This window comes from Apus apus, chromosome 20 (genome assembly GCF_020740795.1).
Source record: "Apus apus isolate bApuApu2 chromosome 20, bApuApu2.pri.cur, whole genome shotgun sequence".
Lineage (NCBI taxonomy): Eukaryota > Metazoa > Chordata > Aves > Apodiformes > Apodidae > Apus > Apus apus.
The window spans coordinates 2,752,506-2,820,497 of NC_067301.1; the positions used below are offsets into that span (position 1 = coordinate 2,752,506).

At 46.3% G+C, this 67,992-nt stretch overlaps 5 protein-coding genes and 1 long non-coding RNA gene across 6 annotated transcripts; 3 read left to right on the top strand and 3 right to left on the bottom strand.

The window, feature by feature from the left end:
• Positions 1–6,091: 6,091 nt before the first annotated feature.
• On the bottom strand, positions 6,092–10,199 carry LOC127392813 (uncharacterized). The gene is made up of 2 exons (XR_007891339.1): positions 7,500–10,199; positions 6,092–6,599 (listed from the first exon to the last, which is right to left on the bottom strand). It is a non-coding gene; the product is annotated as an uncharacterized LOC127392813 (long non-coding RNA).
• A 10-nt stretch (positions 10,200–10,209) lies between these two features.
• On the bottom strand, positions 10,210–11,579 carry B3GALT6 (beta-1,3-galactosyltransferase 6). Its single transcript, XM_051637175.1, has one exon. It carries the CDS (start codon positions 11,570–11,572, stop codon positions 10,574–10,576), a length of 999 nt encoding a protein of 332 aa, XP_051493135.1. The 5' UTR covers positions 11,573–11,579; the 3' UTR covers positions 10,210–10,573.
• A 948-nt stretch (positions 11,580–12,527) lies between these two features.
• Positions 12,528–24,160, top strand: SDF4 (stromal cell derived factor 4). The gene is made up of 7 exons (XM_051637172.1): positions 12,528–12,679; positions 13,362–13,718; positions 18,002–18,138; positions 18,596–18,709; positions 20,598–20,756; positions 21,886–22,061; positions 22,715–24,160. The coding sequence occupies exons 2-7, from the start codon at positions 13,411–13,413 to the stop codon at positions 22,889–22,891; spliced, it is 1,071 nt and encodes a 356-aa protein (XP_051493132.1). The 5' UTR covers positions 12,528–12,679; positions 13,362–13,410; the 3' UTR covers positions 22,892–24,160.
• A 2,978-nt stretch (positions 24,161–27,138) lies between these two features.
• Positions 27,139–32,279, top strand: TNFRSF4 (TNF receptor superfamily member 4). Its single transcript, XM_051637181.1, has 7 exons — positions 27,139–27,286; positions 27,856–27,978; positions 28,232–28,333; positions 28,722–28,788; positions 29,319–29,548; positions 29,857–29,982; positions 30,698–32,279. The coding sequence occupies exons 1-7, from the start codon at positions 27,145–27,147 to the stop codon at positions 30,763–30,765; spliced, it is 858 nt and encodes a 285-aa protein (XP_051493141.1). The 5' UTR covers positions 27,139–27,144; the 3' UTR covers positions 30,766–32,279.
• Positions 32,280–39,579: 7,300 nt separating this feature from the next.
• On the top strand, positions 39,580–46,395 carry TNFRSF18 (TNF receptor superfamily member 18). The gene is made up of 6 exons (XM_051637183.1): positions 39,580–39,827; positions 41,092–41,220; positions 41,696–41,783; positions 42,258–42,346; positions 43,317–43,460; positions 44,114–46,395. The coding sequence occupies exons 1-6, from the start codon at positions 39,659–39,661 to the stop codon at positions 44,263–44,265; spliced, it is 771 nt and encodes a 256-aa protein (XP_051493143.1). The 5' UTR covers positions 39,580–39,658; the 3' UTR covers positions 44,266–46,395.
• Positions 46,396–50,194: 3,799 nt separating this feature from the next.
• TTLL10 (tubulin tyrosine ligase like 10) lies at positions 50,195–65,635 on the bottom strand. The gene is made up of 11 exons (XM_051637672.1): positions 65,557–65,635; positions 62,567–62,720; positions 61,509–61,627; positions 60,652–60,772; positions 59,923–60,008; positions 59,537–59,702; positions 57,669–57,840; positions 55,836–55,976; positions 54,939–55,055; positions 50,875–50,968; positions 50,195–50,493 (listed from the first exon to the last, which is right to left on the bottom strand). The coding sequence occupies exons 1-11, from the start codon at positions 65,633–65,635 to the stop codon at positions 50,195–50,197; spliced, it is 1,548 nt and encodes a 515-aa protein (XP_051493632.1).
• Between the last annotated feature and the right edge of the window lie 2,357 nt (positions 65,636–67,992).

The window sequence follows — 67,992 nt, forward strand, 5'->3', positions numbered from 1 at the left end:
CTCAGTGTTCCCCTGCTGCTGCAAGCTCTGGTTGCCACGTGCCCTGGCCCAGGCTGAGCTCTGCACGTGCCAAGGACTTGCTGTCAGTCCAGCCTGACCCTGCAGGGCTCACTGGTCTGTCTCCACCCTGCTGGTGTTTGGTGTTACCTGTGGAGCTCGTTTGGAACCAGTGACTGGTGATCAGGTCCCCAGCTGGGAGACACTGGCTTCACTGGGGCATTGCCCACTTCTACAGGCTCTTGTCCTTCACCCCATGGCTCTGGCTCTTTTGTGGATGTGCCCTGCCCTTTCCCAAGAGCTGCTGCTGGGGCACTGTCATGACTTCCTCTTGTCACAGCTGGAATGAAAATCAAGCTGCATTGAAATGAGTTCCTCTTATCACAGCTGGAATAAAAATCAAGGTCATTTTACCCCTTCAAATCCCTCCTTTTCATCTCAAAACAGGCATCTCTCTCTTCTCCAGTGACCCCAGCTCCCAGGACAGCTGGGACAGGCCATCCCTGCCTAGTGGCTGATCCCACCCTGCTGCAATATTGATGTCTTTCTCGCTGCCTCTCGCTCTCGGGGACCCTGCAGCCTCCTGGTCACTGCATTTCATTTGTCTCAGGTTTTAGAATTTATTTCAGTGACTCCAGCCCTAATGTCTGAGACTGGCTGAAAATAGTAACTCAGTCTGATCTTATCTGCAGCTATTAGAGACTTCAATTATTTCCTCCTGGGACTATCTGTTACTCCCACGAAATTAGATCTTGGTTATTGTTTTCTTACCCCTCTCCCTGTCCTCATAAACCTTCCAGCCATGGGCTTTGCTTTGATGAAGCTTTTCATGAGCCAGATTGGACTTGCACAAAGTGTAAGATAATCAGGCACTTCCCTAAGTCCAGCCATGCCTGGATCCCAAAAGCCTTTGATAGTTTTGCTTCACAATGCCCTGAGAAGAGGTGACATTGTTGTCAATTTACTGAGGGAGAAACTGAGGCACGGGGTAGTTACCAGTTTAATTTAAACAACTGTTTCCACTGGGAACTGTAGGAATAATGGATGTGCAGCACATTAAGGACTCAAGGCACTGGAGAGGATGGCAGGACTACCTGTGGCTGCAGACTAACCAGGTGGGGGGCTCCAGGAGTCCTGACTGCAATGAATTAGTCAGTTCTTGCTTTGTAAAGGAAGATGGAGCAGCCTTGCAGGCTGCAGTAGCTGGTGCTCAGCACCAATTGGTGCTCAGCACCCATATCTCACTGCTCCAGCTCTCAGAAGCAGATGCTACTTTGCACTTCCAGGGGAGAGAGGGCTCCAGGAGTGTCAGAAATCTTCCAGCCCCTGGTTAAGGAGCTAACCTGACTCATCTGGAGGTGTGGAGAGCAGGCTGTCCTCTCCCTTCACCATCCATCAGCACCCTGAAAACCCTCTGCAGAACAGTGGGCTAGGAGACGAGGCAGAGAAGAGAGAGAAAACCTCACCAAACCATCTTACCTGCCAGGAGGGCCTGTGAAACCAGGGAGCAGGTAAAGAAAGCCAGGACAGCTCTAACTTTTCTCATTTCTTGTGCACAGCACTTCATGTTGGGGAAAATCCCTGCATGGCTGAAGGTTCCCCTGGTGTTCCTGGCAGCCAGACCCAGTGAGGTTTGTTTTTAGGAAGGGACACAGAGCAGCACTCCCAGAGAAACCAGTTGCTGGGGGCTAGCTGCACACTGGGGCAGACAGCTGGGAAAATGGCACCAGCAGGGGTGCAGTGGGTAAATATTGAAGGGACTCCAAAAGGTACCAAAGTTAGTCTGGGTGAGCTCCTGGCCTCCTTGGCCTCAGCAGAGCCACAGATTCAGGCTGGAAGGAGCTCAGCACAGCACATTTCTCAGGGTGGTTTTCCAGCTCTGCTTTTAGAGAGGTCCAGGCATGGAAAGAAGGATAAATAGATCAGACAAGATCAGATCAGAAAGATTAGACCCCCAACTCCAGACAAGATCAGATCAGAAAGATTAGACCCCCAGTTCTTAGCACCTCAATGGCTGGGATGTTTGCAGTCAAGATCTACTATCTCTGGCTTGAGTCCTTCCCTAAAGTAAATACATAAAGTAAATATTTGCAGCTCTTGTGACTAGGATCTGTTCTGCATAAATGTTTTTGCAGTGTCTTGTGCTATGATTCTTCAAAGCCAACCAGAGCCATTTGGCACGACCCCAAACCAATTGATCACTGGCAGCAACAACAACCTTTTCCTTTCTTTAAAAGAGACAGTGGTGATAATTTTCCAGCCCCCTCCGTGGCTTACGTGTGGTTCACTTCACACCAGAGGCTCCTCGTGTGGAACTTCCCCACTTGTCCAGCACTTCAGATTGCAACCCTGCCCATCAGCCTCCTGCCTGGAGAACAACCAGGGGCTGTCCCAGGACTCACGTGCCCTGGATCTTGGCTGTCAAGCAAAGCAGGGAATGACAGGCAGCCCCAGAACTGGGGCTTGTTGCCTGAAATGACAAGAGGTCCTTTAGCCTCTTTGTTTCTTTAGCCATCATTCCCTTGGCATCTCCAGGAATTGGGGCCAGGGGGGGGAACCATCAGCTCGTGGGCAGCACGGGGTGGATTTGTGGGCTTGTGGCTTTTTGGGTTTTCATCACAAGATGAATCAGTGTCTAGATTTTTCCACATGTTTTATTTATTATTTCCCCTCCCCCATGTTTTCATTGAAGCTGATAACGTGAAAAGCCAAACATACAAAGAGGAGAGGATGTGGAAAGTGTGGCTGAGGTTGGGGTTTCGTGAAATGTTTGTGACCTGGGTATAAAAGTGGGCTGTGACAGCCTGACAACAGTGCAGGGCCAGGGCCAGGGCTGTCCCACCCCATGCCCACTAAGGCATAAATAAATATTCCTGCATGGACACAAAGCCTGGCTGATCTGAGCTCCTAGACAGGGCTAGGACCATGTTGGGACCTGGCTGTGGAAGCCCACCATGGCTCAGCTTTGCCTGCTGTGCTCTGGAGCTCCAGGGACAGGGCCTGGTTCTCAGGCTGCTCCCTGGAAGTTCTGCTGCACTCAGAGGGGAATGTTTTCATTACAGATAATGAGGAATTCATTCCCTATCCCAGAAAAGACTCACGTGAGAAGCTCCTGGATTTGATCAGTGTGATGGTGCTTCTGACTGGGTTTCGTTTCTACACCTTCTTTAATCAACCCAAAAGCTCAAGAAGGAGTCACACATAGACCTTTTTTTGGAACTGAATTCTCCTTTGGCTATTTTGGGGGAGGCTTTTCCCTTCAGAAAAACTAAATTTGACAAATCAATTGTGTTTTCAGCTGATGAAACCACAGCAAAACTTGCTGGGAAGGGAGGGCAGAGGATGGGGACTGGGGGCTTTGCTTTCTTCTGCCTTGGTCCATTAAAAAAATGTCCACTTCATGGAAAAGCTATTTCTCTTCCACCTGCCAACACCAGACTCCCCAACAGCAACAAAGCCCTTTGATGTAAAAATCCTTGGCCAGTTTAACCACAAACATACACAGACAACACAAAGTCAGCCAAAGATTCTGGCCAATCCTCGCTGCATCTTTTTTTCCACAACAGACACAGTGAGTTATCTTTCCATAACCCCAAGTTATTGTAGCTCCCAAATGGTGCCTAAACTTCACTATCAGACTGACTGTCATTTGGAATGAATTTGCTGCCCCCATTTCTGGGGAGGCTCTGTGGGCTTCTACAAAGGTTTGCCTTTAAAATCTGGGGGGGCATTATCAATCAGTCACGACATGGAATAAAATCCTGGCTCCAGCCTCAGAAACTCCTCCAGAATTCCACTTCTGATTTGGAAAACTGTTCTTCCCCCCCCAGATCATCCATTTGAGTCTGTGTTAAACAGCAGATGCTTGTTGGAGAACATCACTAGGTGTTAGTCATAAACGAGGTTTGTCTTTGGATGCTGCTTAGGTTCCTCCTTGGATTTTGAGTTGGGTTTTCCCTCCAGGACCACATCCCATCCCGAGCTTTTGAAGGCACCGAGTGACATCTAGTGAGTGAATCGTATAGGGCAAGTGAACAGGAAAACGATAGAGAGTTCCCAACCTATTACCTTGCCTCAAAGACAAATCCGAAAGTTATTTGGAATTATTAATGGGGGGGGGAAGAAAGGGAAGAAAAGTCGTGTTTAAAATCTTTGTAGCAAAGATGCAAAAAAAGAAGTGAGTTCCTTGTGTGTGTGTGAAGGGTTTTAATATGGATGAAGATGGACTTTAATATGGATGAAGATGGATTTTAATATGGATGAAGATGGATTTTAATATGGATGAAGATGGGTTTTAAAAAAATGGGAATACATGTTGTCAGGGAGAAGAGATGGGAAATACCCACGTGGGAATGTCCTCAGCTGGAGCTCATTTTCTGCTTCCCAGCTGCTTCCCTGAGACCAGTAACAAGGTGAGGACCAACTGGTCCCTATAAAAGCAGCAAGAAGAGGCTGTGGTTGGTGTGGAGTGTTTGGGTTGTGATAATGGGCACCATCCTGTGGCACTCCTGCCAGGTAAGTGGTTTTTATATGGAATTTTCCTGGAAAAAAGGGAAGGTAGATGGGCTGAAGGGCTTGTTGTGGCTCCTCTAACAACTGCTGGGCTGTTGCAAGAGAGGGTGGGCTTGGGTTTAGAGGAAAGATCATGTCTTGCTTGGCTGGTGTGGAGGCAGCCTTTGGTGTCTCTGGATTTTTCTCCAATCTATTAATTCTATTTGTGGGCAACTTCCTTGTTCCTGGCAGGAATCTTTAGATCTGCTTTGCTTGATGACCTGAGCAGCCTGGTTTGAATTAGCTCCCTTGACCTGGATTACTTACAAATTTTCTCCTTCTCCTGTTCCCTTCAGTAGCAATTTGATGATTTGTGTTGGAATGGAAACATCTCACACCATGTAGCAAAATAATTCATCTTAGGTTCAAGGTTTCATGTTTGTGCCTTTATTTACTTTACACTGCTTGGCCTTTGGATACTTTCTGAACTTGCTTTGGTTGGGTGACTGACTTTGAAACAAGCTTTGAACAAGGAAAACTTGCTGTGCCCTCGAGACAGTCATTTAAAGGTATCAGGTGGGTAGGTTTTAAGTAGAGCAAAGAATGTATAATCCGTGGTGCCTCCCAGCAAATGTGGGTGTGGGGAGAAAAGGGACCAAACCAACAAATCTGCTCCAATCCACTTGCTCCTGGTTTCCTCAGAAACTCGTAGGAATTAACAGAGACTGATAATGAAAAATTGTTCTTTTACTATGACTGCAGGCATCCAGGAGGGTGGAAAAATACCTCAGGAGGATAGAAATGCCTGTTGTAAGCTTATTTCCCTCTCACAGCCAAGGAGAACCAGGATGTTTATCAGCAAAAGGAACAACTTGGTTTTGCTCAGAGTCCTTCTGGGTTCAAAGAGGTTGGTGTGTTGAGCTGAAACCAAAGGTGTTGCTCTGGGCTGCAGCCCAAATTGTGCTTCCCAGGCCTTGGCAGGAGCAGCAAGAACACCCTCATTTTCAAGGGAAGGGACTTGGTACCTCAGCAGAAAGTTGGTGCTATTTAAACTGCCTGAAGTGTTGAAATGATTGGAACAGCTGTTCTGTTGAAGATATTCTCAGTTCTTTGTCAGAAAGCTGCTAGCACTTTGAGTTTTTTAATGTAAACCAGGACTGCAGCCAAGGGTGTTTATCTAAGACCAGGATCAATACACTTTGGAGTGAGAGAAACCTCTTTTCCTGACTGCCTTGCAGCTTAAGCCAGAGACTCACAGGATGGTGAAGGTTGGAAGGGACCTTCAAGATCATCCAGATCCAACCCCCTGCATGGGCAGGGACACCTCCCACCAGCCCAGGCTGCTCCAAGCCCCATCCAACCTGCCCTTTAACACTGCCAGGGATGGGGCAGCCTGTTGTGCCCCTGTACTGGTGCCAAAGTAAAATTAGGATGAACAGGCACAAGTATTTATATATATATATAAAAATGTGACCCAGGGCCATTCTTCCCAGGCCACCAGCTCCTGGTGTGCTGATCAGTCAACCCTCTGTTCCCCTCAGCCAGCAGTGTATAAAATAACCACCCTTGAGGTATTTTCTGACATAGAACAAGCAGTCACCTGTACAGCAAAAGTCTTTTATTAAAAAATCACAGCACACAGATCCTTTGGCCAACACAGGCACACGCAGGAGGACATAAATACATCTACAATGCACTAACACAAGAGCTTTCATGGCTACAGGCAGCTTCAGGTTTCCAGCAGTTTCTTTCCTGCATAAATGCTGAGCAAACCAACTCTGTGCCACACCCTGCTCCCAAGGGGTCATGTTGTGTGGCTGCAAAAATATAAATACATGTGCAATTTCCTTCACTTGTTGAAAAGAGACTCAGCCCAGGACCCCACACCCCCTCGGGTTCATAAAGGCACACTTAGTATGTGGCATCCTGCAGCTTCAGAGGGGACAGGCTGAGTTTCCAAGTTGTACTAGACAGGAGCTAAATAGTCTGTGGTAGAAAGTCAGGACTGGCAGAAGATGTTGGCAGGAAGCAGTTCCAGTTCCAAGGCAGAAGCAAATCTCACACAGGTCTGTGTAGCACCAGACTGGGGTCTTGTAGGCAGCGTGTTCTGTCTGAAATGCATCACAGGGGAGGTGCTGACAGTTTGCCAGGCCCTCAGCAACACCCCAGTATCTCAGCTGAGCAGAAACTGAGAGGACTTGCAGCTCCTGATCCCCTCCCCGTGCAGCTGGGCTCTTCATCAGACCTGCAGCTCCAGCTCCTCACCCTCATGGGTGTCAAGAGATGTGAAATATGAAGCTCAATGCTCAAAACAGAGGCATTTCAAGGACAGAAAAGCTGATGTTTCTCAAAGAGCCTGGCACACAGAAGCTGTGTTTGAGCAAACTTCCCATGAACAAGGCCAGATGTTCAGGGCTGTTACAGCAATCATCATTTCTATGATGGATTTGTTCTTTAAAAAAAGTATCTTGAACTGGCTATAGGAATTCTTGGAAGCTTGAGGGTTTCTTAAGTGGAACTGGTGGTTTATTTGGTATGGAAATGAATGCTATTTATTTTTACACATTGAAGTCACCAAGTCCTGTTGCACATAAAGGTAACTGGAAAATAAAACTAACTCTCAAGTTGATGCCATCACCAGCTTTAAGTATTTCAGTGTCAAGTCTTGGATATGATCATGGAAAGGATGTGGCATGAACAGTTCATTTCTATGTGGATCTATTAGCTCTGGCAGAATGTGAAATGCCAGATATAAAAAAGATGCATTTTTAGAAATCTAAATAATAGCTAAAAGCTCAAAGGTGTTACAAACCAACCCAGGGGCAGCCCTGGATGTACACCCACACCAACCTGCAGACCTGACACAGTTGCCTGACATCTAGAAAAGCTGAGCTGATAATTTCCCCCCCACACTAACAAGAATATTAAAAAATACTGTTTTCACTAAGGCCCACAACAAAAATACAGCTGCTCTAAAGACCAAACCCCACTTATTTCTCAGCAGCACTTACACATCCTTCTAAATGCTGGACCTGCTGAAGTTCAGATTCTTCCTCCTGACCTTCAAGACAAACAGGAAACAGGTCAGGAAATATGGAACCTGCTCCTGAGAAGGTAGGAAAGACAGCTTTGAATTACTACTTTTAAAATATTCAATTAATACATTGTTCAGAATGTGCTTTATATTTTCCTTTAGAAAAAAAATGGGCAGAAACTTTTCAGTGTTAAAACTGTTGTGACTCTCAAGTGCTTCTGGATCATCCCAAATAACACCACCAGGTCTTGCACGTGCAAATCCTTTCTAGTAAAATACAACAAAATAATCCTGGGTTAAAAGTTGCTCTGGGTTTTTTTCCACACACCAGGTGGGATGTGTCCCCTCTCCAGGATGATTTGATTTGCTTTTACAGTAACAAAAAATAACCTACAGACTTCATTTTTCCCCCCCCCACTTTCATGGACTGCTCCAGTTAAATAGAAATTGAAGTGCTAGAATTGCAGTCAGGGGATGTCTGTAAGAAAATTAAGAGGACTTAGTAAAGCACACAGATCTATGAGGTCTTCCTTGTTGATTGGTATTGTAATTAGAATTTTTCAACTATTAATTATCTGTATATTAGTGTCTTGCATGGGGTGAAGTATCAGATTGAAGCCCAGCATTTCTCTGCCATTAGTTTTGCCAGCAAACAGTAACACTATTTTTTTGGGGTTCAGGGATGGGGGTTGTGGGCAGAGAGAGTCAACATGAACAATGTAAACTGCTTCCATGGACACAGCTTCTGGCAGGACTGGGTGGACAGAACATCCTGATGAGCTGGAGGGATGTGCAGCAGACTTTTTGAGCTGCACTTCAGCTGCCAGCACTTGAAACAATGGCTTGTGCACCAAAAAACTCAAGCTCTGCTTGATTATGTAGTTCTCACAGATGTTACAGTACCTCCTCAAGCAAGTTTCAAGTGACATTTAGCTTATTTTTCCTATACATAATGCATGTTCAATAATTATCAATAAATACATTGCAAGCATTAAAACACATATATGCACACAACACTAGTGAACCCCAAATGGCAAATAGATATTAAAAAAAAATATATATGCTAAAACCAGTTTCAATGTCCTTTTATCTTGTTAAAATTCCTGTTCTGGAATAGTGTACCTTGCTGAAAAACACACCTGCCTGTCAATATAAGCATGCATTAAATGGACATGTGCTAAAATAACTTATTTTTCAGTATCTTAAGTTTGTTTTAGAAGGAAGTAAAAGATTTGTTCAAATTTTCAACACAAAGAATGCTCAGCCTCTGCAGCAGACTTTTCTTAATCCTCAATTTAATTGAGAGAATAACAAATTCCTTTGGTATCAATTGCTAACTTGCTAATTTAAGAAGCAAAACCATAGATATTGGTACCCCCTTTCTTTTTAATTTGCAATTTGTCTCTTCCTGCAGGTGGGAACAGACCCTGAGCTAGGGAGAGGAGGGAATGAAATGATATGAAAGTGCAGTGTGCAACTAACAGGTAAAAACTGATCACTCAGAATGCCCTGCAGGCACCAGAAGTAGAAACTCTGCTCATCCTGCAGGATCTGTAGCTGACAAAGGTTACTGCAAGTCAGTAGCTTTGTACTAGTACTGGGGGGGAAAAAAAACCAAACCCAGTATCTATTAGAGCACCTGCCATTCAAACATGCTTGAATCACAGGCTCAGCTCGAGGTCTGAGTATCAGTGATGTGGTGGGAATGTGTGTAAATGATCTGTTCTCCAGCCAGGAATGGCCTGTCTGCACTGGCACCTGAAGCTGACAGGCTCTGTCAGGACTAGAATCACCTGTAGTGTAGACAGGACTAAGGGACACCATCCCAATTACTGACCTATCACTAGAGCAATTCACTCAGACCTCCTGTATAATTAGTTTTAGCTCCACTCTGAGGTGCTGCTGGAGGGAAGGAGGGGACCCACAGCAGTCTAGCTTTGAGGGTCCAAATATGACTGCTGGGGAATTTATCCCCTGAGATTATCCTGAAACAAAATACAAGGTTCTCCTCAAGCAGGAATCTGGGAGATGAGGGAACCTTGCTCCTAATGACTACAGAGTTCACTTCCTTAGCTGAGGTTCCCACACGAGGGTGAACTCCAAAGAGCTGCTTCCACTGATCTCATCCTGGGCATTTACATTTTACAGCAGTCATCCAAACAGCATCAATCTGAAGGCTACAGTGTCTGGCCTTGTAACAGTCAGTGAGATTACTCTTGAGAGGGAAAACCTGTCTTCACAGTGTGGAGGATGAGCTAAGAACACCACCCATGCCTAACAACTGAAGGCCAGCTTTGTAGCAGAACCACTTGTCCCTAGAGTAGTATCTTCTCTACCTGCCAAGTACCAGAACTCAGCCACCTTTGTAAATACAGACCCACTCCATAGCTGCCAGGTCACTTATGTACAAGAGGTCTTGAAAACAACAAAAAGCTTACAGGCAAGTTACACAGAAGGTCTAAAGAACTCCATTCTTGTAAATCTGAGCACTGTCCAAAGAGCAGACTCTGCCCCTCCCCTAGAGGAATGTCTGAGGTAAAACTGTTCCCTTCACTTCACTGCTTGTGTCAATAACCAGTCACCTTCTTCCCACTGGCAACAGCAACTGATTTGTGGCCCCTTAAGAACCTTCCAACCTTGTCAAACTGACACGTGCTCCTTGCCAAGGAACAAACACCAGAAGCATTCAAGGCCTGTCTTGAATCCTCAGCAAATAAGCCTTAGGGTCTGCTAGAAATCTCCTAGCAGCTTTTCAGCCAAGCCAGCTCCCCCAGATTTTCTTTACTACCCACATTTAGCAACCTATTATTTGCCCTCAATCCTGTCATACGAGCCTTCCCACGCTTTTTGTCACCTATTCCTCTTTTTTTTAAACATCTCTAGATCATGCCACATCAGCAGCTCTTAGGATTTTCAGGGTGTCACTGATTGTGAATCGTGCAAAAAATCTTTTGAGTAATCTTGAAGCCCTAGTTACTGGGATTCTTCCCCCTCAAGTAACAGTAACCAAGCTCACAGTCCAACATTCCACCTTTTTCCTCCCTCAGCCTTTCAGGGGATGCCATCCTTCCTCTGGCAGCACTGTGAAGGAGGCACTCCCCAGTCGTACATGTAGGAAAGCCTGAGCTTCACCTCCTCCTTACAGAGCTTTCCCTCTTTAGCCAGGGTCTGGTGCTTTTCCAGCATGTCCTCGATGCTCTGCTTGTGAGTCACGATGTACTTATTGTTGCAACCCCGCGACTTATACTCGGTGTCGAAGCGGGGGTCGTGCACCCTCTTCACGTCGATGGGAGCCAGCCAGACCCCCAGGGAGACGTCTTCACTCTGCCACATGTTCAGGTAGTCTCTGCTGAGCCGCAGGTAACGCACCAGGTCGGCAGAAATCACGTACCCGCCGCCCAGGGCGTAGGGCAGGTAGTGGTCGCACAGCACCCAGGCGCTCTCCTTCCACTTCCCGCCCGATTTCACCCTCCCGCGGCCGGAGAAGAAGCCCCAGTAGAGCCGCCGCGGCTCCTTGGCGCTCAGCTCTTCCACCAGCACGTCCAAGCGCACGAAGGTGTCGTCGTCGGCCTTCAAGGCGAACTGGAAGTCCAAGTGCAGGTCCAGCCAGACGTAGGCGGCCAGCACCTTGGCCGTCAGGTTCTCGTAGGAGTCGCGCAGCTGGGGCAGCAGCAGCAGGTCCCGGTGCCGCCTCTGCTCCAGCTCCAGGCTGCCCAGCTCCTCCGGCCCCAGCCCGCCGGTGCCGATGACGAAGCGGCTCCAGACGCGTTGGGGCGGCCCGGTTGCCGACAGCCAGGTGCTGCGGATGATGCTGCGGCGCTCGCCGTACCGGGGCGCGCTGGCGATCAGCACGGCCAGGAAGGCCTCCTCCTCAGGGGGAGGCGGCGGGGGAGCGGCGGGCTGGCCGTGCGGGAGCCCGCGGGGTCCCGGCAGCGGCCGCAGCCCCTCGGAGGTGCACTTGGCCAGGTAGAGCAGGACGGCGGCGCAGAGAGACAGCCCCGCCAGCCCCGCGGCCGCCCCGCGCCGGCCCCGCAGCCGCGGCCCCCTCATGGCTCCGGGGGAAAGCGGGAGGACGGACGGCGGCCGGCTGGGGACAACAGGCCTGCGCGAAACGCCGCGCCCGTCATCTCGGCGCCGGGCGGGTGAGGCGGGGGCGGCGCCATGTTGGGTGCGGGCAGGGCGGCGCCATGTTGGGTGCGGGCAGGGCGGCGCCATGTTGGGTGCGGGCAGGGCGGCGCCATGTTGGGTGCGGGCAGGGCGGCGACGGGTCCCAGCTGCCATCAAGGAGCCCTTCTTTAGTCAAATTAAGTGATTTATTAAGCGGACGGAAGCGGCGGGAGCCTCCGCTGCACACAGTTAAGTACCTATTGCTGTGCCTTGGTTCCCCTTTCTACTGTTCTCCCTGTGTTTGGGCTCCTGGCCGCTCACCCCGATTTATGGGTAACAGGAAAAAAAAACCACAAAACTGGGTCTTTTTTTTATCTTTTTGACTAATCCATGTCGAGAAAAGGCTCGGCTTATGTTAATTATCTCCAGGAATCTGCTTTCTAACATCCTCCTGGTTTAACAACAAAGCCGGTCGATGCTAAAAGAGCAACTTCGTGGCTGAACAACAAAGCCGGTCGATGCTAAAAGAGCAGGTTTAAGATGTTTGCCCCGCGTCTGCCACACGATACGAAGATCGCAGGCGATGCAAGATGTTGTTCTGGTTTCCGAGGGCCCGGGAGCCGCCTGTGACGTACAGAAGGCGGTGTTTCAAGGGCTGCCCAAGCGAAACAGACGAATGGTAGGCTCAAAAGCGTGTAGTCAGGAAAAGGGAGCTGAGAGGGAGTGAAAAAAAAAGCTCGTTTAAGCTCGGCCTGCTTTATTGAGGGAAGGAAGGGAGGATTTCACCTTCCCGGGGGCGTGGTGAGGGGAAAATGGCGGCGCCGAGCGCTCTCCTGCCGTACGGCAAGATGGCGGCCCGCGGGCACGCACGGCGTGCTGACGTCAGTTCCGGCGCGGCGCCGGCCCAGCTCTGCTGTGTCTCCCCGCGTTGCTGAGGCGGGAGCGGCCCGGGGGGCGGCGGGGCCGGGCCCGGGCCTGTCACGGCTCTCGGAGGCTGACACCCCTCCTCCTGTGGGGAAAGGGCACCCGCGGGGCCCGACGGAGCTCTCGGTGAGTGAGTGTGGCCCTTCCCGGAGCGGGGCCGCCGCCTGCGAGGCGGGCAGGGCAGCCCCCCCTTCTCCGCCCTGGGCTCGTTCCTGCCCTGGGCTCGTTCCTGCCCTGGGCTCTGCCGCGTCCCCGGGATCCGTGGGGTTCTTTGTGCTCCCCCACGCTTTGGCTGTGTCGGGCTGTGTTTCTTTCCCCTCTCCCTGCGGTCTGCGAGCTCCCTGGCAGCTCTTTTCAGGCGCCCCCCCCTCCCCCCCCCCCCGGTTGCTTTTCCTGCCGGCTGTTCCCCGTGTTTTTCCATCTCTTCTTCACCTGAGGGTGTTTGTGACCGTGTGTTTCCCTCCGTCGTCTGTTTCCAAAAAGACCCGAGACGTCTCTTTGAGCCTTCCTGGTGAAATGCTGGGGTGTCAGTTGTCAGGTCAGCTCCTGCCGCATCCATCGCCTGAACGCAGTTCAAAGGGTGTTATTTTTCCAAAGGCCTCTGGCAGAGGTTGCAGTCGTGCAGCCTGAAAACTGAGATGATTTTCTTGTTTTTATCAAGCAGGCTTTTTTAATTCTTTCACTGCAAATCCTTGTGTGCATGTTGGTTCCTCTGAAATGCAGGAGATGTTTTATTACTGCTGTAACATTCTAGAGTTTAATTTGCATGTGTCTTTGTTGTTTTTTTTCCCCCTCTTCTTGTTTTTAGATAATCACAGTAATTTAATCAGCCAATACTTTGAATAAAAAGGACAAACATGATGTCAAGACAGGCCTTTCTCTGCAGTCTGGGCTCTCTGTATTTGTCCCTTCTGTTTGTATTTCTTCTCATGGATGTTTATGCAAGGCCTGCAAATAATTCAGCCCTCAAAGAAAAGCCAGCAGACAGTAAAGATGAGAATGAGATCTTGCCCCCAGATCACTTGAATGGGGTCAAGATGGAGATGGATGGACATCTGAACAAAGAGTTTCATCAAGAAGTTTTTCTGGGAAAAGAGATGGAAGAGTTTGAGGAAGATTCAGAACCCAGAAAAAACAGGAAGAAGCTCATGGTCATCTTTTCAAAGTAAGTTATGTATGTTGCCAAGGACAGTGCAGCCTCTTTGTCTGGTCTTTGGAGTAAAATTTGCAGATTTTTCTGTAATATGTAGAAAATTGTAATGATGGAGGGGGAAGTATCATACTCTAAGTACTGTGTCCATGTTTTTAAGGTATTAACATACCCACAGAATCTGTTCTCAGGAGTGAGAATGCAAGTTGAGAGTCACAATCAGTGTGCAGGGTTGGTGCTGTGGTTTAGTAAAACTGATGTCAAAACACACTGTTTCTGTGTGGAAACTTAGATAAGGTTTGTGCCAGCTAAGAAACTGTCAGATGGAGGGATGTCAGTAAACAGAATGGAAATCAAAGTCAGTGTGCACTTTCAGACACGAGGTGGCAGGGTTGGCTTTATTTGTGTTTTTGTAGAAGAGGATTAATTTTGTTAGAAGAGCTTAAATTACACTGGTGCTCTTGATGTTGATAATGTGGGGTTTTACATGTACTCAAGATACAATGAGAAGGTCTAACAGAGATATTTTTTTTTCCTGTAAGCTTTTCATTAACAAAGAAAAAATAACAATAGTGACAATTAATAGTATTTTTTTCTGGTGTGCTGTTGAGTGAAGAGAGGTAAAGCAAACAGGCAAACCAGAGTAGAATCCTTTATGAGTTTGTCTGCTGTTCTGAGCATTCACTTCACTGGGGGGTGTATCCTAGAATCATGGAATGGTTTGGGCTTGAAGGGACCTTAAAGATCATCTAGATCCAACCCCCCTGCATGGGCAGGGACACCTCCCAGCAGCCCAGGTTGCTCCAAGCCCCATCCAACCTGCCCTTCAACACTGCCAGGGATGGGGCAGCCACAGCTTCCCTGGGCAGCCTGGGCCAGGCTCTCACCACCCTCACACTCAAGAATTTCTCCATAATGTCCAAGCTCAATCTCCCCTCTTCCAGTTTTAATCCATTCCACCTTATGCCATCCCTCCCTGCCCTTGTCCCAAGCCCCTCCCCAGCTTTCCTGGAGCCCCTTCAGGCACTGGAAGCTGCTCTAAGGTCTCCCTGGAGCCTTCTCTTCTCCAGGCTGAACACCCCAACTCTCCCAGCCTGTCTCCAGAGCAGAGCTCTTGGATCATCTCCATGGCCCTTCTGTACAGTTATTAAGACTGTGCTTAGAAAGTTTTCTTCATTACTGTGTGTTTATTGGAAACATTTACCTGATGGTTAGGAAATTGTCATTCACAAATTGCAAACTCCATTTCTGCCCCTGTTTGTTATGAAAGAGGTTGTCTTAGGAAGCTTAAAGTAATTGGATTTGAGATCAACTTCACTCAGATACTCAAAGATGATCGGATTAGAAATGTAGAAAAGCATTCTGAGGAATCAGGTTGCTTTCTAGACATGTTTTTAAAGGCTGAGTGAAAAGAGAATACTGTGAACTTCTGTGAAGGCTAGTAAGTCACTTCAGATGCTTGGGGAGTATTTTGTTTGAAGACATAAAGGAAACAGACAATGTGGTTTTAATTAATGACAGCTGAGATTCTGCAGTGTGCCAGTATGATAAAAAGTAGTCAGTTCCAACCACACATTATTTAATTGGGTTACTGACAATAAAGCTGAAACAAGGAAGAAAAGCTCCCTAAACTGGGTTTTGCTGGGCAAGCAAGCTGTATGTGACTGAAAGAACAAGTGGCATTTCAAAACTCTGCATTTCAGTTCCTGGAGGCACTTTGTACTGGGAGGATAAGCCCCACTTGTCTGCAGAAGTGGTTTGTGACAAGTGGACCATTAGTGCCACGTTGGCCTGTGACATGAGGGCAGGGTGCATAAAAATTCTGGGTGTTTCTTTTTAGTCTTTGTTCCTTTCCAAGGGTGTGTGTTATGGTTATCTTCAGGTCAGGAGGATCTGTGAGGGCACCTTGACATCCTTTCTTGTACTTCTCATAACTCCAAAAAAACCCCACCAAAACCTACAAAAATTGCTGTTTTCAGTAGTTCATTCTGAACGAGACAGTTATCCAGGGAAGCAGGGACAGTCTTTATCACCTCAGATGGTAACCTCACAGCAGAACTGTATCTTACATTGAATTTGTTGTACATATTCCTGTTAAAAGCAGAAGTGCAGTTTAGGGTCACCCAGTGCAGTGGGTTCCTGCTAGTACATGAAAATCTGGGTCATTGGAGACTTCTTGTCAAGTGTGATAGCAGAACAAAGGTGCACTTTCATGGACTGGAGGAGCAATTAATGGGATGTTTGTTAACCATTCTCCCTACTTACAGTGGGATTGAGGTGGGAAGTGCAGCCTGGGACCAGTAAGCTTGATTGCTTTGATCTGAGGAAACTAGAATGTTAAATGTTGAGGGGAAAAGGCTGTGTTTTCCCTGCTCATTTTTGGTAGAACCTGTTCCACCTCAAAAACCACGCTCAGAAACCACCTGGCAGGGGCAAGGAGGCACAAGTGGAGTGTGACCATTTTACTGCTCTTGGCACTGAAAATCTGCTAATCCTGAGCCTGCACAGATGTGTGGAAAGATGTGATACAGTATATGATCCGAGGGCTGGAGCAGCTCTGCTCTGGAGACAGGCTGGGAGAGTTGGGCTGTTCAGCCTGGAGAAGAGAAGGCTCCAGGGAGACCTTAGAGCACCTTCCAGTGCCTGAAGGGGCTCCAGGAAAGCTGGGGAGGGGCTTGGGACAAGGGCAGGGAGTGAGAGGACAAGGGGGGGATGGATGAAAACTGGAAGAGGGAGATTGAGGTTGGAGATGAGGAAAATCTTTGCTGTGAGGGTGGTGAGAGCCTGGCCCAGGTTGCCCAGGGAAGCTGTGGCTGCCCCATCCCTGGCAGTGTTGAAGGGCAGGTTGGATGGGGCTTGGAGCAGCCTGGGCTGGTGGGAGGTGTCCCTGCCCATGCAGGGGGTTGGGAATAGATGATCTTTAAGGTCCCTTCCAACCCAAACTATTCCATGATGTTGACTTCAAACCGCTAATACTGCATTTATCAGTAGAACTAAGTGTTGTAGAAGATTATGTGCTAGGCTGTTATTTGGCTTAAGCTTTTAACATTTAGTTGACATTTAAAGGCAAATCATATCTTTAATAACTTGAGTTTCAATGATAACAGTTCAGTACTGTTGAGGCAGATACAAATAGATAAAAAACCCAGAGTCAAGCTGTGGTTTTTTGTTGTGTGTTTCTTTGTAGCTTTGTTTTTTAATTGAGCAAAAGTGGTTTTGATGTGTTTTAAATCAAATCTTGCCTCTTAAATATTAGTAATTTCTTTTCAGTTTTAAATGCTTTTTTAATAAGTACTTAACAATGTGCTCAAAGCCAGTTATTGTTTTGGTATTTGTTCTTCAACTGTAATCTGTATATTAACTTATTTTTGCTGACTAAGCAGGAATGGAATTGGGGGTATGGCAGTGTATCTTAAAATAACTCAGTATTGGTAGAACATTAAGGAGGACAGTGGATTGTCAGATTGGATATTTACTGGTGATTTTATTCAGGTAGAAACAGTTTAGTTCTCCAGCTCAGTAACACTGAGTCCAAGTATATCATTTGAGAGAGCAAAGTGAACCTGATAAATCAGAAACCTAATAGAGAACCAGTGCACATGCTGAACTTTTAAATGTGTTAAGAATTAAAACCTATCAGCTGTAATGTGTTCCCAAAGATCAAAGTATGATAGGGGAAACTTGGTTTGTTTGGTTTTATTTCTCTTGGAAGTACTCCAGTCAAAGTATCCAATAGTTTGGAAGTCCTTACACCAAAGTTACTCACCTATTTTCATTGTTTTTAATGGTCAGGAGAGTTGTGATGTGATCTAAGCAGACCCAGGGAGGCAGCTCATCAGTAAACGTCAGAGATCTTGGCAGAGCAAGGTAGAAGGGACTTGGAAGGATTTTTTTAAAGCAGTGAAAGTCTGCAGCAGCTGGCAGGGGACAATTCTGAACCAACAGAAAATGAGCTAATATGCCATGAGGGATGTGTTTGTGGTTTCCTCTACTTTAAAAATATACTCAAAGCCATAATATTGAAATGAGTTAACGGACAGCAAAGCATGGCTGAATGTTTTTCACTGACTAGTAACCTAGATGCTTTAATTAACTGAATTGTGAAAAAAATGTCTAACTTGCTACCTGTTTATTCCATAGTTCAAAGAATGTACAACTCCTAGAGGGGGTTATAAATACACTATTTTCTGTAGCAACCTGTGTTTGTTATTGTTGAACAAAGTAATTGATCTAGAATCTAAAAATATCCCATACTTCCCAATTCCCAGATCTAAATCCTGTTTGCTCTTTGTCCACAGGGTGGATATAAACAATGATAAGAAGATAGGTGCAAAGGAGATGCAGCGCTGGATCATGGAGAAGACAGATGAACATTTCCAAGAAGCTGTGGAAGAGAACAAAATGCACTTCCGAGCTGTGGACCCTGATGGTGATGGTAAGATGAAAGGTTCTTCCACCTCCTGGTGATTCCTGAAGTCAGATGCTAGTAGCCAGAGCTCCTGGTGGCTCTCCAGATGTGCTGTGACAAAACCCAGGTTCCTTTGGTAGTCACCACAGGTTGGATTCATTCAGAAGGGAAGGTGCTCCAGACAGTGTTGCAGTTCTGGGCCAACTCTTGTTATTGCACTTGTGGTCATAGGAAATGGTAATAAGTTCAGTGCCAGGGATGGGCTGAGGATGGTGACATAATGAGGTTATTTTCACAAGGTCTGTCTGGTGTAAAGAAGCATCAAAGTGGAGCAGGTGGGAGTTCTCTTATTTCTATTCATCCAGCTTCGTGTGATGGTCAGAGGGCTGAACCAAAAGATTTTAGCATGCACCATTTTAGACCATGGAACCAAAAAGTTCCTCATAATTTTATGTCATGTCTGAGACAAGGCTCTTTCTTACAGGTCATGTGTCCTGGGATGAATACAAAGTTAAATTTTTGGCAAGCAAGGGCTTTAATGAAAAAGAGATTGCAGAGAAGATCAAAAACAATGAAGAGCTGAAAATAGATGAAGAAAGTAAGTGCAGACTGTTGGTGTGTGTTTTTCTTCTACTTTCCTCAAACCTGAATGACAAAACTCTCCTTAGTAGAAGGGGGGAATATTTGAGTTGTTTTTCTGCTTCTACACAGATTTAGTAAGACAGAAATACTAGGTTTCTTTCCAGCTCAAATCTGCCTTCTTGCTGTAAATACTTAGCACTGAACACTCTTGGTTGCAAAGCATACAAGAAGTTATTAGGAGAAGGTTGCTTAATTATTGTTTCATGTTTCATCTAAGTTCTCTATAAAGACAGATTTGATTCTTTAGGTCATTGAGATAGATCCTTTCTCCCTTAACGAAACTTGACTTTGAATCTTGCTTGGTATAAATTTGGCAGCTCTTAGCAGAGAAATCTCCCCACTCCTCCCCATCTCAAAGTGTTGAAATTTGCTGTAAAGTAAAGCACAAAGCCTTAGCCTTTCCCTGCAGGAATTAGTCATTTTAAAATGGGTTATGTTATATTTTCCATTTATCAAAAAGCAACTAAAATGCAAATGGGCCTTTGAATTTTCTGGCAGGGGAAACACCTGTGCAGCATGTTCTATGGCAGTGTGGTTAGCTGCAGTTTACAGGAATGCTCATCAGATAAAAGATTTGCTGAATAAGGGAAGTGTTTACATCATTTTTATACCAAGGTACAAGCCTTATTTGGGAAAGTCTAATTAGTTATCTGCTGCTTCCCGAGGGTGAGAGGCAAAACTCGATCTCATGCTCTAATACAGTGTAAAAGTTGTCTTTTTCAGTCTGTATAATAAAAAAGAACTGAATGTGTGGATCTTGAGGCACGTTCTGAGTCCTGTGCAGAAGCACACTAGGGTTTGGATGCCAGGCCAAAACTAGGGAGATGTTATTTAACTTCTGCTGATAACAACAGTTTCAACCCATGACTGACAGTTGAGTTTCATATCAGAAAGGCAGGCAAAGGGGGACTGACCTGTGACTGCTAACACTGGGACTTGGCTACAGTGGAAAACCATAAGCAAGTGGTTTGATTATTCTGTGTTTCCTTGTGTCCTTGATGGAACTAAAACTTGCCAGCTACAAACTTGTCCTAAGATTCGTATTAAGACTCTGAAGGGTTTCTTTGCTCTTCACAAAAAGACATCCACTGAAGACTTAACTCCTAATTGCAACTAGCAGTTAAAAACATGTAGATGTGACTCTTGGGGGTTTTTTTCCCCTCTTGTAACTCAACAACCAAAAGCATGCAGGGGCTATTTAAGGCAATTCTTAAATAAATAGAAATGAATAGTATCTGAAGAATAGTCTTACAGTGTTTGTGTTTGTTACTGTATTTTGCAGATAGCAGGGTGTGCTACAGACAGTATTTTTTCCAGTGTGTCATTTAGAAAATGCCTACACCAGAAAAAGAACACATTATGCAGGTTATTTATTCTTTTTTTTTTTTCCTGTTTGGTTATGTTCAGGACCATTAGGTGCACATAATGCTCACGTTTTGTGTTGTAGGGTGGTTTTTTTTTTTTTCTTCAAGTCAGGGGGATGGTTTTAGAGGAAACTCATGTACAAATTATGATTCTCAGTAGAGTTTAGGGGAAAAAAAATGCACTTTAAAAACGCTTGTCTGCATGATGTAAGATGAAATGATAGTTGTGGGAATGTAAAGTGGTTTTGGTGCTGGCGTATCTCTTTGTACACAGGTGCCTGCATTTGCTCCTTGCAGCAAAAATATTTCCCTTTATTAAATTATAGTGATAACTGAAACATATGCATGGTTTAGGTGTGAAGTCAGACTGCTGTCTGATGTAGACCACGTAGCTAAAAGGAGTAATACGTACTTGAAAGCTAAATGCGTTTCTGGGTGCTTAGTTCAGCATCTGTTCTTGACTTGTTCTTACATTTCTAGCACAGGAAGTTTTAGATAACCTGAAAGATCGGTGGTACCAAGCTGACAACCCACCTCCTGACCTGTTGTTGAATGAAGAAGAATTCTTGTCCTTTCTTCATCCAGAGCATAGCAGGGGAATGCTGAAGTTCATGGTGAAAGAAATCATCCGAGATCTGGGTATGCCATTTAAAAACATTTCCTGGGAGCTGTTCCCTTGCAAGCCATGGGGTTGGGCAGCTGATGTTGGCTCATTGCTCTGTCACGGGTCAGTAGAAAATTTTGGCACATCTTACTCAAATCTGTTGTACACATCTGATGTGGTGAGTGAGAAAAACAAACTGTTAGCACAAATGCTGGCATCTCTGAGGACTTGTCCATGCATCTCAAGGCTGCATTTAGTCTCAAGTTGTTAAAGAACAGCACAGACATTGTATGGTAGAAAGACATTCTGAGAACTTCATAAGGAGAAGATCAGCAGATCAGCTGATACCACTTCACCCTCAAGTGCTGCTGCATTGTGGGGTCACTGCAGCACTAATAGAAATGGTTTTAATGAAGATTAAAATATTATAAAATATATTGATGAGAATGTTCCATGAGGAGGACATTGGTTGCTTTGTACTTCCCCAGTACAGCCCCATGGTGACATACAGTCATGAAAGTGGAAATAAATAGGTGAAGTTTCTAGGAAAATAATATTTAAAAAAAAAAATCATAAGTATTGGCACACTTTTTTTTTTCTATTGAGCCAATAATGATGCATATTTAAAACTGTCAAAACACCTGCACTAAAAAGAAAGAGCTGTGACTTTGGTGATTGTTAGCTCCACAAATATGAAGAGTTTCCAGTGATATTTGGGTGTGTGACACGCACAGACAGAACAACTCCAGGACTTGCTCTTTTCCTAGGGTTGATTTACCTGAATGCTGGTACAAGGGGAGACTGGACACAGATGCAGCAAAGTTCCTGTTGCAGTAGCTTGTTGAAATAATAAACAGCAATTTAACTAAAATAAAAACCACCCAGTTTGCCCCCTGGTGAGGACCTTCAGGACCAATACAATTCTTTTTGCTTAGTTTATTGAGGAATGTATATTTCTTTAGCCTTCTCAAACATTGTGTGTGCCACAATACAGAGAGCTTTTGGCTGACCAAAGCTGAGAATGGTGCTGTTGTTGTCAGCCAGAGGCAGGATTGTCCTGAAACCAGGCAGACTGTACCAATGATCTCTCAGACATGAAGGAATGTCTCATTTTTAATGGGCATGAAGCAGATACTTTTCAGTTGCTGTGTGCTTCTCTTGTAGATCAAGATGGGGATAAGAAGCTTACCCTGTCAGAGTTCATTTCATTACCTGTTGGCACTGTGGAGAACCAGCAAGCTCAAGATATTGATGATGACTGGGTAAAAGACAGAAGGAAGGAATTTGAGGAGGTCATTGATGCTAACCATGATGGTATTGTCACAATGGAAGAACTGGAGGTAAGTCTTCCTCAAAAAGCTGTCCTAGTGTTTTTAAAACCAATAGCTGGTTTACAACTGTAGGCTTGAAACTGCTTTACAGAATATGAATGCCAAAACTATTTGAATGAATAGTAGGGGGTGGGTGTGTCTGTAAAATTTAGGATTACAGCATTGTTCCATTGTGCTTGCAGAGAGCATTATTATGGTTTTTGTCAAAGAGGAGGGGGAGTTTCCTAGCATAGCTGTTAAGGGATGCTGTTAGGGGTTTTCTGTCACATAGACACTTGGATGGATTCGATGTGCCTGAGGGCAAGTCACAGACTTCTTAATTTTGAATTGGTACTTCTTCACAAAACCCACCTGATTTGATAGTGAGTTTAGTTTGCAACCAAAATGTCAAAAATAATTTGATTGTAGACACTGGCATCAACTGAGAAAATCTGGGTTTCTATTAGAATAGCCAAGGAAGCAATGAAGGGAAAAATAGCTCAGGGATAGATGTGGACTTGTTCAAAAGATGTGCTGACACCAATTTCCATGACTTAAGTTCACTTTGGGGTTGCTTATTTTAATCTCATAATTGCTGAAGCTTACACAGAGCTAAGGTTCATAATTCTGATGCGTGAAAATGTGTTCTCAGTGGTTAAAAACCATTTTCTTGCTTGTTTTAGGAATATATGGATCCTATGAATGAATACAATGCCCTAAATGAAGCTAAGCAAATGATAGCAGTAGCAGATGAAAATCAAAACCATCACTTAGAGCTGGAGGAGATCCTGAAATACAGTGAATACTTCACAGGCAGCAAGCTGATGGACTATGCCCGTAACGTCCACGAGGAATTCTGACCCTGCTCACTTTTCCAGAGCTCTGAAGCACTTTCTTGCTTTCAAAAAATAAAAAAAAAGAAAAAAAAGAAAAAAAAAAACAACCAAGCCCAAACAGACAAAGTTCCTTTGCTGCTATCTGTGTTGTTTGCCCACAGTGTGTTGTCCTAGACTTAAAAGCCCCTTCCGTCCGTACATAAGATCTTCAGTTCTCTTGCCTTCATTTTGAGGGGAAAAGTGGCCCATGAAGGGACTACATCAGTTCACCCTGGTTTGTACAGTTAACCCAGCTGAGGTTCCAGCTGCCTTTGGCTACTCATATTTGATGGAGGCTTCTTAATTATTTAACTCCTTTTCTTGCCCTTGTAGCTGCTGATCCATGGAAATCACAAATAACACTGAAAGATCCTGGCTTTTGTGAAGGAGATTGTGGTTCAAATATGTTTGTTCTGACCTCATGAGAATATCCATACACAGACTGGCTAATCTTCCAGTGTATTCATCAAGGCACCTCAACCTCCCCAAATTGTTAAGAATTTCATACAAGTTCTCTCTCCATTGCTGAGCTATCTTTAGGAGCTGTGGGGGAGAACTTCTTTTAAATGCTAGAAAAATCCTTCTGTATCTACTTTTAAAAGAAAACAGGCTTTTGTGCTTGCAGCTGCACTGGGTATGTGAGAGACCTGAGGTGGTTTCTGTCTTAAAAATCAAATTTAATTCTGAAATGAAACCAGGGGGGAGGTTTTGTTGTGAACTTCTAGATGTTGCACAGAGCAATGGGATTCACCTATGATTATGCTTAACTAAAATTCATTGGTAAAACTAGTATCATGACTTTCCTCTGTGCAGATGAACAATACTGATGTACTTGTGAATTATGAGGCTGGGGGAATTACAGGCTTTGCTGTTGAACTGCTTTTACCAGAGCCACGTACACACAAGTCAGCACTTGGAAAGCTTTTTAATCAGCCTAGTTTTGGGTAATCTCTGAAAGCATCTTGCAACACAAGGGTTATATCCACTACTGTCTAAATTAGAACATCTATTTTTACTCTGGTTTCACCTTTACTGTAAAAACCCCTCTTTCTGAAGGGTTGCCTGAAAATCCAAGTGAGATGTTATATTTGATTAAATTTATTCTCTTAATATAATGTAAATACAAGTATTGCTGTCTGTTTCTGTTTTGGTAGTCCTTTTTGTTTTGTTTTTCTTAAAGGACTTGTATCAGAGTCTTTTTATAGACCTATATCTTTTTCATTAAATATTTTTCTCCATGCTTTGGAAATGTTACTGGTTTTAGGTTTGTGAGTGAATGGGAAGAACTGAACTATTCCCACCTCTGCCAGTGCCCCCCATGTGCTTCGGTGCAGGGTGGTGAGATTTTCATGTGACTAGAATCTGGAGGGGTTCAAAACAAATTTCCCTGTCTAAAAAGGTGATGCTCAGCAGAAGTCATAGAAATGGCTGGTTGAGATTGATGGGTAAAAGGTCTGGGGTTTGCTTTGCTGTTGTTTTAACAAAGGCTTCATAAATATGCAGTGACCTGCACTCCAGACTAACCCAAAATTCTACGGGTGAGCACAGAATGTGATGGTTCACAATCTAGTTTTAGCAATAGGTTTTAGCAATATTCTAATGTAATTGTGTAAATGTCCTGACTTCATTCTGGTATTATACTCCAGCTGTTTGCACAAGTCAATTATTTAGATGCAATTTGTGTGGCCAAGTTCTGTCTTTTCACACCTGATGCTCAGAGAGCAAGTGCTGGTTTGCAAAGGGATTCTTGAGCAGCTGAAATAGAGGAAGAGATTGGGAACTTTATCTGCCTAGAGAGGCAAAGATTATGCAGAATCTTCTGATAACGTGAGGATGGGATCCCTTGAAAAATAAAAGGTGACACAGTATTTAGCAACTGCAAAACTGTTGAAGTGTTTCCTGTTGTTGCAGTGTTAATCACTCCCCAGATAAATCTGAAGCTTGAGGAACAACTGTGAAAAATCTATTTTTAATGTCTGCACGGAGTGCTGCACCTTAATGTGGTTTGGTTTTCTCTGCCAGAAATTAGGATTACATGTTAACTAACAGCTGTAAGGATGAAGTGGACTGCATGGAGAGATTTGGAGGTACATGGGATTCTTCCTGTATTGGAATTCTAAAAATTTAAATTCTTTTAGTTTGTCCTTAGACTTAATAACTTTAAAAAATTCTCTCTATTTTTTTTTAATATGCACTCAATCTTTGTCAGATTCTTTAGGAACCCCTACTTGCTTCTAATCCCTAAGGAATCTAGGGACCTGAAAGCCTTTCATTAAACACTAGTTATAAGTTCCATGTTTGATTTTGTGGGGGTTTTTTCATGTACACAAGCAATCTACTGTTACTAGGACTCGTTATCCAAGTGCCTCGATAGACACTTAAGGACATGATCCATGAAAGTCCAATTCTTAGGATGGTACTTGGCTACCTGCTTTTAATAAATGAGCATTTAATTCAATCCTCAATAAGCATAGCAATGCCTCATCATCACTGCTGTAGTACTTGGTGAGTTTTCAGTTGATAGCAGAGTTTTAGCCCTGCCTTGGTTGTGACCATCACGGGAGTTTGCATTTTCAGTTTTTTTTTACTAGCAGTTGACTTAGTGAATGGTTAAAGTCTGCTACTGTTTGTGGAAGAATTAGGGGAAGGAAAAGCTCATCAAATATTGTTGAGGGAGTGGCTGAGTCATGAGGTGTGAAGCCACTTAAGTGGCATTCAGGGTCATGCTGCAGTAGGAAGAGCTTTGGATATTTCCTGCATACAGGCCCTATTCAGCTGGTGTGATTTGTTTCTCTGTCAGCTTTGCTCCCTTTTGGAAAGAATGGCTTTAAGGTATAGGTTCTTTTCTATAGTGTTTGTGTTTTGTTTTGTTTTTCAAAATGCTTGGAAAATAGAAGAAGTAGAAAAAGAGTTACTCTTCTGCCTAACTTTTGTCTCCCTCTCTTAAGCTCTCCTGCAGAAAAGAAAGGAATGAAAAGCAGCAGTTCTGGATAAAACATTGCCACAATATTGCTGTTCAGTCCTGAATACTGCAGGCTAATTGGGAGTCTAAATGTACTTCTGTTCCAAATTTCCTTGGCATTTAGATGTAAATGGACTGTAGATCCTGCATAGCCTGGAAGTCTGGCTTTGTTTTTTAACGAAAGTAAATAAAACATCTTTGATTACTTCAGGATGCCTTGTTTACTTGGGCCTTTGCGTGAGAGTTGCTCAAGTCTCTTAGAACTGGAAGATCTAAAATTTAGATCCTAGATCAGTGTGATCAAATTAGTAAAACTCTGATAATGAGCCTGGAAAGTTAAACCCGTTTCTCATTCCTAGTGTGATCACTTTTTTTTCTCCCTGTTTGTGTTAGGTGAGGGCAGGACTGCAAAGCCAGGGTGCTGCTCCATCTCCTCCTTGGCTGTCCTAGTCTTGAGGAAGCCTGCCGGGGGCTTTGGATTCCAGAGTTAAATTAACATGCTTCTGTGGAACAAAACAAGTGTCAAAGGCAGCTGGTATGTGAATATTGCTTCCTTTGCTTTCACAGAGCACACCTCTGCTGTGGGACTAACACAGAGTCCCTCTTCTGGAGTCAGGAGCTTTTCCTCACGGGCAATGCAGAGGGACAAGAGTCAACATGGAGGCTGCCAGGGCTTCTCGGTGGCAGCTGCTGTTAGCACCTGAGGGCAGTGCCAAGATGAGTGATGGTTTGTGATTCTGCAGACTTCCTGATAAATGTATTTGTGTTGGTTTTTTATGTGGCTGTCGAAGTCACGGCCCCGCCGTGGAGAGAGTCTGTCTGTACTTTGCCTTTTAAGGAGCCAAACTGTGGGGCTGTGATTCGTTTTACCTGTGCCTCTCATCTGTAAAGATGCTCAGGCATTACCTCTTGTGTTGCTTTAAAAGTGCTCTTAACAACATCAGGGATCATCTCTTCTGGTTCTCCGGGCATTCAGGGCCTGCACTTTAATCCTACACAGAGAGGTACGTACCTGGCTGCAGGCACTCTGTTTTATGGCTGCAAATAGAAATCTTTTTGATAGAATAGAAATCTTTTGGTGTGCTGTCTTTCTGCCTGTGAATATTTCAGTTGTGAACTGCAAAAAAAAATAGGTTTGTGAGGTGTGGGAAAAAGGAAGGGGGCGTGGAGCTTATATAGGGAATTTCCCAGCAACTGACCTAGTTCGTTCTGGTCACCAGCAATTCAGAAGCACTTCTCCCAGAGTTTGCCACTCCTGGGACAGGAGAGCTGCATTATGGTAGCTGTAGGTTTTCACCCTCATTTTTCTGCTGTGGTGGTGTTGCTGCTGGCAGTCAGCACTACCCATTGCTTGGGGTTGAAATGCAAAGAACATGAGCATCCTTTCAATGGAAAATGCTGCAAGGACTGTCCCCCTGGTAAGTAATTTTCACTGGATGTTGCTTATACTTGCTCAATGTAATATCTAGCAGGTAATAACCTAGAGGTGGTAGAAAACAGCTTCATGGAGATATAATTCAAATGGAGGAAGTGTAACGTGGAGAAAAAGCATTTAACAAGGGGGCTTTCCTATCTGACAAAGATTGTTTCTATAAAATACTAAATTGAAGAGTCCTCTTTGAAAGAGCGACATGTTCTTTAACTTCTGTGTGACTCGGCTTCCTTAATGTGTTAGTCTGCTGCATTTCAATTATGGAAATACTGATTAGCTGAGAAAAGGTGGTTAACATTTATGTTACTGTCCTCACCACTCGGCAGGTTGTCAGGCACCTGCTAGCCCAGTTCAGCTGCACAATTTCCAGTGATGCTGCAGGTCAAAATTTTCAGGGATTCTGCCGTGAGGAATAAAATAATCTGCTGAATGTTTTCAACCAGAGCTGTAAAATGGAACTATCCCTTTCTGGGAACTCTTACTCTAATGAAGGAAACAAAGAGAGTTTCCTTCTGGCAACAATCAGTTCCTCTTTCTACCTGGTCTTTGTTGTAGGGGAAAGAATGAAAGAACGCTGCTCTGCAACAAAAGACACGGAGTGTGTCCCCTGTCAAGATGAATACTTCAGCAGTGAGCACCACCACACCTTCTGCAACAGTTGTACCATCTGCAACACTAGTAAGTTGGGCTGTAAAGTGGCCGTTTCTTGATAGGAATTTGGGAGGCAATCAGTCTGCTTTCTCATCTGGGTTCTTGTTTCTATAGCTGCCACCTCCTGGTGGCCGAGCCTTCAAAGGGAAGGAGGCTTGTACTGCCTGAGAACTGGTGTCCTCAGAATTCATAGGCTGCTCTCTGCAGTTGTTCTCACACACAATAGATCATTTATTTTTGGTGCTTTCTTACCTCTTGCCCTTTATTCTGCTGTTGCTAGGGAAGGGGAGTGTGGAAGTGAAGAAGTGTGAGAAGACCTCTGACAGAATCTGCATGTGTCGTGCAGGGTACATGCCAGATGTTGGACATAAGCTGGGAAGTGGTAAGTTAGGGATAGGTCAGACTCTCCAAACTCTTGCCTCCACTTCAGATGAGGTGCTTGTTCTTTCCCGTGTAAAAGCTGTTGGTCATTTGTCTCACTGATGCCACAGGGGAGTTATCTGTTGCTCTGTCTTCCTGAGCTGTCAGAAATCTTATTGCTCTCCCATATCCATGATTAGCCAGTCAAGGAAACCTTGCCAGCTGCAGGCTGAAATGAACCACTGAGCATGTTGTGTTACTTCTGACACAATGACTGTGTTTTTTAGAGGCTCTGTGGGTTTCCTTGGGTCTGTTGGATAAGCCATTAGTGTAATTACTGTGTAGCTGTCATATAGCTCTGTTGCTAAGTGAACTCAAATGCTGCCTCTTCCTATTTTTTTTTTTTCCAGTATGTACACCATGTCCTGAAGGATCTTATTCCATAGGGAGAAATGAGAACTGTCAGCCTTGGACCAAGTACGTGTCACTGATCCAGACGTGTTCAGAGCAACATTTGGGGTTTACTCCTGTAGCAGTTAATGGCCAAATTGTGTGTTGGGTGAATGTGCAGTAGATGCACCATGTTCCTCATGACTCTGAGGAATCCTGAGCAGGCTGAGCACTGATGTGAAGCCTCTCTCTGCCTCCCACCCTTTTCTCCCTTCACCTGTGGCAATGACAGTATTCTCAGGCTTTTTAAAATTTCATGTAAAGGTTGGATGTTTTGGTTCTATAGCCAAAGGTTCCCTTGTGGAATGCAGCTGTGCTTCAAGGCTGCTACATGGACAGATGCTAAGAGAGGCAGAATGCCAGGTTTTTTCCCTGTGATAACTTTGATCAGCTTAGTTGTTCTTGACGTGTCTGTAGAATCTAGGAAAGGCGACGCTTGAGTTTGTATTGATAAAACAAGACTTGCCAATGTTCCCTCACTCATTCCATGGCGATCCCCTGTGAAGTAATTACTGCAAGTGTTTGAGAAGCTCCACTAATTTGTTTTACACCTCCAGCTGCAGCCTTCTTGGGAAGGATACTCTTCGACCAGGGACAAAAACCAGCGACGCTGTGTGCAGCGACCACACCACGCAGCGAGCTGTGTCACAGACTCCAGCTCCTGCTTTGAACCTGCCCACCACGGAGCACAAGAAGAATGTGTCAACTGCAGAATTCCCACCATTCAGGCCCAGTGTCATTCCTTTCCCTTGCCTGGATAGGAACAGCCCCACCGAGACTAACTGGGGTAAGGACAGGAAATGGCCAAGGTTAGTTTCTCTGGACTCCTGCTGGTCAGGAGTTTTCACCTGAAGCTGGTTTAGCTGGAAACGGTCACACTTTCTCAGAAGCCAGATCTGTGCTACACACAGTTCAGTGAGACACACACAGGATTCCAGATTTTTAGCTAGTCTGCTTGGCAGCTGGGAATTCTAGGCATTGTGGTTCAGGGGTACTTGTGGATTTCTAGGTTCCTTCTTTTGATAGTGAAAAGCCACAGGAACTCCAGCTAGAACCATGACTCTTTTTTAATATGTTCTTCTGTTTTTCTTCTAGGGTCTTTATCACTTATCCTTGTTTGTCTGATACTGCTCCTGGTGAGTGGAATGTCCATCCTCCTGCTGATTATCCAAGCAGCCAAAAAAAAGACCAAGAGGGGGCCTTGTAGAAACAACCATCCAGGTGAGTTTCTTTCGGTGAGGAAAAATGTGTCTGAAAGAGAATAATCAGTCCTCCCTGTTTGAACTTTAGTAATTGTTCCAATCATAAGGAAATCTGCCTGGCTAAGTGGCAGAGTGTCATCTGCAGTTAATTGCAGTGGTTGATCCTCTGTATAGTCCTGAAGCACTGGAGGTGGCAGTGTCTGAAGTTTGCATTCTGACAGAGCACAGATTGCACTGCTTGGTGCCCTGCAGAAGGAATCTCTCTGATTTGAGCTCATTCTAGCTTCCCTCCCCTTAGGCCCTGCAAAAATTATGTCATGATTTTGTGCAGGGAATTCTGTTCAGTACAGAGAGGATCCAGCACGAACCATCTTTAAAGAGTATGTTGTGAAGTGTGTTGCCTCCATAGAAGTGAACTGTCTTGAAGTGTCTCCTGCAAACACAGGAGAGGTTTGACTGAGAAGAGCTGACCTCTGTACTCAGAATGAAGTGGCAGCCTGGCTCTTGAGCCAGCCCAAGCTGCCTCCTGTTCTGTTCATGGAGCAATGGGAAAGTGTATTATCACTGCTCCTTACACTTTTGAGGTTTCCTAGCACTGGCTGGAAAGACAAGCACTGCCCCAAATGTCACTCATAGGTCCCCAGTCATCCATGAAACTAGAAATGCCCCTGGCTTCCTTTTCCTGCCCCTTCTACTCTGTACAGTATTTTTTTTTATTATCTGTCTTTCAGGAGCAGGAAGTGTTGGACTTCCTATCCAGGAAGAACAAATTGACTCCAATTCTAGTCTCATCAAAAACTGACTCCACATGACATGCCTGTTTCCTGCATTTCTGAGCCCATTGGTTGTAATGTGCTGTGACTGTTCTGTGGCTGTGTGTGGGTGTGTGTGGGTGTGTGTAACTGTTCAATTGCCCTGCCCTTCCTTTAGGTCCCTTGGGTGGCATCTGAACCCATGGGAATAACTGTTCTTGGTGCCATCAGGTGATTCATTCTCTTAGACCCTGTGCACAGGGTCCCCATTGCCAGGACTGAGTGGTTAGTCCTCTGGGCATTTCTAGCCAGTTCTGTGTGTTGTGATAGGCAATTGTCTCTTGGCTGAGGGGAGTGTTTCTGAAGCTGTAAGAGCTGATCACTGGGCAGACAGAAAAGCAGGGAAGTCAAAAGACCTGCTTTGTGACTGAGTTTATATCCTGGCAGTTTGGAGGTGCTAAGCAGAGCCTGCCTCTCCTTGCTCAGTGCAGGTACCTCCAGTGTTTCAGTCTAGCTCCCAAATAAACTCTCCTCACTTTAGGTGGAGAATCTCCTCTGATAAACCTGGCCAGCTTCCTTTGTGCTTTCATTTCTCAAGTTACTTCTTCTTGGTGTAGCTGAGTGGCATATGTCACGTCAGCTGTGCCTCCAGTGATGTTCTCTGTTGGTAAGAGGCAAGAGCTGAACTTTTAACACTGTGCTGATTGGCCTTTGAGGGCTGCATTTGAGCAAAGATCATGTCACGGTGGGATAGATGCCTAAACTGCTCTGACCATTCCCCTGGATGATCACCTTGTGTCAGTGGAACCTGCGTTCAGAACTGAAGAAGTGCCCTTGACTTGGTTTCTGTGCAGCTGGAAAGGCCTGGTTGTTTGCCCGTACACTGGATGAAATGAATTTTACTTCTGTGATGTTTTTCCACAAGTTAGTTGGCCTGCAGTTTGGCAAGCATTCCAATTTCAGGAAGTGCAAAATGAGGGAAACACAAAGTGTTCTGATCAAGAGCTTTTGATGTGATTCCAACGCTTTGGTGTGAAGGTTTCAAGAAGAAGTAAACTTGAGAATTCTGTAATTCAGAAGTGGTTTTCACTTCAAATGTAACTCCTCAGTAGATAACTCATTAGAAATAGGTATTTTATATACAGAGCATATGCCAAAATATGCATCAGGGAATGTATTCAAGAATACAACGGGTGTCTAGAAACATGTTTTTAAACATATGTTTTCTTATATGTTATACATATGGTGTACTTAGCAGTGATTTCCTATTCTGAAGTGCATATACAATGTATATAAAACATTTGTATTATATAAAATATTTGTATTATACATTATAAATGTGCTAGTGACTTCTTGAAATAAACTGTGGTAGCAGCTGGATGCTCCTGTATGATGTGTAGAAGTGGAGAGTGCAGATGAGCAGAAAGTTAACTCCAGTGTGTGCACAGTTCTCACAGGGAGCAGGATCACCAAATGGTCAGTCCTGTGGCTTAGTGTTGAGATCCTGCTGTGCCCCTGGCTTTTTGTGCAGCTGTGTGTAGTGGTTTTTTTCTCAGTAAATGTGGCCTGGCAGGAGCTCTGCCCTGGGAGCTGCTGGGGCCTTCAAGGTGATAAGGCTCAGCCCCTTCAAAACCAGAGAGCCCCTGTTGTGAACGTGGAGGTCTTTGAGAGTGTGTTGTGGCTTGAAGTGCTGTCATCTTGCAGCGAAATGGATGACAAGGTGGAAGGAGCTGGAACGTGTTCCAGGAACACCAAAAAACCTTGTGGAAATGATGCCTATCAAGTTTTTAGGGGGCACCTGAGAGACGATAAAGCACCTACCCTGTTTCCATGTAACTGAGCACGGTGCAGATAACTACTGAGTTTTGAGGTTGTGGGTTATGTGATGAAGAGCCAGCCCACAGGAACAGATAACAGCAGAGTGGGTGCTCCTCAGCTTTTTCCACGAATCTGACTTGTTTTCTGCCCTCTGGCTCAGCACCATGTTCCTGTGCCTTCCTACAGCCTCCCGAGCCAGAGATCTCCTGCAGAGCCCTAGGGCACAGGTTCCCTCTGGCAGAAGAAGGAGCTGATACTGGCAGTGCCAGGGTAGCTGAGGGCAAGTTGCTTTTGCCCATCAGCATCTGGAAAACTTGATCCTGCTGGGAGGCTGGAGGCAGGAGCAAGAAGCCCTCTCAGGCTGTCATTGCTGCCTCTTGTGCTCATCCCAACCTGTGCTGCATCCCATCACTGTAATCCTGTCAGGAGAGTTCAACCATCATAATATTTGATAGGATTTGAGCCTTTTTTGCTTCTTTCTTTTTTTTTTTTTTTTTTTTTGAGGATTTGGGTGTTGGTGGATTGCAGGTTTAAATAAACTAGTGTGGGTATTTCACTCTCAATAAAGGAATGACAATTTAAATGATCAGGGTCAGTCTTGTCACTCTTCTGTGAAAAACTTCCTCGGCTTTTTTGTTCCAATCCTCCCTTAAGTGGCAGAAAGTAGTTAAAAATAGGCAGAGAATCTTGAACACATTGGTGCTGCCTTCTGCCCACTCTTGTCTTCCTACGTGCCAGCAATGAAACTTTCCCTTCTCAAAAGTGAGGGCCTGTGTCACAAAGCAAGTTCCTGTTTTTCAACCAGTCAGATTTCCCTCTTCTCAGGCACTTGAGAGGGGCACAGTTGTGCAGCTTCATCTGAGCTGGTAAAGATAGGGCTGTGCTGGAAATTCTTTCCAGTGTAGCGAAGTTGAGATGTCAGTTCTTGATTGATGATGCAAACCAGTGCTGCCTCTGGTTTTAGTGTGGACTGCACTGACAGTTGGAGTCTGTGGTAAACCCACACCACTTGAAATTTAAACGTGTCGTGGTTGCTGCAGAGCCCTGATTGAGGAAGTCACTTGAGCACATGCAAAGCTGCCTGGACGAATGATGTCACTGAAGTTTGGTTGTTTAAAGAGCTCTCTGTAAAACCCACTAACAGTTCCCTGTGATTTTATACTTCTGGGTGAAAATAATGCCATCTTTTAATCATTCGACTTCTCTTCACCTGCAGCAGCCCTGAGTTTCAGGCCACAAGGCCAGCCCCTTACCTTGTTTGTAATGAGCTACAGGCAGGGTTAGGTCAGATTGCTACAAAAAAAAAGACAAAACAGGAGGAAAACAACCCCTCTTATCTGTGGGAGTTCTATCTCCAGTATTTTTTCTCTCTCACACGTGAGGCCATCACATAAGGCTGCCTGAAGAACAAGGCTAACTGTTGATTAAGATTCGTTTTGCTTATGGCACTAATGCATTCAGTTTTGGAGAAGCATCATCAGGACAAGAACAGATGGTACTTGGGAGCCAAGCTGGATAAATGAGCTGGGTTTTGCAGATCTTGAGCACTCCTTTCAGACTGCAGGTTGGGCAGTTAATGTGTATTTCATGTTTCAGCAGTTATATATATTTTTTAATAAAGAACGAGTTCAGACGTTTGCGCTTTTTCTGGTCACTTCCTTTTTTTTTTTTTTTAAACATATTTTGGTTTTCCCCTCCTGCTGCTGTGATTACCCTAGATCCTTTATCTCCTGTGTTTTCTCTTTGCATTCTCCTGTGACTTAGAAGTGCAGTGAAGTGACTCAGGTTTGCCACGGGAGACTTCAGAAAGGTCACATCCGCTGATTGACGCCGCGCCAGGTGCTGAGCTGAGAAGGAAGCACACAGCTTGGTGACAGCAGGGACCTGAGGGAGTTTGCCTCTGTCTGGTTTGGTTTCCCTATATAAAATGTCAGTGACGTTACTGCCTGCCTCAGCTCCACTGGGATTGTCTGCACAGAGTCCCCTCTTGGTGGCCAGGCTGTGTCACAACCTGGAGGAGAGGTGCCTGGGGGCCTGGTTCTGTAGGAGAAGGCAGAGCTCTGATGCTCAAAGGAAGGACCAGAGGACTTCTTGCAAAGCCCTAATCGTTTTGGGGTGAGAATTTAACTGTCCTGGGGAACCCATGTGAGGCACTACATGAACCACAAGTGCTCCTGCCACGTTGTTTGGCTCCTGCATCCCCAGCCTTACCTGGGTCATGTTTGTTGGGCAGCAATTTCTCCTGTGTGCCCAAAGAGGACAAGCATTAGACAGGCACTGCAGTAGCCCAGGAGCTGGAAACCCCCCAGCACAGCCAGTCTGAGCCACTGCAGAGTCTCAAAGCTGGCCCCAAGGTCAGCAGGGATGAAAGGAAAGGCAAAATTTTGTATTCTAGTTTCAGGCTGCAAATAAATTATTTGTCCTTCAGCTTTTTTAAACCCTAGTCTTTGAACAGTGCTGTGTGAGCTGTCAATACTCATGATAGTCTGGGGAGCTGATGTCCCTGTGCCACCAGTCTCACCCTGTGCCTGCAGCAGTGCTGGCCTGCACCCTGTGCACTGACTGTTCCTCTGGGCTTTCTGCAGCCCATCAGAGCTCCTGTTCTGCCACAGGTTCTCTGGTGTGTCACCTGGTGTGAGCAACATCTCTTAGAGCTCTCCCAACATACTAAAGGGCTCTTTACTTAAAGACTGGCTGGCAGTGGTTTCCCAAGAGTGCAGACAAGTTCTGCACAACAGAGTGTGAATTCTGTAGCTAACAATGGAGTTCTTTTACAGTGGGATGAAATAAATTGAGGAGTTGGAGCTTACAAGGCAGTTTGTACATCAGGTTAACAATAGCACCAGCTACTCAGAAATCACACAGATTTCTTGTGAACAGCCTCTTGCTTGTAGGGGGACTGAGTGGGTTCTTGGGTCACCCGTTATGGGTAATCAGCAAAATCTCAATGTCAGGAAACCCAACAATGTCCCTGGGAACAGTACGATCTCATCGACAACCTTAAGTTCAAAGAGTGTCATAAAGTCTTTGGACTTGCAAGAACTAGTTACGTGTTTGGGAGGTGGTTATTCTCTTTTGTTTTCTCCTTTTTTTTTTTGTTGTTCTTTCTGAGTGGTTGGTAATTTGGACAGTTCAGCAAACTGGTGGCCAGAAGCAGAAAAGGAACATTGCAAAACGAAGTTCCTGGTGACATGTATGAAGTTGAGCTCATCCCTGGGTATCTGTAGGGTAGGGGAAAAGTAGAATTCACAGCCAGTTCTGTTAACACTCTTGGGAATGTGTTCCCTGAAGACAGGTACAGATTGCCACACCAGGATGCTTCAGTGGAAGAATCCACTGGTTCTTCCTTCAAGTCTCACCCTTCAGCATTCCTAGCATTGTGTGTGCAGGTCCTGGTAGCACAGAGGAGGGAGAGGGATTAGATCTGTAACATCTTCTGTTCCCTCTCTGTGCAGTTAGGTTGAAAGAAGCTCTGCAGGCCACAGAACCTCTGTGTGTGTGTGAAGATACAGACTGTAAGGGTTCCTCACTTCTGAAGAGTCATGGTCAAATATTGTCTAGTTAATCCTGTAGCTGCTGCTGAATTAAACCACCAATCAGCCAGGTGATGAGGAGGGAGAACAATTGCTTATTAATGAGTGAAACAGGCATTTGTTGTCCCAATAGCTGCAGGGGGGAGAGCTGGAAACTCTGCTGGATCAGGCAGCAGCATGGAACCCAGCAGCACTGACCTGCATCACATGCAAGACTGAGCAAGAAAAGGACTGACAGATGAAATGTCACTACCTTGCATCAGAGACAGGTAAGGTTAGCTTTAGAAAAACCCCAAAGATTTCAAAGCCAGATAGTCAGGTTGTCTCGGAAAGGTCACTGCTGACTCTAAGAGATTTGGACTTGGTATGTACAGCACTTGCCTGTGATCTGACTGTAAATGTTCCATCATCTAGCAGTATTTGAGCATGACTGTAATGCTTGAACAAGAATGAAAACACGTAGAGACCAATTCGGAGAAAAACAACGTTCAAAAAAAGATAGACTGAAATAAATGATTGGTTTCTGTTCTGGTAAATGCCAGGTGCCACATGCACTAACTGCCCACCTGCAGCCTTTGCCAGGCTCAGGGTGCTCTTCTGTACCACCTGCCAGTTGTCTCAGCAGGCCCTTTGGAGGCCTCTGCTGTGTTTATGATGCTGAGTAAAAGTCTAATTAATGTTAATATTTGCTATTGATGCTGAGTAAAAGTCTAATTAATATTAATATTTGCTATTTAGGCAGTGCTAGCTCTTCATATCCAGCTCTGAGCTGCAGGGGAATGGTCCATTCCTGCATCTGGAACCACTGCACTTTGTCTTTTCTGAGAGACATGGTCTAGTCTGTTGCTATGTCTCTGCTTCTAAAGATGAAGAAAGTAAAGCAAGTGTCAGGAGACTGCATGTTAGTAGCCCTTCTGTTCTTGTAGGGACCCTCCACACTGCCTTGAATGAGACTGGAAGCACCTGACCTCAAAGGCAGGTGCTCCTGGGATGAAGACATGTTGATTTCAAGAAATTTAGCTCTCCTTCATGGGTCTTTTGTTCTTGCTTTCTTCATGCAGGAGATACTAAATACCTCTTTTGAAGGTTCTGAGAAAGACTGGCAGAACAAGGGACAGTGTTGGGCTGAATGGGAAGGTGTGTCTCCTCCTGTCCATGCAGTGAGGAGCTGCTAAAAGTTGGTTGATGCCACATTTCCCCACTGCAGCAGCCTGTGCTGAGGAAGGGGCAGAGGGAAGGAAAAGGTGGAAGGGAGAGTTTGGCTAGCACACTGTTCACAAGTGGGCTGCTCAGGGTGCTCCAGGGATTCTTTGCCTTATTATGTGAGGAGAAGTATTTTCAACTGATGTTGCAGCCATTGTTCCCTGGGGTGAGTCTTAGTGTAACCACAGTTGTCCTTATTATTAGCTCATTCCTGTAAGAGCCTGGGATAATAAAAATATCCTCAGACTTGGTCAAGGTTGTGTGTAATTATGGTCATAACCACTCTGGAGGGTACATTACTGCAGCGTCCAAGTGCTTTGCCTAGTAACTCATCTTCACAGAGTCATGGAATGGTCTGGGCTGGAAGGGACCTTAAAGATCATCTATTCCCAACCCCCTGCATGGGCAGGGACACCTCCCACCAGCCCAGGCTGCTCCAAGCCCCATCCAACCTGCCCTTCAACACTGCCAGGGATGGGGCAGCCACAGCTTCCCTGGGCACCCTGGGCCAGGCTCTCACCACCCTAACAGTGAAGAATTTCCTTCTAATGTCTAATCTGAGTCTCTCCTCTAACAATTTTAATCCATCCCCCCTTGTCCTCTTGCTACAATTGATCAGAAGACCCTGCAGAGCCCTGGAGAGGGTGAGGCAGCTCTTTGTGTGCTGCTGAGCACACCTTGTTTTCTGTACAAGGGCAGCATGCTGAGCAGGACCTGGAGACCTTCCCTGTGCTGCCCAGGCCTTGTGGTTCTGCTGTGAGGAAGAGCTGCTGGAAGGGCCCCTGACACTTCTGGGGGGGCTGAGCCCTGGAACCGTGGTGCCCAGGCTCTGGTGGCCAGTGGGGCAGCAGCTCAGCTTGTCTGTGTTTCCTGGGTCAGGCTGTGAGGAGTGAGGAGCTGTGTGGGAAGAGGAGGGGATCTCCTGTGAGCCACAAGTACCAAGTAGGAGGCTTTTTACTTTTTGAAACAGAAAAGTTGGCCTTCTAGGGGCATTATGTGGGGAAGACTGGTGGCAGAGACGTGTATTTTCTGCCTGCTTGCTGCTGGTTTGGAGCTCATCTTTTGAGGTTTCCCCTACTACACTGAAGAGTAAAAAGCAGCTTTGTAGAGATGTTTTTAAAACTAGAAGGGTCTGTTGCACACCAGCCCTGTCTTGGCTGTTTCCAGCTCGAGACAGGAACACAGGTAGATCCCTGAACAGACCGAAGACTGAAGTGAAGAGTGTGTTGACTAACCTTTGAGATCTAGAGATGAATCTTCAGGAAGGAAGTATAGAACACTGAAACAAGAGTGTTGGTGTCTGTGTGGGAAGTTAATTCAGCCTTCTCTGGCTGTGTATTAAGGAATTAACAGGGCAAGTGTCAACTGCTGTAGGCATGGCATTTGCTAGAGGCACTCATCTCTTCTCACAACTCTGACTCTTCCCTTCCTTGACCTATTAGTCATCTCATGCAGTGTGGAAAAGAATCAATTAAGAATTCCTTCTGCATCAGAATCAATCTGTTAGTTGAGAACGAGGATGGATATTAAATACTGTCTTCACTGTGCATGCATAAAAGCAACCACCATCTGCAGGGCTAGGAGCAAAACCTGGGGTAGAGGGAGGGATGGGGGGAATGCTTGCAAGCTGTCTGCACATGGAGAGATGGAAGCTTGTTTGGGTAAGGCAAGACATTGTGGAATTGAAACCCAGCAGCAGGTGATGGTTGCAGACAGCACCTCTGTGGCTCTGCATGATTTTGCTGAGCAGTTCTCTTTTGTTACCTCAGCCCCAGGGGCCTGGGGTTCAGAGGAGCTGTGCGTGTCCCTGGAGAGCCCGTTGCAGCTATTTTCAGTTTTGGTCCTAGGGCTGATCTTGCAGCCTGTGGGGAAGGCAGCATTCTTTCTTTTGGTTTCATGGTATCCATGTGGAGCTGCATCAGCTCTGGAAAAGAATTCAAAAGCCTCCTGATCCAGATGGAAAGTAGCTGAAAACAACAGAACCAGAAAATTGGAGGGGCTGGATAGACTTAATGTACATTGCGTTCTGATAGTTGAACCCTTGAAGGTTCCTAACTCCATGAGGAGCTCTAAATCAGAATGAAGTAGTCTGAGAGTTCACATGCCAGTTTAATCCCCATTCTTTTTTTATTTGTACACCAGCTTTCAAAGTCTTTTTGCAAATGCAATGATGGGATGCTGCTGGTGCATGGCTGCTCAGCCCCGCTGGGGTTTTTTTAAGGTTTCATGACGTAGAAGAAAATATCCCCGCCCCTAGAGAAAGAAGAAGAAGGGTTCAGCCACAGCAAGCCCAGTGCCTTCCCACAGTGTCAGGGGAAAGAGTGCTTTTGCAGGGAAGACCTGCTACAAGGCCACCCTGGGTGTGTTCCTGGGTTGTCTAGCTCTGGACATGACAGGACAGACAAGTGGAGTTGGTCGCCTCAGGGCTCGAGCTTGCTTGCTGCTGGCGGTGTGGCTGTGGGCACAGCAAGCCCTGGCTGCACCATGTCAGGATGGGGAACTGAGGATAATTGGTAGAGGTGAAAAGAAATGCTGCCCCAAATGCATCGTCAGCACAGGTAAGGGAATGACGTGTCTGTCTGCTTTCTGTTTGTCAGCCTGGCTTTATGTCTACCAGGGTAAGCAAGTGTGGGGAGCAGGTGTGTGTGTGTGAACTGTACATGCAAAACTCAATGGCAAAGGCTTCCTTCCTGCCCTCTACATTCATAATGTTCCTCAGCTGTAAACTTCAGAGTGAAGTTCTGTTTCAGATTCATTACGTGCTTGTTCTTGGTATTCTGTAATGGGAAAGACAGAGTTTCTGTGGGCTGGTCTTTCTCACAAGGAAAGCTGCTGTTCACTTGACGCTGGTTGGGAGCCCATGCTCTGCTCAGACAGGGATTCAGAGGCTGCCTGTGCCATTCAGACCCCAGAGGGAGTGCACTGAGACTCTCTGTAAGGCTGCCCTTTGCAATTTGTTGTCCTAAAGAGTGGGAAGCATCCAGCTTCAATCCCTCTGTGCCACTGACCTGTGCTTGTCTCAGGAATAATTGGGCAGACAGTCTCAGTTGAGCATGGCTTTCAACAGCCTGTTCCAGCCTGGATCCTTGCCTGATCTTGGGATGGTGATGGCTTCTCACTTCCCTGTAACTTTAAGTAAAATAAAGGCACTAGAGGTGGAACAGATTAGCTGCAGGACTTACTGGGTGATGTTTCTCTGCCTGTTAGGCTGAAGGACAGGTGATTCTGATGGCCTCTTCCATGGTCCCAGGAAGAATCCCACTGCTCTTCCTAATGCAGAGCTGGCCATAACGATAGAGCTGAACAGCAGGGAACATGCAGCTAGCTTGTATGACTAACAGTGAGGAATGCATCCTCCTTTTCTGTCTCTCCTGAAACATTCATCAGGTTTGGAAGGCCAGTGGGAGGAAGAAGAAGTGGGCAATTCCCTGGTTGCCCTGGACATTCCATCACCAACCTCAGGAAATAGTCTTTGTGTGATCTTTGCCACTCGCTGGGGGTTTCCCTCTCTCTTGGTTGTGTTTTGGTTTTGTTTTTTGGTTTTGTTTTGTTTTTCTTTAGGGCTACACAGCTTCCTGGTTGAACAGCACTTTTCCCCTAACTGGTTTCCAACCAGCTGAAGGACTGCTTGATACTGATGGGACCCATGTAGATGATCAATCCTTTGCTTTCATGAATCCAGGAGCACCTGAGAATTAGAGACTGTATTTTTGGAGTGCAGGCAAAGTTCACAGCAGAACTCTGTCAGCCAGTAAGACTAATGGCTAAGTTGATTTCTGACCTCTATGGCACAGGCAAGTCTAACTTCTTTCTTCTTGACAGGAGACAAATGTCAAAATGCTATGGACAGTGTCTGCCAATGTCGTCAGGGCTACAGCTGTTCTGATACCTCGTGCAGCTACTGTGAGAAGCTGCCTGAATGTGCAGAGGGCCAGGAGCTGGTTAAGCATGGTAACTAAAGAAACACTACTTACTCCAAAGCACAGAGCTCAGGACAGGTGGCTGGCTGAGCAGCAGTTTCCCTCACTCATTACAACCTGCTTTTAGGACGGAGCATGATGCAGAGAGAAAGGGCATTTACACTGTGGCCTCTCTGACTAAAACCCCTGCTTCCCTGTTTTATAGCTCTTCCCTTTCTACATTTGACAGTTTCACTTTCATGCTCAGACTTGCAGTATTGCTTTCCTTCCAAGCTGTTGGAACTGTCAGTTGAAGAATGTTTTCCTGCTGCCAGATCAGGCTGTTCTGTACCTCTTCCTTAAAGGATCCACCTCTTTACTTCTCAGAATCCCAAGGGGGCAAGAACCGCTGTGGTATTTCTCCAGGGGGGTGATTCATAATGCAGAGGGGATGGGTTGTGCTCTGACCTGTTGTATCCTCACCTTCCAGTCAAGGCACTAATCATTCATGTTCTCTTTTCTTTTAGGCAGTATAGACTTCACATTTGAGTGCAAACCATGTGAGACAGGAACATATTCCAATGTTAAGAACGGCTGGTGCCGTAACTGGACTGAGTATGTATTTATGGATGCTCTCCTTCTGTGAAAATATGCATGATAAAAGTCTCAGCTGATTAATATTTAAATTAGAAACTAAAATAGAATCAAGTATGAGACCTCGCATGAGATGAAACTTTTTAAAAATCCAGCAATAGAGGATATTTCTCCCTCCTTTGGCTTTATAGATGAACTTAAGACCATCTTCTGTGGGTTCAACCTGCTTCAAAGTCCAGCAGTTATTTCAAACATGGACACCACTTGAAACAAAGAGACTAAAAAAACAACCAAAAAGCATACAAACAATTGTGAGGTAGTGTGATCTTGCTGGGGAACAGCCATAATTTTACCTGCATTGCTATGAAAAGAAAAGGAGGAGACAAACTGTGGCAAGAGTGGAGGGAGGGAAGAAGGGGAGACATGAGAAAGGCTGGAGAGGAATGAAGGGAAAGGCAGGAACATTCTTAAATGTGACTCTTGTTCTTCTTTCAGCTGTGAAAGTTTTGGCTTTGTGACAATCAAGCAGGGCAACAGGACACATAATGCAGAGTGTGGTTTCCATTCCAAAGATCAGGAAGAAGGTACCTTCTCACAATGTTTTGTTTCTTTCAGCCTGTAACTTCTCCTCTACCCCTGTTCAGCTGGTGACTCCTGCATAGTTCTCAACCAGAGTTTGCTATCATGCACATTTGCTTTGAAAATTACTGCTGTGTTTCTTGCAATAATAATAAAGGTAGGGTTGTTGACCCGGGCAGAGATTCCACCCTTAAAGCACTGCCAGTAGTAAAGGCAGAGAAAAGCCCAACAATTCTCCTTAAAATAGAGCACACTTCTTTGGCAAATCATCATCCTTTTCCTGCTGTTCATGCTGATGATGCTGTTCAATGTTTCATTGGACTTGCTGCTCTGCTAGATTTTCTTAGAAAGACAACAGCTTGGTTAGTCATCCAGTTCCTTTACAAGTATTGGTTGAGTCCACAACACCCAGATTGCAATCTAATGTCTTATCATGGACCTAATGAGATAGGAATAAGTGGGTACAGCTTTGCAGGCACTGAGAGTCTCAGAGACAGCAAGCTGCAGTGCTCCTGCCTTTCCCCTGCAATGAATTGGTGCCTTTCAGGTCTGGACCCTTTATTCAGAGAAGCAGTTGAGTCAGATTGCCAACAAGTGGTGCTTTCAGCTCCCATGAGGCTGACACTTGTGTGAAAACTTGCCTTCCTGTAGTGCTCCTCAGGGAGACACTGAAGCCAAATCTCCCCAGAAGGTGAAAACCAAAATAGAGTAGAAAGCTACAAGTGTGATCTGCAAGAGAGAGAGAGAGACTGAGCAGTGAACTGATCAGGGATGTGGGGTTTTTTGCCTCAGTTCTTCTTACCACAGGCAGGGATCTATTTTATGGTTAATACCCACACTGTTGGTTTTTTTTCCTTGGAAGATTATTTTCCACAGAAAGAGAGATTTAATCTCTACATTTACTTGGAATAACTGCCTTTCCTTGAGCAGTAGCACAATGATTTCTTAATCTTTATTGAATCTATTTAATTGCAGCTCCTATTAGAAGTGACTCTCTGTACACCACCATCCTGGCCATCCTTACTGCAGTTGGTGTGTTTATTCTCATCTTGCTGACTTTCTTCTTGCATGTCTGCATGTGGTCACTGAAGAAAGAGAAATTCCATGCAGCTGACAAGGGTAGGTACACTTTTGTGGACTTCTCTGTAGCTTTTCAGTGGAGAACAACGTGTCCGTTGATCCAGAGTCAGAATGGAATACACAGGGTTGAATCAATCAAGCTGGATAAATAAGAATCACAGAATGTCAGGTTGGAAGGGACCTCAAGGATCATCTGGTCCAACCTTTGGAGGTAATACGGTAGGTTAGATGAGGTCCCTCAAAATCCTGTCAAGCTGAGACTTAAAACTGTCCAATGTGGGGGAATCCACCACTTCCCTTGGAAGGGGAGACTGTTCCAGTGTTTGATTTTCCAATCAGAATTTCCCCAGCAGCAACTTGTTCCCTTGTCTCTTCCATGTGGCTCCTTGTAAATGAGGGTGTCTTCATCTTCTTGGCAGCCACCCTTTAAGTACTGGTACAGGGTAATAAGGTCTCCCCTGAGCCCTCTCTTCTCCAGGCTGAACAACCCCATTTCTCTCCGCAGTAGTAATTAAGAGTAATTAAGGATTCACCCTGCAGTTTAGAGTGGGTTGCTTAGTTTTGTTAAGATGCAGTGTAGCACCTGGATCTTTGTCCTGTCCTGTCACCTTCCTTGCTCAAGGTGGTGGGCAGCCAGTGACATCCATGAAGACCTCTTGTATGTGCAGTGCTTTTGCTTATTCTCACTGCAGATCTGGAACATAACTTCCCTAGGCTGCCAGGAGCTCCACAACTCTCCCACCTCAGAGCAGAGATTGACAGCTGCCAGTTTCCTGAGGAAGAACACGGAGATGAAGCACCAGAAGAAAAGCCTTTCTACATCTACCCTCAGAGTCTCCCATGAAAACAGATAAATTGCAGTTTGCTGTGAGCAGGGGAAGCTGAGCTCAGCTTGTCAAAAGAGACAAAGAAGGGAGGGACTGGGTGCCTGAAGCATCATTATATAGATAGCAATAATGAGTGGGGCTGGGGGGAGTTTTGCTTTAATTCTTCTCTACACTCCTAGCCATTGCAGACATTCAGTTTAATGCTCTCTTCTCACCTAGTTTGTAGAGTAGGGAAAAGCAGGGGAAGACAGAGAATTGCCAGCATTGGTTCCTGATGCTTTTTTCCCCTCACCTCAGGAAAACAAAAGAGAATCAGAGCATCTGCTGGTGTATCCCAGTGTACCCCCAGTGACTGGAAGGTGATCCCCTTACTGAAAATTGTACCACAGAGGGGATTTTTAAATGTTAATTAGTGCTCCTTCTGTTTCATCGTGCTCTAACGAGGCTAAAGGAATGGTTTTTTGCCTGACTTTCAAGGGGCAGAGCTCCAGCTGAAGTTGGCTGCCTCCTGTGAAGTGACACTGGTTTCAAGTAAGAACGTAGCCTGTGGCTTCAACCTAGTTCAAACTTGCCTGGTTGGTTTTTTTTTTATATAGAATTATTTGTTTGTGTTGTGCGAATGCAAGAGTGGATTCAAAGCTCTGGATACCAGCTCTGGTTTGGCCTTATGGTGAAAGCTGCTTGGAGCAGACTTTCATGACTGAATCAGCTTGGGCAGCAAGGAGTTACCTTCACATGGAAGGGTATAAATATCTCCCAGTACAGCCATTACATCAGCTTCCTCCTCACTTCTTACAGATCACCTCAGCCATACAGGCCTTCTACGTTAAATCCTAACAGAATAATGAAATTTCTGTTAATCAGCTTACTAAGTGCTGGGGGGGGATTATTCCAAGTCTGAATGACATGCTGGTGTAAGTAGGGCTCTGTGGGATTCCCATGGCTGCAGGGCAGAAGTTACTGCCTTCACAGATGTGTGTTGCAAAAGCACTGGAACAGGGAATCCTGAGAAGTGGGGCAGGTTATTATTACCTTGGTGATCACAGAGCCTCTCTGCTCCAAGGCAGGCTTGGGAAGACTGGACAATGATCCACAGACTTTCACTGAGGTGACTCCATGACCTCTCTAGGCAATCCAGTCCAGTGGCTCATTTCCAGTCAGAGAAGGGAGATTTTTTTTAGTTCAAATTAATATTATCCGTTATGATTATGAGGAAGAATTGATTCTTCAGCATCTTTTTAAGCATTCATGAACTACATCTCTCTTTGTTTTCTCTAGGCTCTTATGCTACTTCACAGGTTGTGGTTTCTTAGACCTTTTAGTCTCTCTGAGCTCTTTCCAGTTGCTCTTCCTTGAAGCCTCCTCTGAAGGAGCTCTTGGCAAGCTTGAATAGAGCTGAAGGATTAATTTCATGATTCATGGACATGCTTTTATTGCTGAGCATTACTTCAGTGTTTATGTCAAGAGGAGTTATCCTGTCTTTTTAATTTTTTTTTTACTCTTTTTTTGTGCCTTACAGAGAGTCTCGTAAGTGGGTGAAATGATTGTATGGAAAAATGGAGTGCAGAGGGTTGCCCTTTTCTCCTAGATTGCATTCCTGTCACTGCTTTCATCTTCTAAGTGCTCCTAGTGTGTTTATTGCAACTAACATCCCTCTGCCTTGGCTTCCTCTTCATGCAGAATAGGAGCAGTGATGCTTCTCAGCCCTAGGAGGATGTTGTGAGGCATAATTAGTACTTTCAGTGTATTTTTGCCTGCTTTGATCCTCTTACCATTCATTCTTGTGCTGGGGATAAGTTTTCCCATAGGTATCTCTAAGTGAAATTCCGTTGGAAAGAGGGAGTTTCCCTCCAGTGCTTTGGGAAATGTGCAGGTTCTTAATGGAGGTAAACTGGAGATTCAGCCAAGGAAAGGTGAAGGCACTGGATTGGGATTAAACAGGATAACTTTAGTGAAGTGTGGAGCTGTCTCTGCCTGGTAAGCAGCTTCACTGCAGGATTGCATATTCTCAGGAGACCCAACACTTGGTAGTAAAGTCACTTCTTATTGCTCCTTCTGTGTTGGCTGTGTTTATTCTTGCCTCTGTATTGACCCTCCTTGTTCTGATTGTGACCTTTTGTAAAGATAAAATAAACTTGAAAATGGAATGAAGTGCCTATGTGACGTAATGAAGGACACTGGAAAGGAAGGTTTTTGTTCTTTAGGTTGTCCCAGTGTTCCTGAGTTTTCCTTTCCCAGTTGATTTCCTTCCTCTTACAGAACTCTGGCTATTCCAGCAACGCACCCCCAGCCAGATTCTTCTCTCACTGAATTTTAGCTTGGTACACTTGCACTTTTTCCCCCCCCCTTTTTAAGCAAGTGGCTGAACATTTCCTGGCTAACCCAGCTTCTCAGCTACCCACTGCCAAACCAGCAGGAAACTGTGGCTGACAAGTTTTTCCACTGGTAGAAAAGCAGCGACGTTTGGGGCCAAAAAATTCACTCTCTGGGGAATGAAAGATGTGTCTAGTGGGAGCCCTTGCCTCTGGCAGCAGATCTTGGTGAGGTGCAGGAGGCTTTCTGGGCTGTGGGTGTGGAAGAGCCAACTGTGCTGCCAGTTCATACTGAAACTGAGCCAGATTATTCACTGGAAATTTGCAGGGTGGCCTTTTGGGTTTCTAGATGCCTACCTTGAAGACAGTCCCACTTCCTGCCTGCCTAACCACCTGACTTGGTAGCTGCTTATTGATGGGAAAAGCAACCAGTTTCCTGGCTTCTTAAAGCTCCAATTCAGAGGGAAAAACCCCAAGTGTGAATCATTTAAGCCCTGGAGAATTTCAGTAAAGGAGCTGGTCTTTGCATCAAAGGAAACGAAAGCTACAGTCTCAGAACAGTGAGCTTGTAATAACAGACTGTATTTAAGTTTCCATTCAGAAAGAATTATAGCTTTAATTTGTTCATGTGGAATTACTGCAATATTTGAAACAGATCATGACTGAATTTTCAGCTCAAACCCCAGAACTTAGGGGTGTTTGAACTTCAGGTTTCTGTCTGCATAGGGCCTGCAGGATAAAAAAAAAAAAAATCCTTCTCCCTCAAATAATTTGCATTAAACATCCTTTTTTTTTGCATCCTAATTTGCAATTAAACATCCTTTTAAAATAACTATCCAATTAAAATGACCAATTAAAGGACCAATTAAACTTATTTTTGTGCACCTTCTCCAAAAGTTTAATTCAAAAAAAAAAATGTCCTGGGTCTACAATTGTACAGGATTTTCTCTGTAAAAGTTTAAGAAACTTCACACTGTTAAAATTAAAACAGAGAGAGAGTTTAAAACTTTGCTTAAAGCAGTGTTTGATACTTAGAAGTGACTTGATGCTCAGCATCAGATAAAGACCTTCCCACACAGTTTTAGGAAGTGCAGGGTAGCATTTAGGAGAAGGAGGTGATGGTTTGTTTTTTTAATACAGTTATTCACTCAGATGCATCAGGAATGATCCCAGGTATGTGGGGCCCCCAGTGAGCTCTGGAGTTTTCTTTTTCAGCTGCAAAAAAAAAACCAAACAAACAGGAGCAGGGGAAGAGAAATGCCTGAGGTACAGAAACAGCTTGTCTTGTACTGGAGGTTTTGCTCAAGCAGGAGTGGGGCTTTTTTGATGCTCATGTTTCCTGCAAGTTCTTCGTGCTCTGAAGCTGAAGGAAGGTAAAGCAATATTTTCATGGGGCTTCCTTCACTTGTCTCCTTTCCCAAGGAAAGGGAAACAAAGCATTTGTGTGATCACACACCTGGTTTTCCAAATAACTTCTCAGCCTGGTGCCTGGTTTCAGCTCAGCCTGGTGCCTGGTTTCAGCCCAACCTGGCAGGAGTGTTCAGCTCACCAGGAAGAGAGACTCATATTTATGATGCTCGTGGGTATCTATCTACCTTGGGTAAGATTTCTTCTGAAGTTGTTGAGATATTTCAATTGTGTCTATTGGTTTAGTTTTTGCAATAGATGCAGCTGTCTATAATCTTGATTTACATGTGGCCAGGGGGGAAAATTAGGGTAGAATAGGGACCACACAGAGCTTGTTCAGGTGAGGTTGCAGCTACACCGTGGAGGCAACCTGGGTGAGAAACCTACAGGGAGCTGAGAACTTCTGTTTGAATGAAATTAGAGGCCTGGTTGTGTTGGTTTGTAGCCCTGGTGCTTTTTCAGTCCTGACGTGCACGTAGAGTGGGGGGAAATTCTTAGGGTGTTCAAAACCCAAGTGAAATCTTTTGAAAACCATCAAAATGAAGAGTTTGGTGCAGCCTAGAGGTGGCTGAGGGCAGAAGACAGCAGCGAGCATCTGGGGGAACCACTTTTGGGCTGTGAAAACTTCCAGGCTGATCATTTCTTCTTGATTTGGGCAGGGGAGGAGAACCTACAGAAAGGGGACAAAGCACCAAAACCTGCACTTGTGCCAAGGTTCCTCCAGACCAACAGCTCCCTGAGAGCTGCCTTCTGCAGATGCTTTAGGTTCAGGCTTTTATTTGCAGCATTTGCACACTATGATACCACAGTTCTTTTCTTTTTATTCGTTTTTTTTTCCCTAAGAAGCAGGCAAGAAATGTAAGAAAACTGAGAAAGCTTCCTCCTGGAGGCTGAGATCAGCATCACAGGATCCAACAAGTTGACACCACCGAGGGGCAGTGTTGCCCTGGCGTCCACACCACCCTGGGCAGCAGGTGGGGGCTTAAAAATGGAGGGAAGCTCAGCAGGTCTCTCGGTAAATAACACCAGGGAGGGGGAAGGACGAGCTGGCTTTGCAGTTGCCTCTTCATCCTTTAGGAGCCCTGGAGGGCTCAGCGTTTGCAGCCGGTGAGTTCCCCGATGCTCTCACAGCGGTGTCACCTGCCACCTGGTGACATCTCTGCACCGCTGTGCTCTGTGGCTGGTGCAGCAGGCAGCACGGATCGAAAAGGCATTATTTTGTGCCTAACTTAGAGAAAATAATGATATTTCTTTGACCAGGGTACTAGTCACATCTCAGGGACTAAAGCAATCAGCAGTTTTTCTCAAATCTCACACGAGCAGCAGTTGCAAATTTGTGGGTACCCAGGTCATTCATCATAGCCCAGAACAAGTAACACAACTGCTCGTTTCCAGCCTGCATCCTAAAAATCCCTGAGAAACCCTGTCCACCTTCAAAGCTGCCACTTGCCCCTGTTCTCATCCCATTCCTTTTACATCTTTTCTGCACGGACTCACCAGGAAGGAGAGATTCTGGTTGGGGCTGGCTGGGCTCTGAGCCTTTGCCACCTTGATGTGGTGCTGGAGATGTTGAACCCACGGGTTGAAACCAGCTGAATTAGGGCAGCAAATGAACCTGGATCCTCTTGGGGACCCTCTGCAGAGAAACACACAGTCCCTGGCTCTGAGGAAGGATGGCTGGGGTCTGCTTTGGAGCCCAGGGGTGAGTTCTGTGTGCTGCCCCTCCACCCTGGCAGTCATTCTCTTGCAGCCACATTCTGTCTGTGCTTGGATATCTCCTGGTAAGACAAGCTCCTGGCTGGGCACTGGGACAGCTGTTTTAAATGCAGACACCAGCATTTGCCTCCTGTTTGGGTTAGGTAGAAAACTAGAGTAAAGGGGAACCTGAAATTTAGATTGCCTTATATGTGAGGAATTCTAGTTAACCCCAAGGCATCCGTGGTTTTTAGGCTGTGCAGCAGTTGTGTCCACACCTGTAAAAATTAAAACTCCTCCCATCTAGCTTCATCTCTGTGCAACTCTAAGTATTACTTCCCATTGAAGAACTAAGTACTGCTAGAAATAGTTACTGCAGCTCCAGTTGAGCTTGATAAACTTCATACAAGGTGACAATGAGCTGGGCATGCACAGTACAGTCAAATTTAGCTTTTATTTTCTTTTTATGTCTTCTGAACTGAGAAAACTCTTGCATTGTAATGGTTGAGAGGGTTTTTCCAGGATGGTAGAGTCAGGACACTTTTTGATGACATTTCTTTCTGGCAAAAAGGCAGCCTTTATTTCTAGAGCTGTGAAGCTTGTTGGAAGAGTTCTCCAGCCCTTTGGCAGAGCTCTGGCTGGAGCAGCTGGTACTGCTTGTGTGTGGCTGCAGGTACCGGCCTCTCCAGTGGCCAGTTCTGAGCTTTGGGGATGGTTTCTGGCCCAGATCTGCAGCATCCTCGTGGTAGAGAAGCACAAAATGGGAGAGTGTCTTTAAAGGCAGAACACTCTGGCCTTTGAGGCGCTTGTCGAAAACCTCGAGGACCAGATCTGGAAAAGAAGATGCAGTCGTGAGGTGGTTTAAACACTCTGATGCTAAAATACACCCAAGCTGCCATGGGCAAGCTCAAAGTGTGTGTGTGTGTGTGGGAAGGATGAGGGGTGGGGAGGAGAAGTGGCTTCCAACCTGTGGCCTCTGTGGACTATTACTTTTAAGACAACTGAAAACAAACAAAAACCCAACCAAACCACCAGACTTCTCCTGCATTCACTGCAGCCAGCTTCAGCTCCACTGGAAAGGTTTGAGGAAATAAACTCAGAAGTGACATTGCTTTATTCCAAGGCTGTTTGGTTTGGACCCTCAAGGGATATAAAGAGGAGTCTGTCCTCTGACAAGCACCGAAGTGATCTGATTGTCTCCTGTTGACCTACCAAGGCTCTCGTAGACGACAGCTGGGATGATGTCTTTCAAGGCTCTGCAGTTGGTATGCAGTGCTGGGTTTGCATTCATCTCCAGAAGCCAGACCTAGGAAAGATGAAAGCCAGTCAGGAAACTGGTCTGGATCTCCTTGGAATCAGCAATGCCCTTTTACTGACTGGGTAAGCTTTAATTTCAGGTAGAAGCCACATAAAATGTTAATTTTACATATCTATCCTGGTCTCATCTTCATTTCCCTTTGACATTTCAAGGTCTGAAGCCACAAGGCACAGAGTGTGCTGGTCCAGTTACAAATCTGTATGAAAACAAACTGTTGACTTGTGTGTAATTCTATTTACTATTTCTTTTCCCTATAGTGAGAGAAACTCATCTGTTCACTTCCTGCCTCCACCATATGGTGCTGCATCTTGTGTCTAACACATGGAGGAATTATTTGGCATTTTGCAAGGAAGGATATTTAATTATGTAACAGACCCAGGAGAATTTGACTCCCTTTTAATTGCTTTTTAAACATAATTTAATTTTTTTTTTTCCTCTCCTGAAGCAGCAAGGAGTTTGTTTCCAAGTACCTGTGAAATGAAGTCCAAGTGTTTGGTAGGTTCTAGCAACATGATAACCTTCTCTTTGGCACTTTATTTTGCTAAGAACCAAATGCAACAGGAATTTTCACTTCTTTGAAATACCTCATTAAACAAATGAAAAGGCTGGTAAGTGAGGGAAGTGAAATGTCTTTGTTGTTTGGTTGTTTTTTTTCAGAGAACTGGAACATCTACAGAAGAAAAACCTGCTTTCCAGATGCCAACAGAGGGCACCTAAGTTACATACATTTTTCTTGGCAAGCCTTCTTCTGAGTAAGTGTTCCTAGTTAAAGTTCATAAGGTTTTGTGCTGACAGACAAACTCCTTGGACCTTCATCGTTGTCTTGATTAGGCTTTGGTTTCTTCCCCTTTGATAAAAATAAAACTGACAAACAGGAGGAGGAAGGTTCCCCGTGACATCTCTCATGCTCCTCATCATCTGTGCTCATCATTGTTGATGAACGTCTCCCAGTTTTGAGATGCCAGCTTGCATTACAGCAGGGCCTGAGGTTTCATGTCATGTTCTTTCTAAACTGCTGGATACAGCATCTGCTGACTGTTGTTGTTTTATCCAGGTGGATTGCTGTTGTAGCCTCATGGCTGTGGAACCATCCTGATGTCAGTCCAAGGAGCACTGGATGATGAGACTGGGCTCTGTCACATGTTGATGTGGTGGCTAAAAAGGACAGCATGAGACCTGCCTCGAGGCTCCTGCCCCTGCTGACAGGGGCAGAGGTAAGACTTGTGGTGTGCAGGAAATGTGTGACTGAGCCAAAGTTTTGTCCTGTTTCCGATAAAAAAAAAGAAAACAGTTCGTTTGTTTAGTGGGTCTTTGCTGGAGCTCACCAAGTGGAAGGTAAACATCCTGCTGGGGTCTCAGGGAGGGAGAGGACAACATTCCATGCTCCCAAAGGCTCCAAGAGATGTGACAGCCAAGGCTGGCTGGGAGTGTACACATCCATGGTGCTGTGATCTCCGTGCATCAGAACTGGCTCTTAGGGAGGATGGCTGCAACAAGCCCCACAGCAGGGCTGCCTTGTGCTGCATTTGTGTAGCAGCAGGTGTCCAGGGACCCTGACCTCTGGCTGGAGCTTTAAGCAGCACTGAAAAACCGCTGAGAAACAGGAGTTAAACAACTTGATCTGTGTGCTGTGTGGAAGTAGCTGAAGCCACGTGCACAGCCCCACACCAAGCACAGGAAGGGCTGCTCAGATGGTGCCAACCCAGAAGGGGAATTGCTTAGTGGCAGTGGAGACTACAGGCTGAGGCAGTGGGGCTCTGTTTTTCCACGGTCTTTACAAGCTTTTATCACACTTTTTTATCATGGTGACCTGGGGTGGGCACAACCCAAGCCTTCCAGGATCCATGGGGTCCCTCAGGCTCCCGGGGGGAGTGAAAAGCCTCGTCGCTCCAATCAAAGGAGCCGTCCCTGCTTTGACGAGGGTTTCCAGTGTTATCTTCCTTTGTGTACATCTATCACAAACTGGCAAGTGGCTTATCTGTGCTCAGGCTGTTCTCTGCTGGTAGATACCTGAAGCCCTTTATGGCTGATAAAGAATTCACACATCTGTCTCCCCAGCCTACCTCTGGGGAGAAGCCCTTTTGCGCGGCTGATGCAATCCTTGCTGAAAACAGCTTCCTTCAGCATTTCAATGACACTGTCCTCAGCTGTGCAGGGGCTTTTTGGCATTCACAATCCAGCACAAGCAAGCTCCCAAAAGCAGGAGGGGAAAAAAGCCAAGGAGAGCAGAACCAAATCTTTTGCCCCCTCTCCTCTTAAAAGACTTCTTTCCCCAGCTTACATATGAGTATGCAAAGCTGTACAGCAAGCTGTGGTGTCTCAGCAGGCCCTGCTTGCCTAGTCTGTGCTTCTCAGGACTCTGAGGCAGGAAAAACACTCTCCAAAGACTGGATCAGGATGCTGCAGGGCCTTCAGGAATTTTTAGGAATGATGCTGAGGGCATTTCTATCTCAGAGAACTAAGGAGAAGGGAACACGTTACGTCAGCGCAGAGGAGATTCCACACGTGCCATGAAATAGGATGACAGGGGAATAAGGCTGTTGTGTGTTCCAGGTGGAGAGGACAGGATGTCAGACCAGAAATTGTAAAGTCAGCCCACAGAAAACTGGGATTTGCTGCACTGACCAGTGTTAACTGGGGGTTGGAGCTGTCAGTCCTGCATCCTGGTTCAGGTGTCTTGATGCAGCAGCATGCCAAGAAATGAAGGAGATTTGCTGCTCCCCAGAAGGGGCAAGAAAACCTGTGCTAAAGAAATGCCTGAATTTCCACATTGCCCTCTCTCAAAGGGAAGGTCCAGTGTCCAGAAATCCTCATCATTCTTAGAGATAATACTTGTCAAGAAGGGGATCTTGTTTCCCTCTCCATATGTAAAACACACGGGGGCACAATAGTCTTTAAACGCTGAGGTTTTTCACTAGCCAAGTAGGAATTGCCACAATGGAGTGATACTGGATCTTCTACTTAAAGTTTACACAGCCAAGGCTGTGCATGCCAACCTTGCAAAAGACAATTCCCACTGAAATTTGAGAAGCACCAGTTTCTCTGTCTTTGCCATTTACTCTCCCTTGCCATTGACTTTCTGCACAAAGGAGGCCATTGTTTGGGTGCCTTGCCCACTGCTGCCTGCATTAATTCCATTCTTTCCTAGGGTTTGCTGTTCCCACTGCCCTTTGCTGGAATATAGTTGAGTTCCTTTCTGCTTTAGCAGCAGCAGAAGCTGCCAGATGGCTTTCTGTTATGGTTAGGCCAGGTGGTTTTGAAGGACTGCATTTCAAATTTCCTTTTCTTCTGTTTTTTTTTCTTGTCTGTGTTTCATTCACTCTTTACAAGTTTGAGTTGTAATTCTAGCAGAGTTCATAGGGCTGACCCATAGCTAAATGGTGAACCTGCAGGGAACATGGAGATGCTGATGCTGGCACCTGAATCGATACTGATTCAGTGGGAGGTGTCCTTGCAGGGGTTTGGAACTAGATGATCTTTAAGGTCCCTTCCAACCCAAACCATTCTGTGGTTCTTCAGGATGGTGAGGGTGAGGTCTTTGCTGGATACTCAGCTCGTGTAAATCATGTCAGAGGCATTACACACTTCTTTGTCTGGCTGATCATCTAGCATGTTTGGTTTCTGGAGAAACAAAAACCTGAGTGGACACTGAAGTTCCCATCCTCTTCACTAAGAGCTCCACTTCCCTGTGGCAATTCTGCACAGCCCTGCTTCCCCTGCAGTAAGAATGTCTGTCCCCCTCCCGAGCTGTTGGTGCCAGGGTTCCTGTGAGCAGTGAATGTGCAGCTGCCATGTCTTGATGCTGGGCAGTGGAACTGGAGGGGAAAAAATGAACCCTGCACTTCACAGCTGCCTGACTGAATGCTCTGTTGAGTTCCTGGCAGCAGAGCCTGGGTCAGTGCTGCTGGCAGTCTCTGGCCAGTCCCACACTCAGCATTCGGGGTTATTGCAGACATACCTTGAAGTTTTCATCAATTAAAAAGTCGCAGCCGATGAGATCAAAGTAGCCCAGTTTGCAGGCCAGTTTGTGCTTGGCTGCCAGGAAGCACTGCAGCATGATCTGCTGCATCCTTTTCTGAAACAGAAGACAGGGAATGGTGGTCACTGGGAATGCCAAGGGCAAGGCAGTCGCTGTAAGTCACAGCTGGCCTATGTTTAGGAACATTATTTGCTCCCCTGCCTCCTCTCTAGACTGGGAAGGATGTTGCATTTTTCAGACCACATGTCTTTTAAATTTTCTTTGTATTTGGCTTGAAACTACAGCATTTCCAAAACGAACCTGAGGAAGCTTCATCCTCTGCCCTTTTCATTTTCACCCCAGCAAGTCAGGCAGAGCACTGCTGCATCATTAGGCTCAGGCTGGTGACACCCAGTCAGATCATTATTTCACTTTGTTTCTTCAGTAAGAAATGAAAGGCAGTGAGATCTTCACCATGATAAGAGAAAACCTAAGGCCCTGATACGATTTTCATGTGGTAAAATCAGAGGGAAAGTGAAGGGTGAGGCCAAGTCAGACAGGAAGGAGACCACTCAAAGTGGCTGAGACCTGGCAGGCTGGAGAACTCTAATGTGTACTTTATTTTTTAATGCAGGACCACAGCACTGGCCAGGAATGTGAAGACTATAGCTCCATTTTATAGCTATCATTTGCAGTCACACTCGTTCTCAGCAGCTCACCTGTTGTCTTAAACCTTTGTGGCTTCACTTCTGTGTTTAGATAAACGGTTACCATGGGCCCATCAACACCTTCTCGCTCAGCGTCTCCCTGGGGACTCCAGCGAACTGATGGGTTTTCTCCTTGTTCCTGTCACCCCAATTAGGCAGCCTAGCACCCCACACCCTTGCTTGCACTCACAGTAAACACAGTGAAAACCCAGTCTGTGGGGAGGCCACTGGCTTTCCTGAACTTCTCGTTGACGTAGCTGTTGAAGTGCTCCATCCGCCAGACCGTCTCATCCTTCTGCTGCCTGTACAGGGGGTTCTTCCTCTGTATGTGCTGAGAGGGGGGCAAACAGGGCAGAAGGAGAATGAGATTGCTGGCCGTGAGGAGGAACAGGCTTGCACACCAGGCATCCAGCCGCCCTGGGCTGGGAGGAACCCCAGGATGACAGAGGTGGAGGGAACAGAGCCCCATCACGAGCAGAGCTGAAGCAGAGCTGACCTCCACTGTCCAACACACCCACAGGGACATTGCAGGGACCATTGCCCAAGGTCTCTGTCCCAGCAGTGTTTTCTCTGTGTGGATGTGTGGCATGACTGGGCCAGGGGCTGCCAGACAGGCAGAGGAGCTTTCAAATCAGAGTCATGATATTCTCAGGACTAAATCTGGTTCAGTGTCTTATCTCCTAGAGGACAGGAAATCTAGGAGAGACGTCTGGGTGTATTTTCTAACCCTAACCATTCTGTTTCCAGCCCTGTGACTCCCAGAGGAAACCAAGGTGAAGGCTTCTCCCTTCCACTGCCTCATTAATCCCTATGTCAGCCAGAGTTTATCAATAATGGGGCATTTATCAATAATGGGGCACTTACATTTTTTAATCAAAGGGAAATCTCCTTCCTCTGTTCAGCAGCTGGGCTTGGCTGCAACTCTCTCTGTGGAGAGGTCACTGGGAGGCTGCAAAGCCTGTGCTTAGTGCTTCTGCCTCTTGTCTTTTGGAAATACAGTGGGAAAATGGCTGATTCCAGGTGGGATGAGAGGGCAGGAAGGGAATGAGAGCAGAGACAACTGTAATTTGAAGAAGTCTGCTAATAACCAGCCGCTCCTGTAAATTCTGTTTCCCTCCTCCCAGCAGGAACCCAGATAATTTATGTTCTGCTAATAAACACCTGTCCTTTGTTTAATATCACTTGTGCCATGGGATCCTAGCTCAGCACCTGAATTCCCGTGTGGATAGCTCTCTAGCTGAGCAAACAAACTATTCCAGGAAAACAAGTGGCACACTGATAATAGCAGGTATTGCAGGAAGCAGTTACAACCTGCTGTGCCACAGGAGCTGTAAAACTCCAACTGAAGGGGGCTGCTGTGATCCCTCTCAAATGTGGATTTTGCAAGTTCTTGGAACAGGGCATGCCACTGGGAGAAGTGAAGAGCTCTAAGAGCAAACTTTTCTTCCTTCTGATTCTTTTTATTCTCTTTCATCAGGGCCTCATTTGAAGTAACAGGTAGATCTGAGCAGGGCAGCCAAGAGAGGTGGATGGGGGGGGGCAAAGCAGAACAGTCTTGTTGTGTTACACTCTCATTTGAGTAGCAAGACAAGCAAAGATGGAGATTTAAGAATGATGGCTGGTGGAGAACACATCTGCATCTTACATCCTCATTATTGTGTTTCAGCACAACAGGAAGAGCAAAATCCCTAGCCAAGGGAAAGGCTCCTTTGTGCCAGGCAGCTGCAATCAGAGGCCTCCTGCCCTAAGAAGGTTATGGTCTAGAGATACCTGAGAGAATAATGGCAGGAAAAAGAGGTCCAGCGAGAGAAATGGGCAGGTGAAGCCAAGAATTGGTCCGTGGCAGAGAAGGGAACCTGATCCACTGCAGCTTCTGTTCAGCCTTGTTGCCACCCCTGACCATCACCTCCATCTCCCGGCTGCACGGGCCGTTTCGTTTGAGCCTTTCCAGAGCCTCTTCTTGCTTCCCATCTCTTGTCAGCCACACCCTCCCCTCCTTCTGAACCGACTGACCTCGGCTTACCTGGTTGGTGAGGTGAACAGTCAGATCCTCAGATGTGGCATCATAATTGCCACAGGTCAAGCGGACGTAACCCTGGGCGAAGAAGAGCAGGAAAGGTGCTGTGCAGGCAACGAGCAGGTAGGACCTGACATCAAACTTCTTCCCTTCCAGGAGCAGAGGCTGGTGAATGTACCTGGCAAAGGAAGGTTTCAACACGTTGTCACCCACGGGCAGTTCCAAGCTGACACAAAACCCCGGGGTTGTTTCACACCACAGGACTTGCTAACCCTGGTTTTAGGTCGGGTGGCAGCAGAGGGGGCCGGGAGGAGAGGGTGGGAATGCCCAGAGCTCCTCCTGTCCTGGGGCAAAGTTTATGTCTGAACACAAAGAGCCCTTCATGCAGCACTGCTGCTTTTACTGCCCGAGTGAGGTAACCTGGGCACTGGTTCCCTTTGCCATCCCAGGTTGCTGGATGTCTACGTAAGTGAGAAGGATGTGCTGCTGCAGCAATCCATGCAGGCAACAGCTTCCAGGGGAAGGTGGAGCCTGGCTCTTCAGAGCATAAGTCACTCCTCACCAATAGAAATGAAGATGAGATCTAAGATATGGCCCAACCACTTCTTCCCCTGGACCTGCTGGTGTTTTGGTCCACGTCAAGGACCACATCCTGGTCCAGCTGGTGTTTTGCTCCAAGAACTGGCTGCACACACACAGCCCAGCCTGTTGCAGAAAGCCTGTAGGCTCCTTGCTCCAGTTTACCATTCTACAAATCTCTCTGTCCTCTTCCAGTGAGGCCCATCAGTCCTTTGTTGTGAAAAGAAATGTCTGGATGATGAAAGTGAGCAGAGGATTTTGCCTGCTCTGCCTGGGGCAGCTCCTGGGAAGGCTGCTGTGTGCTGGGCCCTCTTGCAAGGGGAAGCTGCCAAGCCAGGAGAGCAGAATGCCAGGGAAGTGGCAGAGGGGCAGGTTGAGGAATTGGTACCAACTCTTTGCCCTGATCACCACCTGGCAGGATGTGCTCCAATGCTGCAGGCTTTGTCACCAGCAGGTCAGGCTGTCCCAGCAATGCCAGGCCATGGTGTGCACACAGGGGCAGTTTAGGGGGTCCTGTGCTGCTTTAGGGTGCTGTGCACACCAAAGGCAGCATCAAAGGCATCTGGGAACTGCAGCTCCCAGGATAAATGATCTTTTTTGCATTTCTCTTTGCAAATTTATTCCCTCATCTCAAAGCACTGAAGGGATTTAATGATTATGCCTTCCTCAACTGAGGGAGGAACACAGGCAAAGGGAAGTGAGCTGGGTAAGAGTAAGCAAGCAACCTTCAGTAGCTGAAACTGTTCTCATCACTTCTGCTGCCTTCTGTTTCCCTTCCTTTTTCTGCTGTTCTGCTGCTCTACAGAACATTCCACAGTGGCTGAGAGGTGGTATGTTCTGCAAAGGCTCACCTCTGTGGTTCTTTAATTCATGCAAGGAGTAAAAAAGTTAAGCAACCCTAACCCAAAGTAGCTAGTCACTGCCTGGGACTGAGCTCTGGGCTTTTGGAGCAGAATTAGGGAAGTCTTTGGGAGACTTTGTTAGATTGCAGGGAACAGATATGCTTATAAATGCTAGCTCTGTATAGGAAGCTGTGATAATATCTAATTTAAATGGCTTTATGTCTAGAACTCATGCACAGCTCTGTGGCATCTGGCCTTGTGAAGTCATTCTTACCTTTCCAGACAGTTAAACTCCAATCTTGCTGCTGACAAAGATCTACCTGGAAATGACTGAAGGGTGGATGCAAGAGGGACTAACCAGTCTCTCCCTCAAAGTGAGATCTCATTAAACACCTGTGGACCAATTAATCAAGGACACTGCTCACGGATGAGTTCCCAGGCTTCCATCTCTACCTTTGCACTATCCTTGCCTGGGGAGGCTTGTGTGGCTGGTCCAGCAGGCAGCCCGTGCTGCTCTGCAGCTTGGCTTGGAGGGTGTTGACAGCAGCTGGAATTTTAAGCAGGAAAATTCCTTGACCTTGGTTAGAGCAGCTTGGTTTGCAGATCCAAATCTCTTCTTCTGCAGAGAGAGAATGAGTCTGTCACAGTATTGTGTGTGGTGAGACACACTGGTGTGCCTGGCAGGAGGCTCTGAAAGCTGCTCACTTGAGCAGGGGTGTGTGTGCATCAACATGCATGTAGGTGTCAGTTATTACTGATGCTGTCTATACTTTTTATGACCAGTTTAGAGGACCACATAGCTGTTTGAATTGGTTGCCACCCTGATCAAGACAATTCACCTTTGCAAAGCTCAAAGAAGGCATTTCTGTCATCTTTTAAGTCCAGACGAAAAGATTCTGGGAAGAATTCTTTCATCTTCAGCAACCTGTGGGAGAACCAAACACAGGCTGAAGGCTCTATCCAACACATGCCTTCCTCTGGTACTTTCAGAAGTGATGGTTGCAAGGAGAAACTTCAGAAATGGCTTTTTTTCACCCCCCCCTGCTTGTAGGCAGTTGTGTGTTTGGTGTATGTTTTGGCTGAGCTACCTCCTTCCACGAGCTTTCAGGGCAGTGAACCTTCAGACATCCTTCACAGGCTCAGTGTTTGGAAGACTAGTTGAGAGGTAACCAGGGTACAGGATTGCCATGTGGGGTTTTTTTTTGGCAGGTCAAATATATAGGAGCAGAAGTAGAAATAAGCTTCTATTGTATTTACAGGGTCTATGGCACAAGAAGTTGTGGCCTTTCCAGTAGGAAAGTGTACCCAGAAGAAGGGAATTACCATGATTGTTGTCTTTGGAGGACCTGGCACTCCTACAACTCCAGGGATAGAAAAAGAAGGAATTCTGTCTCTGCTGTAAGTTCTTCTGGGGGGGGAGAGGGGGGAAGTGATTTTTCTAGAAGATAAGGAAGAAAGAAAACCCCATATACTTTGTATCCTGTACTGTTTTGCAGCCAGAAGAAGCCAGTCCTGTGTTTGTGTGCTCTCAGTGTCAGGTCAAGGTTCAAAGAGGGGAGAGTTCTTACTTGGAATGAGGGCTCCTCCTGCTCCTTTTCATCGCCCGCTCTTGCTCTCTCAGGCAGCACAGGAGCCCTATCTTTGTGGTGAGGACTTCGTTGTTGGGAATCTGGTAGAGAAGCTGCTCACCTGTATGAGAGGGGGGAAAAAAAAAAGCTGGGATGGAGCAGCCTGAGAAATCACCACCAGGTTGGCACCAGAGCTGGCAGGAGGGGAAGGGCAGCTGCTGCACACAGGCTGGGAAGGGACAGAGAAGCTCCCTCTGCCCCAGGAGAGCCCACAGGGTGCTCAGGGCACAGCTCTTGACCAGCTCCCAGGAGCAGAAGAATTGCCCCAGGGGCTGTGCTGAGGGACCTCTCTGCTTGTTGCACTGAGTCTGGGAGGGTGCCAGCCAGAGGGGTTGCTGTGGGAGGCCCTGCTTTTGTGCTTTTCTGGGGGGAAAGCTGGCTGAGCCCTGTGAAGTCAGGGTGCACTGGTGAGAAGAAGGGTGGGGAGCAATTTCAAAAGATGACTGCTCATACAGTGGAGTAGTTTGGCTTTTAGTGACTCTGCTCTCCCTAGAGAGAGCTGGGCCTGGGATGTGTGGGGTGACCTATCTTGAGCTGACCTTATTTCTGTACTTCATGTCACTGTACTTAGCTCATTTCAATAGTGTCTTTTCTCCCAAAGCTGTTTAGTTGTGTCTAAAACCCCTTTCTCTAATCACTGCAGCAGCTTTGATGTCTCCTCTGAGATGTGCCAAGAGGTCCAGGTTACCTGTTTCTCCTGCCCCCCAGGTGACCTCCTCTGCCCTGGAGTCACAAGTCCAGCATTCCCAAGTTTTTCCCACTCCCCTCTCCCACCCAAGGCCCACAGGCACCTCTACCTTCTTTGAAATGGTAATAGGTGTCTCTGCTCTTGATTTCACACCATTTCAGTGCATAATCCTCTCTCCTGTTGTCATAGATACGCTGCCAGCCTCTGCTCTGGCAATAGATGCTCACACTGCACATGGAAAAGAAAACAGCAGAGTAGCCTGTTGTTTATGAACAAATACTTAGCTCAGACCCCTTGACCTCATCAGTTTAACTCTTCCAGCCTGATCTAACATGCCCACAAACCCCTGGGGTGGGGGATGAGGTGAGAAGTATTAATTAGAGTGTCTTGCTAACAGCCCTGCTGGTCTGGAGGGGTGGGGGGAATTGATTGAGGATGCAAAGAACCCTGTGATTCAGCAGCTCTAAAGAGAACATGTACCATTCCAGCAGGGGTTTTCCAATTAGGATGCAACTGGTACCCCTGGGATAGGAATGTTCAGGGTGGTGTCTCAATAAAAAGCCTCTCCACTGAGGAGTGTAGGGAGAGATGACAAGTAGCAATAGAACAAGTTGTTTGTGGGCAAAACTGTGGGAACATGGCAAGGAAAGTGCTGCTTGCAGCACAGATTCTGTGGTGCTTGCTGGTGTCAACACCTAGAGAAGAATGCCAGTATGCTGGAAAGAACCCAGGAAGGAAGGAATGGAACTTCCAATCTGACAATCTCCCTTGGGCAGAGCCCCCTTCTTCTTTTTCACATCTAGCACAGGAGCAAAACTGTTGATCAACAGCACTGGTTCCTAGCTCAGTCCTAGGGTACATGGTGGAGCTGAGTGATTTCTGAACAGCCCCAACAGAGGAACTTTCATTCAACAAATGGAAGTATTTCATTGCTTTTCCAAAGATCTAGCAGTTTCCTACTTTACCACAGGTGGCCTTCCAGGAGATACTTTCCATTGCAATTATTTTTAAATGGTCCCCCAGGTGTAGCACTCCAAAGAGACAGCAAACCAAAGCAAACCTGCTTGAGGCAAAGTATTTGAGGCAGGTGGGTCGTGGGTGATGTTGAATTGTTTCATACATGGTCACACTACTGTCCATACGAGTCTGCTGAGGGGAGTTACTCACAGCTCAGCCCCATTGGGTCCACTGATATAAAAATATGGTCCTGGTCCCACTGGTGCTTTTTGTATCTTTTCCTCTGGCTGTTTTTGCTGAGGACTTGCCTTCTTCTGTGTTCTCTTCTCACCAGACCTGACTTGGTCAAGCTCCACGGCAGTAGCTGCAAAGTGGGAAATGGAGAAACTTCAGCTGATCTGGGATCTTCTCCATAAAAACCACCTCTGGAAAGGCAGCTGTTACAGAAGCAAATCCTGTAAGGTAAGGGACCACTGGTTTTATAGCCACCACTAGAGGCATTGTCCTAGATCCACTCAGAAATGATCGCTCATGTCACCTGGGAGCAGGTACCATGGTATAATAAGTGAGAATACAGAGGGAATAGAATAAATTATGTAGCAGAAGGGAACATTGCAATCAGTCTGTCAGTGCTAAATGGCATTCTCTTTCTTGGCAGGCCTCTGCTTCATGGGAGCTCCTCAGGCATCAGGTTGGATCTAGATGATCTGTAAGGTCCCTTCCAACACAAACCATTCTATTCTTCTATGATCTTGGCTAGGTGGGGCTCAGTTCTGACCTAACATATGTAGGGTTAATACTTCCAGGGGCTGAGGAACTATGCCCCTGGCTTCTCTTCAACTTGGCTCTGCACTACACTTTTGGGATCAATAAAGCCTGTCAAGACAAGAAAGAAATCCCCTGTGTCCTGGATCTGTTCCCACTGGGATGAGGTGGTAGCAAGGAAGGAGGGAGCAGATGCAAGCAGGTGACACAGCTGCAGTTACCTACCTTTTGGACCTTTCTTTTATCATTTTTTATAGTACATCCTGTGATCAGAGGAGTCAAAACTGCCCTCTCAGTGACAAAACTCTTGACTGAAGTGGAGCAAAGGCACTGGCCATTGTTCCCTCTCATTTTACAAGCACTTGTTTGATGTCTTGGTTGTGCTCCACCCATGAGCACAGGTGCAGTCCCCAGTGAACTGTGCCCACAGTTACTGGCTTTCCAGCAGGCTCACCCACCTGGGTCAGTTTGCTTGGGAATAAAGGAAGCAGACTGCAAACTTTGAGGCAGAAATTGCTCCATGTACTTGACACCAAAGGGTTCTACCAGTCAAAGCCTCGTTACAAACTGCAGCGTTCCCAGTGGACTGGTAATTACCAGCATTGCCTGGACTCCTGCCTTGAATTTCCTCCTTAGGTTAAACCCAAACCAAAAGCAGACACTAACCAACCAGCTGAAACAAGCCAGGGCAGCAGGATGCAGAGCACTGCCTCTGCAGTGTCCTGGAACTGAGCTTCTTCCATGCTGAATTCCCAGCTGCCTCTTACAGGTTTTGTGGAGCTGAGACTCTGCCTTCTCCCTGCTGGATGGTGGGACAGTTGCCCTGGGAAGGAGTCCCCAGCCTGGAGCAGTGCCTGGCCCTTTTATCACGACCTGCCTTGCTTGAATTGCTAAGAAATTAACCCATTTTAAGCATTTATCCTGAGCCACGGGCACATGAGATGCCCTGCAATGACTGGAGTGCTGGTAGGGATTCTGTTAGTCTGAACATGGGCTTGGCTCTCCCTCTCATCTTTGTTATTAGACCAAGGGGGGGGGAGACTTTCATCTTCTTTTCTGTCTAATGATGGAATCTCTCAGTATTAAAGATGCATTTCCTTGTATTGAATCTTTTGAGGTGTTATTTAAGTCCCCTTAGTCTTGATTTGTTTGTGTGTTTGGATCCTTAGGTGGCTAATCATTCAAGAGGTAAGGAGAGGCAGGGAGGGAGGGGGTTATTCCCACTGCCTGACTGCATAAATCTCAAGCCAGGGCTTTTTCCCTTCTTTATCAGAGCTGGGATGAGGTGCTTGCTGGGACTGGAGCTCTTAGGATGGAGCAGGCAGAGTGGCTTGTCTTGCAGACCCCAGCAGAAGCAGGTATTTCACAGGCTGAGTCTGTCCTCTGAGCTCAGCTCAGTTGTCCTGTGAAGGAGCCTCTCTCTGTCCAAAAAGTGCTGGTGGTGGGGACAGAGGGGACAGAGCCCCATGGCAAAACTGCCTCCTAGCTCCCCACACAAACCAGCAGCATGAAACAGGATGGTTCCCTTCCAGAGAGCCCACCCAGATGTTGTCTTCACACCGGGTGCAGCCAGTAAATGACATTTAGAGACAATTTAGAATTCAGCTCGTTCATTTCTTGGGGAACTGTGTGGTGGCAGGGCCTGGGTGAGAAGCTGCCAGCTCAGCTCAGCTCTGCTCACTGGCAGGGAGGTGCAGCCTGCTCTGTGTCACTTGCTCCCAAAAGAAAAGGGAAAAAGAAATTTAAAAAAAGGCAGAGCTTGGAACATAGAACTTCCTTTTCCCCTTTTCTGTGTGCAGGAAGGTTTAACAGAATAGCTGGCTAGTTCCTCTAGGAGCCAGAGTTTCAATCTAGCTGAGATTTTCCTTGAAGAAACCTAAATGATCTGATCACCTTCCTAACTATCTCTGTGTTAAAAAGGTTTTCATTTTAAGCAGATAAAATACATTTATTATTTCTTTTTACTGCTGATGCCCAGAGCTGAGTTCAACAATGACTAGGTCAGAAAAAACGACACTGTTTGTGGGTGTTGTCAGGGGAAGATTTGGGGCATTTCAGCCTAATTTTCTCTCCATTAAAAAAAAAAAAAGGCTTATTTTTGGAGGAACTGCTTCCTAGTGGCCAGCTGGTGTTTTTCTTCATGTTTTCAACACAACACCTAAAATGTAACTCTAAAGGGATCTTCATTCCACTAGATACTTGCCAGCCAATGTCAAGAATGTCTTGATCCTTGATAGCAAAATGGATGGGCTTGTGTTTTCACAGAGGTTAAATGAAAATGGTGTAAATGATGTGCAACAGGCCTGTAGTTTTTGCCATAAATGTGTGGCCAGCAGGATGAGAAGATAAAACAGCCTTGATAACTGCCATCAAGTGAGAAGCTGGTCATAGGAGTGGGCACAAGGAATAGCTAAAAAGCAGGGCACTAGGCTCACCTCTGTCAGCTGGCTGCTGGTTACCTCCTTGCCTCATGGAACTGGTTTTCCTCCTCCTCTTGGTTGGCCCAAAGGCCATCTCAGCTGCCCTGCAAGAGGAATGGTGATGGTCAGGCACTGCCAGAGCCAGGAGTCCCTGGGGGAAGTTTGCAAGGTGCATTTTTCTCTCTGTCATCTGCTGACTGTAGGTTCCATTTCCCACTGTCTTTCCCCATTCCTTCAGAGTCATGATTTTTGGCACAGCTGTGTAGCTGGGAATACCCAGGCTCTGCTTCTTATCTTGTGGGTGGCCTCCAGTGACAAGCTTGGTGGTGACTGTGCTGATCTGAAGGCTTCTGGAGCTCATCTTCCTGCTCTTGCAGCTTCCTTGGGCACCCCATGTAGGGCCTGGGCATTTGCTGTCAGTGACTTTCCTGAGCCTGCTCCTCAGGGTGGAGACTGGTCACCTTATAAAGGTTATTATCATCATAGAGTGGTGAAGCTTGGAAGGGACCTTCAAGATCATCAGGTCCCAACCTCCCTGCCATGGGCAGGGACACCTCCCACCAGCCCAGGCTGCACAAGCCCCATCCAACCTGCCCTTCAACACCTCCAGGTAAGGGGCATCAACAACCTCCCTGGGCAACCTGTTCCAGCACCTTCCTACCCTCATGGGGAAGAATTTCCTCCTGATGTCCGACCTCAATCTCCCCTCCTTCAGTTTAAAACCATCACCCCTTGTCCCATCCCTCCCTGCCCTTGTCCCAAGCCCCTCCCCAGCTTTCCTGGAGCCCCTTCAGGCACTGGAAGCTGCTCTAAGCTCTCCCTGGAGCCATGTTTGGGCCTGGAAAATTCACTTCAAATATCCCACTAGGGATGCAAAGAGCAGTGGGGTCACTAGAGGACACAAAATGGCTCCAGCAAATCACCCTGTCCCAAACTGCAGGGAGACCAGAGAGCCACCCTGTCCAACCACCACGTCCAGCCCCACCTTCCAGGGGCCAGATCTTCAGCTCACGGCAAGGAAGGGGAACTCTAACCTTGGCTGGGCAGCTTCTAAACACCAGAGCTTTGAGCTTGCTCTTGCCTTCAGCTCGGAGAACTTGCTCTTGACTCCCAGCCAGGCCATGAAGAGCTTCTGCAGCAGCTTCCAGTGCTGGAGCAGGTTTTGGGGGGGGGTTCCCAGCAGCAGGAGCAGGGGCTGAACCCCGGCCCGGCTGCTGGAGAAGGGCGGGTGCTGAGGTGAGGGTGCTGTCAACACCATCCCTTAGCAACGGCTGCCAGGCTGCTGCTGGGAGGCAGGGAATGCTGCTGGGAATGGTGCAGGGAATGGTGCAGGGAATGGTGCTGGGAATGCTGCTGGGAATGGTGCTGGGAATGCTGCTGGGAATGGTGCAGGGGGCTCTGCTGGGAATGGTGCAGGGAATGGTGCAGGGAATGGTGCAGGGAATGCTGCTGGGAATGGTGCTGGGAATGGTGCTGGGAATGGTGCAGGGGGCTCTGCTGGGAATGGTGCAGGGAATGCTGCTGGGAATGGTGCAGGGAATGCTGCTGGGAATGGTGCAGGCTCTGCTGGGAATGGTGCAGGCTCTGCTGGGAATTCTGCTGGGAATTCTGCTGGGAATGCTGCTGGGAATTCTGCTGGGAATGCTGCTGGGAATGCTGCTGGGAATGGTGCAGGGAATGCTGCTGGGAATGGTGCAGGCTCTGCTGGGAATGGTGCTGCTGGGAATGGTGCAGGGAATTCTGCTGGGAATGCTGCTGGGAATTCTGCTGGGAATGGTGCAGGGAATTCTGCTGGGAATGGTGCAGGGAATGCTGCTGGGAATTCTGCTGGGAATGGAGCAGGGGGCTCTGCTGGGAATGGTGCAGGCTCTGCTGGGAATTCTGCTGGGAATGGTGCAGGGAATTCTGCTGGGAATGGTGCAGGAAATTCTGCTGGGAATGGTGCAGGGGGCTCTGCTGGGAATGGTGCAGGAAATTCTGCTGGGAATGGTGCAGGGGGCTCTGCTGGGAATGGTGCAGGCTCTGCTGGGAATTCTGCTGGGAATGGTGCAGGGGGCTCTGCTGGGAATGGTGCAGGGAATGCTGCTGGAATGGTGCTGGTTTGGGCTGTTTCTCCAAAATGAATTTCCACCCAAGCGAGTCCATCCCTTCCCATTTTCAGGACTAACTGAACCATTTGATGATTTCTGAAAGATCTGCCCCTCGCAGGAGCCTCCCCTCCCTCCCAGCTTGGCTGTTGCTGACCATTAATGATCTGAGGGCAGTGAAAAGGGACGAAAACAATGGGACCTTGTGCTTTACAGGCAGCCACTCTGAGCTCCCAGACTGGCACTAAGAAAGGGTTTTGATGCTTATGGAACCTCAGGTGGAAACAAAAAGACAGAAAGAGCCTTAAATTCCTCCCTCTACATAGTTTTTTCCTATCCTTCAGCTGCAGGAGCAAAAATTAAG

What these genes read in the sequence shown, in the direction of transcription:
- SDF4 (XM_051637172.1), top strand. Translation starts at nt 13,411, where the DNA reads ATGATGTCAAGACAGGCCTTTCTCTGCAGTCTGGGCTCTCTGTATTTG. An exon ending in GCTGAAAATAGATGAAGAAA is followed by an intron (nt 18,710 to 20,597) that starts GTAAGTGCAGAC and finishes TTACATTTCTAG; the next exon opens with CACAGGAAGTTTTAGATAAC. An exon ending in AGAAATCATCCGAGATCTGG is followed by an intron (nt 20,757 to 21,885) that starts GTATGCCATTTA and finishes CTTCTCTTGTAG; the next exon opens with ATCAAGATGGGGATAAGAAG.
- B3GALT6 (XM_051637175.1), bottom strand. Translation starts at nt 11,572, where the DNA reads ATGAGGGGGCCGCGGCTGCGGGGCCGGCGCGGGGCGGCCGCGGGGCTG.
- TTLL10 (XM_051637672.1), bottom strand. Translation starts at nt 65,635, where the DNA reads ATGGCCTTTGGGCCAACCAAGAGGAGGAGGAAAACCAGTTCCATGAGG. An exon ending in GGACCCAATGGGGCTGAGCT is followed by an intron (nt 61,628 to 62,566) that starts GTGAGTAACTCC and finishes TTCCATGTGCAG; the next exon opens with TGTGAGCATCTATTGCCAGA. An exon ending in CTATTACCATTTCAAAGAAG is followed by an intron (nt 60,773 to 61,508) that starts GTAGAGGTGCCT and finishes CCTCTCATACAG; the next exon opens with GTGAGCAGCTTCTCTACCAG.
- TNFRSF18 (XM_051637183.1), top strand. Translation starts at nt 39,659, where the DNA reads ATGACAGGACAGACAAGTGGAGTTGGTCGCCTCAGGGCTCGAGCTTGC. An exon ending in TGGTGCCGTAACTGGACTGA is followed by an intron (nt 41,784 to 42,257) that starts GTATGTATTTAT and finishes TTCTTCTTTCAG; the next exon opens with CTGTGAAAGTTTTGGCTTTG. An exon ending in ATTCCATGCAGCTGACAAGG is followed by an intron (nt 43,461 to 44,113) that starts GTAGGTACACTT and finishes TTCTCACTGCAG; the next exon opens with ATCTGGAACATAACTTCCCT.
- TNFRSF4 (XM_051637181.1), top strand. Translation starts at nt 27,145, where the DNA reads ATGGTAGCTGTAGGTTTTCACCCTCATTTTTCTGCTGTGGTGGTGTTG. An exon ending in TGGACATAAGCTGGGAAGTG is followed by an intron (nt 28,334 to 28,721) that starts GTAAGTTAGGGA and finishes TTTTTTTTCCAG; the next exon opens with TATGTACACCATGTCCTGAA. An exon ending in TTGTAGAAACAACCATCCAG is followed by an intron (nt 29,983 to 30,697) that starts GTGAGTTTCTTT and finishes GTCTTTCAGGAG; the next exon opens with CAGGAAGTGTTGGACTTCCT.